Source organism: Thermobia domestica, chromosome 1 (genome assembly GCF_964235325.1).
Source record: "Thermobia domestica chromosome 1, izTheDome1.hap1.1, whole genome shotgun sequence".
Classification (NCBI taxonomy): Eukaryota; Metazoa; Arthropoda; class Insecta; order Zygentoma; family Lepismatidae; genus Thermobia; species Thermobia domestica.
This window is the reverse complement of record NC_137454.1, coordinates 65,566,087-65,638,175: the sequence shown is the minus strand read 5'-3', so window position 1 is coordinate 65,638,175 and position 72,089 is coordinate 65,566,087. Positions and strand designations below refer to the sequence as shown.

The window sequence follows — 72,089 nt, the reverse complement described above, 5'->3', positions numbered from 1 at the left end:
TATAAGAATGTCAAGTATGTGTCTTGATACAAAGCTGGGTGTGTCATTCCTACTCCTATCTGAAAGTTATTCAAATAATGTTATTTGATTAATCGAAGACAAAGCTTTCAAAACTGATTACTCCGATATCTACTTTATTATTGTTAATATTATTCATACAATTTCCTAATTATGAACACCACCTTTTTCTATAAATTCATTAGGTGTAATTAGGTGTAGGTTTAATTTATAAGGACGAACCTCGTTTGAAAAGCTCTCGGAATGACTCAGAGATAGATACATTAACTTAATGCAAGCAGTCATTATTATGGATCATTTTCGTTATAATCATTTTCCGTCTATTTTCCGTTTTCCGTCAATTTGCATTATTGACGAATTGAGAAAACAATAGGTGTATATATTGCAATTGTTATGTTATTATAGAACACGTGTCTGTCTTAAAACTGAAAAAAATTGAGATCAAGCTATAATTAAGTATTCCTTAAACACAAGTATGATGGCAGCTGAGAGATATATTAATATATAAAACATTCTACGACTCTTCTCTTTTGAACTGTTTCCAAGTACACTTATGTGCATAAACATCGTTGTAGAACAATCAAAATCCACAATAATTGATAAAAAATGAAAAAGCTGGAAAATTCATTATATATATATATATATATATATATATATATATATATATATATATATATATATATATATATATATTTCCGGACAGTCGCTGAATTCGGATCTCCTAAGGTTACGACAACACTGTTCTTCGCATATGTAATGTGGAGACTTGTTGTAACCCCTATTTGAGGTACCGTACCTTCCTACAGTTCAGTGCTTAATAAGAAGTGCATAGAGTGTTATACGCGGTTTCGATGGTGGGGAAAAGAGAAGAAACAGGAAAGTTCACGCACGTTTTTTGACCTGATGTAACTGTTTAGTGGAATATGTTAAGGTTTTACACAGAAGTGGTTGTCAGTAAATGGTTAAGTAAGACATATATCGAAGCGAAGACGGTACTTTACTAGTTGCATGTTGGAAGAATTCCATTACTTTGCGCAGCCTTCTCAACGCGTGCACAAGTTTACGGTGCTCAAAACGGGCGAATCCGGACGTGTAGGGAAAGGTTAATTCGGACACGTTTATTACGTTAAGGTGAATCTGGACAATGTAATTAATGAACTAAGAAGCAGATCACTCTTTCCTTTCTCGCTTTTCTGGTTTATGAGTGTGAAATAGTACATGAGGTCTAATACTTATATCCAGTCAGAGCCGTAGCTAGAGATTTCGGCGCCCGGGGCGAAGTAGAATTCGGCGCCCTTTACACTCACCTTACCAATAATTATATATATATATATATATATATATATATATATATATATATATATATATATATATATATATATATATATATATATATCAGAAAAGCAGCTTTTGTTGTTATGGTACACTGAATTTTTATTAATCTTCTTGGAAGACCATTGCAGGAACCAAAAACGATCATTATGTATCCTTTTTCAAGAAGAGTCTTATTTTGGACTTTTTGTTAAACTTAACAAAACTATCTTTGGTTGTATACAGATTCACTAGGAGAACAGTTATGAAGAGTTACTATTATTTACAACGTTTCACACTATCGATAAGAAATGAAATTTTAATACATTAAAAACTATGTGTTTTTAAATTGTTCGAAATGGGTGACAGTATTAATTTCCAGTAATAAATGTAAAATTTTAAATTTTATTCTCTATGTGACCACATCAATAGCATTTTAATTTCGATCTTTTTACGGTAAGAAATATTTTGTAAAATGTAATGGAAATTCAGAAGGAGCCTACTTTGTGAATTTCTAAGTATTGATCGATGGTGGTGAACAATATGTTCAATTTTTGTACTTAAAATCCAAAATATACTTTGGCTACTACATATGTCTGAAATTATAGTAATTACTTAATTTCTTAATGAATGAAAGTTCCGAATTTAAGATACTTATTATTAATTAACATATTAAAATACACTAACACGTACATATATAAAGAGTGTGTGTACTTATGTTTTGTATGTACGTAGATAGATAAAAACATCACACAACTAGACACGTATGCACAAAATAATATGCTGGCGATACAAAAAGTTGATGAAAAAATGACCCTAATAAATTCCTCCAAATTGGAAGCATTTGATATGTCAACGAAATTTAAAAATAAATCATTGGTAGTGATAAGTGTCGGCAAAAGTCGAACTTCGTTGGGCTAAGTTCTGATCCCTTAAGCCCCTATTCTATTGAAGTTCGAAAATGTTATTGTTCCCCTCGTTTACCTTTTTTTTTAATATTCCCGCGCAAACAGCAGTTTGAATGTGTCTCTTCACTCTTCTCACTTTCATACCTTCATTCTCACCGTCGCACAGTGGGACCAAACTACGCAATTCTTAGCAAAAACTCGAAGAATGAAGTAAAAGATTGACTCGATATAATTTGTTGTAATGAAACCTTAATAGTGTACACATAAGATAGTGTGCAGGAAAAGAAGTGATAGCAGCTTACAATGCACTCATGGGACGTGTAAATTTGGTTATCCGCCGAAGTCGAAGAGGCGCTGCTTAGTGACAGAAAAAAGGAAATTGATTTTGAATGCGACTATTCCTCCATTACGTGTAGATATTCAGTGGCTGGTAAACATGGAGACACAACCGAAATGTATGTATCGTTTTATATCATATATTTAGAATGTTGATGTGGTGCGTAGTCAATAATCATATTTGGAATGATGCTAATATCATTATCATATTCCTATGATAATCCCCTACTTAATATCATATTTGGAAAATGCTGTGGTACTGAAAGCATATAAACTATGGTCAAACGATAGAATGGCATTTTAGTAGAAAATATGGCATAATATGTCTGTGAGTTTTTAATATGCCCGTAGCGAAAACATTGTTCTTACTGTATGCAAAGAGTAAACCTGCACATATTTGCACTTTTTGGAAAAATAGCGCATGAAAATGTTTGAGGAAAACCGACTTCTGGATGCAATGCTGCTTTTGAATTGATTTGGGATGAATGTGAGAATAAATGTTAGGTTATTAGACGTGTGTTCCACATGTACGCAGTGACAAGGTTGAATATAGGTCGATTCTGGTAATTTTGCCCCCAGGCCTCGTCCCCAGGACCCATCTTGATTCCAACATCTAGTCATATTTATCTGGCATTCACCAACAGAACTAAACTCTAGTCAAACATATTTGATTAATGGTGGCGACATTTTGAAACGCCAATGTTTGCTAAACAATCTATGGACCATAAGATAGAACTATATTGAAAATGGTGTTGATCAATTCAGTATTTTTATTTTTTATTTTATTTATTTATTTATTTTATTTTATTTTTTATTTTCTGTGACGCGTGCACAGAAGTGTTCCAATCAAGCCCTGAAATGAGCTCACGTAATGAACGATGCAATATATGAAACAACCTGAACAGGTTACTGATGTTTATAAATCATATATTTAATATATCTGATAATATATTTATATCGAGAACTTGTAATGAGATAATTTTTATGCATTGAAGCGTCCTTGTATTCTCATTGTCATAACGAATCCTACACAACTTTGAAATAATTTTGAGGAGCAAGAACGTTTCTTCAATTTTATTACTCTTCAGTTGTAAAATGAATAAGAACACTTTTTCCTTTCATGCGTAAGAATGTAAGCTAATCATAAATTGGCAAATCAAAACATATTGCCCATGCGTTTCTTTATGCCAATCATATAATCTGTTATATAATTTAGGCGCGAATATAAGGAATATTTCCTTTTATGATGCAAAACTCTATGTTTTTGATTAAATAATGTCGAAATAATATTATTGTAGCAACTGCACACACTGAACTAATTGGTTTTCTTTCAGTTTTCTGCTTCATATTGCGAATTCTTATTTTTGTCAAGAATTCAGTGCTTTGGCCCCACTGTGTTTCGTGATTAATCCGATTGGGTAGAAAAACGTTTCGAACTGAGCAACCTCATCACTGTCAAAACACCGAACACGACTTTGCTCGTTTCGGATTTTGCAAATGCTCCTGCGTACACTATAAGTCATTACTCGGCGCCTTGTATACCGCATGTCATTAAGAAATCATCTATAATAACTCTTTAAGTAATAAGTAAAACTTGTTGTGACTTATTCAAACTCTTGGATTGCGAGCGAAGCGAGCAAGAAAATTTTTAAGATATCTACATATTTCAATGATAACCGACAGCAATATTGATCCAATAGGGCACTAATACTTTCTGGGGGCGACTCATCTTTAATTATGTCCAACACCACTTTTTCTTTCTCCTTGTTCGTTCGGCGCCCCCTTGCTATCAGCGCCCGGGGCGGGCGCCCCGCTGGCCCCCCCTTAGCTACGGCTCTGTATCCAGTGTCCATTTTTTTTTCAGAAATGGACTCCGAGGAATCACCAGAAAAAGCTACAAAGTTATCTTAGGATCTAGAAACACAACTAAATTACAGAATGTTAATCATAAAGTGCTCAAAACTCTACACTACTGAATGGCTACATCATCTGGTATATTCCCATTTGATCCGCCAGCAACTGGAAACAATTCCTCTTCTGTGTCATGAGACTGATGCCCAAACACATCTCAATCGCCTTCACAGTCCTCAGTTAAACAGTTCCTATATTTTCCTGCTGTTGCTTCTTCCAAACCCACATCCCAAAGGCTAGGTGTTGCTAAAAGCGTCATGAATTGCAGTTTGTTTCAAACTGTCTCCTCAAACACAATCGAAGGTATGGATGAAAACAATTGTAAATTTTATGAGATGAATTATTATGCACCATCACCAAGCAAAGGGTGAACCATCACCCGTAGTTCCGGGATGTCCTGCACTGTATGTAAGACCTGCTTTCATGAAAGATGTGTGGAAGGTGATAATGAACTGTATTTTATCTATGGACGATGTGTCTGAACTATGACTAGTGCTTATCGAAACTGGCAGGCGTTATTAACGCAAAATAATAATAATAATAAACAAATGCTAGTCTCAGTGGACACATATTATACATTTTACTAATAATCTAGTTGTTATTAGTGAAAAATAGCAGTACAATAAAGTTCTAATGGAAACAAATGTGATTACTATGTTTAATGATTAAACGTTATAGTGTTATAGTGATAGTTACATTACTCTGCATTTAGCTTACAGTTTCAACAGTAACTATTATAGAAATTGCTATGTTAGTAATTTGTATGTATTATCACGTATTTGTATATATATATTCTGTACTTATCATGTTAGAATGTTAGTGTAGCAAGATAGTAAGCTGAAATACACCTATCAAGTATATATCATCCTTCAAAGTTCAGCGTCCGGAATCGCCAACCTACCGTCCGGATTTACCCTTCCAAATTTGCAAATCAGAGATTTTGTCAACTTTCAGAAAATTATGTTTTATTTTATTAACATGCCATTTCAGGAAAACTATTTCAGTTGTACACGCATGCCAACATATCATTAAGTAATAGGACGAAGTATTGCATATTTTCGTTTAGTGGTGTAGTAGTAAAAGGAAGAAACATCAGAACTGTCCGGATTCACCCAAACTTTTATATATATATATATATATATATATATATATATATATATATATATATATAGTAACATGGATACTCATATCGCAACACCTAAGGGAATGAACAATAACTACTTTCTAAACTTTTCTATGGTATGTTCAAAATATGAGATATGATACTAATTATTTGTAATATCTATTAGCACATAAATTATTTATCTGTAATAAAGGCCGACAGAGGCTGTTTAGAATTGTGCAACCGACATATAGGTAAACATGCGTATCGTGTAGTTATGTTTAAACTTCGCTTCCCTTAGAGAAAGAAAACCATTTTACCATCTCCAATTAAATCTGAGTCCCTCTCAGCATCTTATATCGATGAGTAACCTATTTTTCGATCGATGTCACAATTTGAACAGAAATGTATCAGAACAAAATTACTTACGTTATGACGATTTCAAGGAAAGAATATCACAGGTCGTCGGCAAGTGGGAACAAAGCAACGTCCCCACGCTATTGGCAGCTATCAAAGGGATCTCAGGACACAGTTGAGATTAATAGGGGTTACGATAAACCAACCAGCAGAAGAAATTTTATGTGTCTTCACCTGACTACTATCAGGTTGCAAAAACTTAGATATTTGTCCTATTGGGCTTAGTTTCACCAGTTTAATTATTCCCATCGGAGTATGTATCTTTCATCAAGTGACCCATTGAACTTTGAATCTGTCTTACTTATGCCTGAAAATAATTATGCAACTTAACTATGCTAAACTAACTCTTCTGAAAATCAGGCTTCGAGTCAATGGCGTATCGTTTGACGATAGTACAAAAATAGTCTTATGGAAAGTTTACGAGGAACATTCTTATGGGCATTTTGTGTGTATTCTCCATATTTTCCTGAGGAGATACGACCCGCTCTTGAGAGTAATACTCCCGGAAGTACGTTTTTTCGCGCGCTACTCTAGCCAACTGTTTTACGCGCTATCCTAGTCAGTTGTGTTAAGTTGGTCACAAAATCTATATCATTTAGTACAAGGGGAACAAAACGAGCCTTATATCATGGAGTACAAGGGCAACAAAACGAGCCTTATATCATGGAGTACAAGGGCAACAAAACGAGCCCTGCGGGGCTTCTAACCAGTTCCTACTACTACTACTACTTATCTGCATGAAAGTAAGTAAATCACATTTTTGAGTATTATTTTCGTATTATTTTAATTTAAAAAGTGTTATAAAAATGTAAAAAAAAATTAAAAAAAAAAACTTTCCTCGGGCCGGGTTTGAACTCACGCTAAAAGAGATGTTCGTTACTAGCATATAGCGCTAGCCCACTCGGCCACGAGGACCGACAACAACAATCGTCTAAATTCTGCTATTGGAATGCAACGTGGCAAGACATAGATAACGCCAACCAATCAGAACTGTGTTTTCCGTTCCTACTTCCGGGAGCATTACTCTCCTGAGCTAGTCCTGAGGAGATGAGGACAAAGCTCATCTGTTTATTAAAATAAGTTGTTTTTTTTTAATTCCTCAGTCCCGCAGTGAGGCGACGCTTCACACAGTTGACCTAAGTCGTAGTTTCTGAAACTGTTCCATTCTGGTTATTCTGCTTGATGCACAAAATGTCTAAGAAAATTAGAGACTGGTTTACAAACGCCTAAAAATAAAAATGCAATTTTGAATAGTTCAGCCTTCGGCATCTGTTTTATATCCTGGTATTCTCCCGGTGATCAAAAGATTAAGATATTAGACACTGTAAAAAGCAAAAAATTATCAAGGACAAAAAGAGCATTTACTAGCACATTAAATATATATCCTAATTCTAAAAATAATGTTAATTTCAATCGCTATGAACTTCTGATTTTTGAAGAATTGAACCCCATATAATGAGATTATTTTCTTAAAGGACTTACAAAGCATGCAACGCCGCACTAAAGTCAAAAAAAAATCGATACAATTATCGTGAAACAGATACATACCAGACAGACAGACATAATAACGCTGGTAGATACACGAATGGTACAATACCAGTAATATGGACTGGTAACCTATTATATATGTTTCGGAGTTGTATGAGAATAAGAACTTTTACTAAACACATTGCAAATAAGTAAATAAAAATGTATGCTTACCTCCGAAATAGTATTTTGAGTTCCTGTTATTGTAATTATCAATGGCATTCCGGTCATAAGTGCCCAATTAAGACATAAAATAGTTGCATAGAATGAGTTGTCAATGTAATCATTGGGAGAATAGCCGTATATAGCAAGAAATAAGAAAATTATTAATTGCACAAACGCCATAAAAAGAAAACATAAAATTTGAATTTGAAACAACGAATTTAAATCTGCAAATAGATCACAAAGATAGCTATGATATAATCTCATACGTCTCAATTGAAATGCGGATACTTGTGACTTCATAGCCATGCTGTGTTCTATATCTGTTAGAGACCAAGTATTCCCACGAACATTCAGGGAAGAATTAACACCGTAAAAATGTTCGCTGAGATTACAGCATAAGATTGAAAATTGGTACATGATGGTGGTGATGGAAAGAAATTCCCAACCAATTGCTAAGAAAAATAGTTCAGAAAAAGCAGGCGAATTTATTACAGCACTAATCATGCCTATGATGATCACAATAAGAGCAATAATGAAACAGATAAGAGATGAGAAACAGAATGTGGAGTAATTACGATTACGTGTTCCGTACAACATCAGAATTTGAAATGTACGAATAATGTACTTTCTGATATGTTTTCCTTTTATCAAATGAACAACCCACGCTGATAAAGTTAGAACCGTGTAAACTATTGAGTTTATAAACTCGATGTAATCTGGCGTATATAAAAAGTTTTCTGTGACTTTCTGTTTAAATATCATCACCACTTGCCATGAGGTATAAAAGAGATTCAAGCAAACAAGAAAAATCCCATAGAATAAAGATATCTTGGACCACCAAACACTGAAATGTACATTTTTTGTATCTTGCGTTAGAGGCATTGTTCCTAAAATTTTTGAAATATAATAGAATTTTATAAAGGTTCGTTCAGATGCAGAGAAATAAGGATTTCTGGCCTGGAAAGTGTACGCCATCGTTTCCAGGTAATTTCTGACCAAAGAAGATAGTATAAATATTAAATTTGCTTTATGAAAAGAATACAAGTTCGGGTAGTAATAGTATTATTATTCAAATGTTCTTATCAAATAGCACACAACATATATGAAGAATAGTAGAACAACAACATTAATACAATAAACCAAAGAAACTTTTAATGATCGCACTTTGAAATTGCGCTTATTTTGTCCTCTGTGTAGCAGGCAGTAATCTTAAGCTTTTGACATGTAATAGAACTTTTAAAATGTATTTTTACATATGGATTAATTTGTAGAACCGGCTTTCCAAAAAGTAAATCTCATAGTTCTCTAATAAAGTCATTATGTGATAACTTTAGCATTTGCTAGATAAATAAAGAAATAAATTACTTTATTAGAGGACTATGAGCTAAGTTTATTAAAATAGCTTTACTTTTATGGAAGTCATTACTTAGTTAATAATTTTCAAACATAGAATAATGTTTACACTAGAACGACACATTTAATTGGTTGTCGTTTAAGTACCATAAGTTTTTGTATGTATAGATGCTTTTGAAAATTGATCTGTCAATATGTCTGTATTTTTTCTATTAAAATATGGAGCCGTAGTAACAAATAACTTAGTTACTTTAGTAAACACAATACAAATTAACCAACTATGAATAATAATGAAAGGATTATACTTTATGACTTTTTGTTGTATCATGGAAGAAAAATACAAACAGTCATATGATACATTAAAAACTTAAATATTAGAGATTCCTTGCAGTTATGTCAGTGGTTAATACTCGTTCGCTTCTTCTGGGAGAAAGATTGCAATCGATTCCTGTCAGAAGGCTATCTGTTTCAAATCCTACCTAGAGTTGTAAACTAGTATCTCACAAAATGTCGGTGCTGAATCGGATGTTAAATTCCATACTAACTATATATATATATATATATATATATATATATATATATATATATATATATATATATATATATATATATATCAAAAAGTGTAAAACGTGCATTGATCGTAAATGACTGGAAATATATCATGTACTTGGATGTGCCATTGCTCAAGCTATTTCAATCCTCGGGTGCTGAGCTCCTCGGTGGCTAAGCGGTTAGCGTACGCACCTTTGGCGTAGGAGAGACCCGGATTCGATTTTGGAGGTGGGAGCTCATGTGATCGAGATAACCAATAACCACATAAAAATGATCGAAATAACCAATATCATTGTCTAATTCATAATTTTCCGGGTTACTGAGATGAACAATGACACTGCAGATGCCGTGCTCAGCAACATGGGGAGGAGATATATAAAACTCGTCGAAAATGACCGATATCAAAGAGCACTTTAGTAACAGTGAAAAGTAACTGAATAATAGAGCATATTACTATTTTTCTCAATTTGGCCCAGCCAAGCAATTAATTTATTATTATTATTATTATTATTATTATTATTATTATTATTATTATTATTATTATTGACAACTATACTGTCAATGTGAACGTTTAATACTATTATTGATGTACTTTTGAACTTGAACGGCGAAATTACTGCATAATATGTTTTTATTTCTGTAAATGACGTTGGCCCGTTGCTTATATAGGCCGCGATATCTTAGTTTTTAATAGTTACTGTACTGACGCTACCAGCATTATTCCCGTGATTATGTTGCCATTTTAAGATGCATACAGGGTCGGCCTTAGGTGATGCGGGGCCCGATTGGGAACACTTTGCGGGGCCCCAGGTTTGCAACTAGTTTTGTACCAAGGTCTGTAGAAATATATCTATATATCTATATCTATCTATCTATCTATCTGTATATATATATATATATATATATATATATATATATATATATATATATATATATATATATATATATATATATATATATATATATATATTACACTCTTCCTGCTGGTCTAGTGATTGGTTATACCCATTTCCCTGTATAACGTTTCACCATCTGCAAAATGTTCTTGTGAAAACGCCCACCCTGTTCATCGCTTATAGCAGCTAATTTTTCAGAGAGATAACTCAAATTTAAATGCAGACACTGAATGAATTTTAAAATATATATTTCATCCTTGTGCCTCGCAATATTTCGAGAAGGTTAGGTACCAGTATTTCATAGTTTTCTTCTCTTACAAATAACCTATCGATGGCGAAATCTAGTTTCTTGACCAAACTTGGCAGAAAAGTGTGGAATATCAAGAAACGAGCGTAATCAAAATTGAAAGTGCTTCCGTCATTAAAGAAGGCTGCAGAGGCCAAAATCATTATTAATCAGAATAGATCATAATAATGTGTTTCGTTTGAAAATTTAATTTGTTTATAAACCGGGTAAAGGAATGAAAAACAAAAATATATTAACTTACACCGGGAAGAAATAGACATCTATTTAAGGGTATGCTTATCATGGTTTCTATCTTGATCTCGGCCATCTTGTATCTCGATCGACTTTTTTAAATAGGAAAGGGGTCATGTAAAGTATTAAATTGGGTTAGAATTTTACGAGAAGTCTATGTTTACATAAGTTTATATTTGTAAGACAATGAAATGCACATTGATAATAACTACAGGTAGTATACCCGCACGTCCTGCGCAAGCACAGGACACTAATGTTGTCTGAATGATCGAATATGATACAAAATTAAAAATATTTATGGCTAGCAAAGCAGTTTTAATAACAAGTTAATAATATCTTTAATTATGAATTTCGCGATAATTACTCGAATTTAAGACGTCCTCGAATCTAGGACGCATCCCTTTTTTGCTGGGTTAAATTAAGGAAAAATAGTAATATGTTCCGTTTTTACTATTATTAAAGCGCTCTTTGATACAGTATTTTTCATTTTCTGTAGTTTTTATATGGTAAAAATTATCCCAGGCCCGAATGTCATGTATGTTGAAAATTTGATCGAGATCGTTCAGGTGGTTGAAGACTTATTAAGTTTTATTTATTTTTATATATCTCTCCCTACTCTCCTCCTACCCTAAGTTCTACCTTCAAAGAGATATAAAAAAAAACACCCCAGGTCCAAACCTCATCTATGTGGATAATTTGATTAAGATCGATTCGGTGGTTTAAGCGTGATGAAGTCACAAAGATAGCCACTTTTATTTTTTATTTTTTACATATATGTCCCCAATTACCCTCCCCTACATTGTGCCGTCAAAGTAAAATGACGAAAATATCCCAGATTCAAACCTTATCTATATTGAAAGTTTGATCGAGATCGGTCGGGTAGTTCAAGAGTTATTAAGTTTTATTCATTTTTATATATTTACCCTCCTCCCCTCCCCAGCCCTAAGTTCTACCATCAAAATGAAATAACAAAAACCTTGCCAGGTTCAAACTTCATCTATATTGAAAATTTGATTGAGATCGGTCGGGTAGTTCAAGAGTTGTTAACTCACGAACATGGTCAATTTTATTTTTAGATTTACTGATTTTTGTGTATATCCACCTCCACCCCACCTCCTATGTTATTCCCTCAAAGTGAAATAGTAAAATCTATCCCAGGCACGAACGTCATCTATGTTGAAAATTTGATCGAATTTGATCGTTTGGGTCAAGAGTTATGTGAATAGCTAAGGCACTTCCAGGTGAGAACTGCATCTACGTCAAAACTTTGATCGAGATCGGTCCGGTGGTTCAGGAGATTAAGAGTTACAAACATAGTCACTGTTAATTTGGATCTGAAGTTTTTTGTTCACAGGCACCGCTATTAATATATTACGTGTAGACCAAGGGCCAAGAGGGAACTTTTGCCACTATATCAGAAATGTTCCTTAGGGTTCTTAGAATCAAAATAAAGTTGTTGGTCAACATATAAGTGCAACACCTGGATCCTGAGGCCCTTACCCGTTGAGCACCCGTGTATATTTACAGGAATCGATGGGATCTCTTTAAATGACCGTAGATCAGACCGTTAGTACAAAATTGGAACAAGTTATACCTCGATCGATTTCTAAGACTGTAGGCTTTTATTTTATGAAGGGACATTTCTGTGTACAAAGGAAAACTAATTGAGAGATATTTTAAAAAGCCCCAAAAAGTCCCTTCTCGTGATTCTTTTAGTTATTATGTAGCAACACTGCAAACTACGTGAATAATAAAATGTATTTATGTGTCCCATTTCATGTTCAACTTACACTGAAAATTTCGTCTTGACCCATCAAATAGCAGGAAAGGAAATTCATTTTTTTTATAGTTTTCACAGAGTTCATAACAATAGATTTCATGAAAGTACGAGTATGACTTTATGTCAATGTTCCGACTGTCAGTGGAACACTGGAACAAGTTATACCTCGATCGATTTGGAAGACTGTAGGCTTTCAGTTTAAGTAACGAACGAGATATTTCTGCCTACAAAGAAAAAATAATTGAGGGATATTTAAGAAAGTTTCCCTAAAAAGTGCCTTCTCGCGATTCTTTTAGTTATTACGTGCCAACACTGCAAACTAGGTGAATAATAAAATGTATTTAGGTGTTCTGTTTCATGTTCAACTTAAACTGAAAATTTCGTCTTGATCCATTAAATAGCAGCAAAGGAGATATGTATTTTATAATCTTCACATTGTTCATAATAATGGATCTTCATAGAAGTACGAGTATGACCTTGTGTCAATGTACAGTTATTACGTGGCAACACTGCCAGCTACGTGAATAATAAAATGTCTTTATGTGTTCCATTCTATGTTCAACTTAAACTGAAACTTTCGTCTTGATCCATCAAATAGCAGCAGAGGAAATATGTATTTTATAGTCTTCACAATTTTCATAATAATTGATTTTCATCGAAGTATGAGTATGATTTTGTGTCAATGTTTCGTTTTATTTTTCAATATAAAACAAGTGATACAAATTATTTTAGTTGATTTTCTCATTCGTTATATTATGACAGATTCCCAGTACCGAGAAATCCCCCAGGAAGGTTTTATGGTTTGTTCGTTCATGGTATAATATAAATAGTTTCAAAGCAATAATTTTACTGTTGTGCGGTTACATTATGTTCCTTTCAAAATACTTATGTTCTGCTATTCTACAATGAATACATTTCCAGTATTCCTATTGCATGTGCACACAGATAATAGCACTTAATATAGTATGTAATATGTACCTTTTTAATTGCCGTAATATTAAATAATTTGTTATATTCTTTGTGTTCTTGTTTGTCTATAAGTTGATAATAGTAGCACATTCGCCCTGAAATCCACGTGTTTTCAGTTATTCCCGAAAAGAATGACAAACAAAAACAAGCCAGTCAGACAGACAACAATTGCAACAAGAAAAAGGATTACTGTTTGAAAAATCGAAAATTCTGTGTAATACACTACGCATAAAACGAAACTGAAACAGCGACAAATTTCATTAAAAAAACTTCCTTAAAAAATTTCAGGTCAAAGTACTGCGGCAAGAGACTGACACTGCAAAACTACACCGCTTAATATCAAATTGCATCCAAATTCTTACAGAATTCGACACAAACAAACACGGTCTATCCCTGGGACTACCAAAGTTTCATAAAATTACCACAATTGCTAAGTCAGCCTACTGAATCATGTGTGGCGGAAAATTGTACACTCTTATTGGATAATTCACCATATTTGGAGCGTACTGCTATACGGCAGTATTAGCAGACATCCTGTTTAATGAGGAGCAGTGCGTATTTGTCCAGAAATAGAGCTAAAATTGGGAGCACGAAAAAACGAAAAGGGTGTTTTATTGAAACTCTAGTGACATGTGGCACTAGAATAGCTGAACGTGTCTTTAAAGGAATACCTATTCGATAGGAAGACGAATCACTACTGTTATAGATTCAAGAAGTGGATTTCATAGCAGCCGAAATGAGGTACCACAACTTGTACCAGATTATCGAGCTGAAATTGTATTCATTGTAGAATAGCAGAACAAAAAGTATTTTCAAAGGAATATAATGTAATCACACAACAGTAAAATTATTGCTTTGAAATTATTTATATTATACCATGAACGAACAAACCATAAAGCTTTCCTGGAAGATTTCTCGGTACTGGGATTCTGTCATAATATAACGAATGAGAAAATCAACTAAAATAATTTGTATCATTTGTTATATAGAAAAATAAAACGGAACATTGACACAAAGCCATACTCATACTTCGATGAAAATCAATTACACTGTTCTACAAAAAAATAAACACTTCTATTTCTGGGTAACAAAGTAGTGATTCTGAAAGGATTTTTACTCCTGAATTCAAATCTAATTTTAGTTTTTCTGCATCAGGGATAGTTTTGGAGTAATCAGCACGTAATGTTTGTATTTGTAAAGCATTACTATATATTGTTGACATCATATATTACATAGAATTGTAGGTATGCGAAAGAGCTGTCGACCGTACATGACGGTTTACATTTTTCTGTTATACTGAGTGTTTCTCTTGTCTCTAATGATACACCAGCAATAGTCTGCCAGCATGGTGGGCATCCACTTCCATTCATAACGTTTTTCAATGGTGGATATAACTATGAAATCTTTCTCCGTGTTCATCGGATATGTCACAGCAATAACTGGAAAGTGATCCAGATGTGTGTCCATGATATGCACCGTCAAGGACATTTTGCACCCTAAATCCTGATAAGCCGGAAGCATTTCATCCCCCATCTCCTTATTTAGGGTCCTGTCTTCTCCCAAGGAAGTTTTCTGTTGCTTTCGTAAAACTCATCCATGCACGCTTTTCTTTCTCTGTGAGACATGCGTCAAAACCTGTATCTTTCTGCAGTTCTCGTATCTGCGGACCTACAAACATGCCCTCTCTAATTTTTAAGGGTCATAATATAACGAATGAGAAAATCAACTAAAATAATTTGTATCATTTGTTATATAGAAAAATAAAACGGAACATTGACACAAAGTCATACTCGTACTTCCATGAAAATCCATTATTATGAACCCTGTGAAGACTATAAAATACATATCTCCTCTGCTGTTATTTAATGGATCAAGACGAAATTTTCAGTGTAAGTTGAACATGAAACAGAACACCTAAATACATTTTATTATTCAGCTAGCTAGCTGTGTTGCCACGTAATAACTAAAAGAATCGCGAGAAGGGACTTTTTAAGGGAAATTTTCTTGAATATCCCTCAATTATTTTTCCTTTGTAGGCAGAAATGTCTCGTTCGTTACATAAACTGAAAGCCTACAGTCTTCCAAATCGATCGAGGTATAACTTGTTCCAGTGTTGCACTAACGGTCTGATCTACGGTCATTTAAAAAGATCCCATCGATTCCTGTAAATATACACGGGTGCAAAAGGGTTAAGGTTTCCAGGACCCAGGTGTTGCACTTATATGTTGACCAACAACTATGTTTTGATTCTAAGGACCCTAAGGAACATTTCTAATATAATGGCAAAAGTTCCCTATTGGGGGAGTTATCAAACCCTTGGCGCTTGGTCTATATAGATTCGTTGGTTCAAAGATTTCTTAACAGCTGTAGCTTTTGAAAAGAATCCAAGTCAAGAAAACCTTATGCACGCTAGTGAGAACAATCTTAAGTAGCTACTTATGAAAGTTATAATGAGCTTGAAATCGTTATCTATTTCACACAAAATGAAATGGTGATGATGTGATCAGGAACCTTGTGGAACTCATGGAAGATGGATGACATATTTTTGAATGGATTATTCGAGTTAGAAGATAAATTTTCATAAGCAGCCAAATATTCAGTACCCACTAGTATACATTCCGTTTTTCTGACTTGATTTTTAAAATACATCAACGGGATTTTTGGCAGAAGACGGCAAATCTTATCCTCTGGTTTGGTATTTTTAATATGGCTATAATAAGAGAAAGGATATGCAGAGAAGTCACATTGAGGCTGATATACCATCTCGGTATTCACGGTAGTACCACATGACATAATGAGTAAGAACGCAAAGAACTTTTACTTAGTGGGGTGTTCAAAATAAAAGAGGGTGTGCACCCACAATAATGATATACATTTTTACACAAACTCAAAGAGAACAATATTTATATGCCTATGAGTATGTGTAAGGAAAGTTAAGGGATTATTAGGGGTGTGCAGAATACTCTGTCGACATAATATCTATTATTACAACAGCAGTTGTAAACGTAAAAAAGAAAAAAGAAAGAAAGAAAGAAACTACTGCAGCATTAAATTCAGAAAATATTTACTTATGCCCGGAAGCTTAATACAAACTATTCATTTACTTGTTAGAGAGAGGCTACATCCTCCCTTGTGGAGTCTATGAATGTACTTGTATTGCAATATGTTGCGGTGGTACTGGACAACCAAGAGTAGCAGAGCCATATTGAAGGTACCGTAGCCCATTGGCAGGGGGCCTTGGTGAAATATAACAACAACATGCCATACTAAAATTACATCATCTAAAGCAGAAGAATATTATTTGTATACAACAACAGGACTTCTACTCTCAACACAGAAAATAGTAAGAATAGCTCATCAAAGAAATCATATAGTTGTTACAGATGAGATGGATCACTTTTTAACTTACTTTTTCCCATATGAAGATTATGAGTACATTAAAACAGAGACCCTCAATTTACCTACTAGACATACGGCAAACGTTACCATAGAATATCGCACACTTCCGACTAACAATAACTTTAACTTCACCTTCAACCTCGAAAACATACAACAAACTGTAACATCTCTTCAAGCTCTAATACAACCTGAACGTAGCCATCTGCCAAGTCATTTTTCGGAGTTACATTTACACCATGCTTTTCCATGGACTATTCTTATTATCTCTTGTATCTTATTTCTTCTTCTCCATAGGAATAGCTTTACATTTTCTGTATAAACGTTTAAGAACACAACAGCACTAATAACACATTTTCCTTTCCAGAACTTTGTTCCAGCTTCTGCTACCGATAATTCTTCTTTCATTGGTTCTAATAACAATAACTTATCTGTGCCTACTCTTTTGCAAGTCCCGTTACAAAAACAAAAACATAGCTAATCGACTCCATATATCATTACCATTAGAAAGATTCAATACACCGGCGCCTAATATCCAGACAAAAATTCAAACTATGCAACCTACACATACAGAGTGCGACGTCAATATCAACACCGATTCTACTGACCCAAACGCTCAAACGATACCTACAATCAGTGAGCTCGTGTATATTTATTAATAACAGTGATGACACTTCTGCCCACTTTGAGGGAAATGATAAACTGTTTTTGATCCTGCTTATTTGGGACAGAACTACAGTGTTATTATCATTATGTGTATATTTCACAACAAGTTTTTCATAGTGATATTGGTGTATCATAGTGTTTATAGTGTTTTCTTCTGTCTAAACACTATCAAGTGTGTCAGTATTGGTGCAGTTACCTTTTACTAATTACAATTGTGTATTTTCTCAAAATAATCTTCCAGATTATTTTTTTTTCTAGTGTAGGGGCTGCAATTATCCCCACATCACAACAAACGCACGTGTCAGCTCAACACGTACTAATGATTACAAACAACCTAGCATACAACAGGCCAACACGGAAGACACCGAGGAACACCGAAAAAAGACGAACCTCACGGAAGGACCCGAGGAGGACAAATAAAAGGAAGACCATCGAGGGACGCAGCATCAGTCGACCAACTGATCGCCTAACCTTTACCTTCCTACGTCGCTGTGGACTAGGAGCACCTCTTCCTTACCCTATGTCGCACTGGGCTAGGGACCCATCTTAAACTTATAATCCAAGTCTAACCTACAACCTGCCAGTGTTCTGGAAACTGCCATGAGTGGAAGGGGCACCCGGCAAAACATTTAGTATTCCTTCACTTGGTCATTCAGGAAGAGACATTGAATTAGAGACACTTGTAATAAAACTTGGTGAAGGGGAAAAGACACCCGGTCTATCATTTGACTCTACCAAACATTACAATATAGTATTCACTCTCTCTCCTATATAAATTCTAATCCTTTCAAATTACAGGTAAGATATAAACCATTAATAAACACTTTTTCCTTCATACCAGACATATTAATAATTTCCGCATTGCTACTTACTTCCGCATTGCATTCCGCACTTAATATTTCATGCCGACCTTGCTAGGAAAGGGGATTAGCTAGCTGCACTCCAAAGCTAGGGTCTTTGATTCGAATGATAGTCAGTCATGTACATTTTTGAGGGGGAATTAGTCTTGCGCTTAAGACAGGCGGGCCTAAAACCACTTTAAAAAATCATGGTTGAGAAAATTTAGTGACATACGAAAACTTTTGAATACTCGACGAATGAAGTTTTGTAATGGTTCGACAATAACCGAAATGTGAGAAATACTGAAAGTTTGGGTAATGCACGAAATTTCGATAATACCCGAAGTTTCGGGAATACCAGAAATTTTGTTAATCTCTGAAGTTTCGAATATACCCGAAATTTCTGTAATAATCAAATATTCAAAATTAGTTGATATTTTATAACCAGTGGTGTGTTTACAAATTTGCTTCGGGGAGAGTTTTGCTAACTTTATTTCTGGAAATGTGAGAATTCTGCAAAATATTTCATTTACTTTGAAAAGGTAAATAAAATTTTGGAGAGCTTAAGCCCAGTAGACCCCCTCCTTAAATACGCTACTGACTAGAACTTTCATATACCCGAGACTTCGATAATAATCTTACTTTTGATAGTACTCGAAACTTCGATAATATTCGAACTTTCGATAAATCCCGAAACTTTGATAATGCTCGAACTTTCGATAATGTCGACACTACGATAATACTTGAACTTTCGATAATACCCGAAACTTGGAAAATACTCGAACTTTCGATAATACCCGAAACTTCGACAATACTCGAACTTTCGATAGTACCCGAAACTTCGATATTTTCAAGTACTCTAACGGTTTCGAGTAACCGATAACAACTCGATAAATTTTCATTCCCGAAATTCGATAAATCCACAGCCTTATCAAATACCCCTAACTAAAGGGAATAGTCACCTTCCACCTGGTTTAGAACTATTTATAAATGCTTTATTGCTATAATTTCCAGTCTATATTGTCTCTACCTTTAATATATGATTAAATTGTGTCCATTAGATATATTACTACCAACTACGCACTACTTAACTTCTACAAAATTATTCTTAAATGTGGCGGGTCCTCACTAGTGGGAGGGCCATGTCGAGTAATGACCTTCTTTCAACGTTACAGTAATGAAATCATATTTCATGATAATAAGTTCATTCACACAACTGGAAGTATTGCAGCGGGTTTGAGGAACATTAAGATGAAATTGTATTCCTCCCCTTTCCCGCCTAATACCCGAACCTGAATTTAATTAAAATTCTGTAATCCGTTTCACAGTTACAAATTTTGCGCAGAATTCTGCTTCCGTCTACTGTCGCGGAACTAAGGCACTTACTGCACACGGAATATTGCAATATTCTACTTGCTACAAATCACGATCTTTATGATTCCATTTCATATTACATCAGTGCTATCGTAAGGTTAAGAGGTGATTCAATGAAATATTAATATGATACGTTGTACTTTCCAGGTGTGTCCATTAAATTCTCACTAGCAAAAAAAAACGCCAGCACAACCTGTTCAATTGTAAAAATCTGATCATTCCTATACAAGAGAAATTTTAAATATTTTTTTTCAAGATGAGATGAATTTATTCTTTTCCCCTATGCAACCAATTAAATACTCTGCCGAATACGAGAAAGAAAACATCTCATATTTTATGAAAGTTAAGTAACTTTTAGCAAAATTGTCTTTAACCATTACTTTTCCAAATACGGAGTAATTCTGCCTTTTTCGGATAGATATAAACCACGTATAAAAGGGGTAAAACTTAAATGTCAAAAATACTAACAATAACAATAACAACAAATGTCAATCAACAAGCAACTTCCATGTAAAAGTGTCAAAGGCAGCACAAGCCATATTTAACGAAATTCTCTTAACCCTCCATAGAAAGCGTGGTCAATTGTAACATCAAGGCGCGCGCGCGGAGTCTCACTCCGCAATATTTATTTATCTTATTTTAATGTGTATTTTGTTTTGAAGCGATATTAAATGGTTTAATATTTTCCTTGCAATGTTTTTGACAATTGCTCACGTATATTTTACAGCTCAAACTCTTTTAACAGTTCTAAGAAAACTGAAATTTCTTTATCCGCGGAGTTTAACTGTGGCGGGTTAATTTCTAGATGAAAGTTATACTTACAGTTTGAAATTTTCTTTTACTAATAATGTGAACCCAAAAAATAGGGTGTCTTAAGTCTCAAATTAAACATACGGTATTTGTATATCTTAAAAGTCAGAGCATAATATATATGAGAAGCTTGTTTGCAAAAAAAAACAGAAAAAAACAAATATGACAGGGGTGCCCAGAAAGGGAGGCTATGACGCAAACTGCGTCATTGAAATAGTTGAGGGGGTTAAAATATATATAAATATGTTTGAGGGGGTGTAAACATTAATCGAAAAGATTTTTTTCATGGAAGAACACCTACGGATAGACAATTAGGGGGTACGTCATGGACATAAGGGCGGGTGGGCACCACTGAATATGATAATTAAATTTTGCTGTAGAATAGTGATTCAATTTTAGTTAGGTATTTAGGTAAACTTTAGAAATTACGAATATAGCATCTTTTTGGTTTATATTTAGATATAGTATATTTTGGTACTAAATGGAATGGATATAGTATGTTTTGGTACTAAACAAAATGAATATAGTATGTTTTGAAGCTAAAATTATAGAAGACGGCAATACAAGATTATATTTTTAAAATACTTACTTACTAAATACTACACTAAAACCATACACTCTGACATTATTTTTTATTACACGAGATAAATGCATATAAGTTCACAAGCTATTTGTGTCGTTTCCATGTATGTTCTGGTGGTGTTTCAACACAAGTCTCATGTGTCTTGATCCCTATATTCTTCTTCTTCACTCGATAACCTAGTAGCAGACAACTGCAAACTGCTTGCTGTAAGTTTGAATTGAAAGTCGGCCAAGTTTGTATCTAGCTTGATTGGAAAACGTGCAAGCATGTTGCAACCTGGATTGCAGTAACGAAGTTACATGGAGGCAACCTTACATTCAGTGTTCCATTCAAGCTTGACGCAAGCGTTTTACAAGTCAAGTCAAGTCAATAGCTAATGAACTGCTAGAGATGCTATGGCACTCTGTGAAGGGTCTAAAGCATTGCTTGCAAATACAACAAAAGGCACTTTATATGAAAGCATGCATTTCAAGTGCAAGCGTAGAAACTCAAAAGCTAACCACGGGCCAACTGGCCGAAAACTTTCTTGCCACTAGGGAATATTATGCTATTTATTAAACTAGCTTCAAACAACAAACATATTAGAGAAACAACACGAAAAGTGTAATGTTTGACGGAAACTAACTTGCAAAACTAGTTAAAAACGAGCACTGCTAGCAATAAGAGAGGCATCAACCATGATTTTAACAATAATGTTTACTGCAGTGTCGTAAAGACGTTACCAAATACGATGTTGTCAAATGAAAGCATGAATCCTTTCTATACAATTTACAAATGAAAAAAAATGTCATATTCCCCACTCAGAATACTTAAAAAGGAGCCTAAAAGAACTGTTTGGCTGTTTTAGTTATATATAGTACATTTTGCCATGAAAGGGAAGACATAGGTATTAAGACAATATTGGATACAGTAAATTATGGAATGAAGAAAGGATATAGTATGTTTTGAAGCAAATTCTTCCTGGATATAGTACATATCGGAACAAATTTCTTTCTAAAGTTTGTTTTTTAACATGGTTTCCGAGCGTTCTGGCACAAATTATCATCATATTTATGATCAAGTGCCACTAATCTTTCTGTTCCCAATAAAATTTCAAATTCTAAAAATAATGGATATAGTACCTTTTGGAAACAAGCTCCTCACATATGCTATATATATATATATATATATATATCAAGAAAGGGCCGGATCCAGGATTTTCTCGGGGTGCACCAACTGCTACCAGTACACTAGAATCAAATTTAAATTTTTAAAGTGCCTTTAGGCAAGTGTACTGTGTATGAGGAATTGACTTAAACTATTGCTTTTGTAAAACTCCACTTTCTTTAAGCCCGAAACGGAAACATGACATTCTTATAATTGTGAGATTTCACCTCTAGTTACAAGTTTCAGGGGATTGTACGGAAAGCTCAAAGAAAATGTACACACTATTTCATCCAACTCGCATAACGTTTATGGAAATTCTTTAAACTTTGACAGCTTTGAAGAATGGTATTGTTTAAATGTATTTTTGTATCAAGATAACACATTTCAGAGATACGAATGGTAAAAATGCATAAACCTTTTACGAAAGTGATTGCGGTAAATTATTTTCTTATTCTTTCATGAATATAAGGAAATTTGCTTGAATGGAAGTTAGAGCATGTGTGTTTTGCAATCGTCATCTAATCAGAATTTCTGGTACTCACATTGCTGGTAACTGAGTTTCGTCCGTCCTTTAATTTAGTTTTAAAACAGATCAAGAGAAAGGATTATATTTATCATATACGTTTGACGAAACAAATTCATACTTGACCATCTTCTGTATAGTGGTACATGTGGATGAGTTAAGCATGCATGTGATTACTAACGTTTACTATTTTGTGGAACCCTTGTACGTTTATTATTTCAAATTATTAATGTTGAGAATCAATAAGTAGTTTCAGTAGTAATCAAATGCATTGTCCTTCTAATATTGGTTTTGTTTTGTATCATTATTTAACTAAGTACCATAAGAAAGTCCCATGTTGCATATACCTTATTTTTATAGCCTAGTACGTAACATAGAGTACAAACAAGTAACATCATCCGTTAATTTCAGATTTCACTTATTAAAGATATAAACTAAAATAACTTTGTCATTTGATGCAATAATAGTATTGTATTTAGCAAAACTACTCCTTTATAATTTGCCGTTATTATCAAATCCTCAGTAACGAGTAATACAGATAACATTTTGATTCCTTGTTACCAACAAATTAGTGGATTATTACCTAGGTTGACTTACTTGAATTTCCCTGTCTGCTACCAACTACAACATTCTCATTTTAAAAATCTAGTTATTCAGCCCTACGTGAAAATCCAGGATTCCAAGATAATACTAAATTATTGATATATTATTTTGTCCCCCAATTCTCCTCCTAATAAATATTTTTTATATTTGATAGAATTGAGAAATACAAATATAGAATACACTTTCGTATACAAGTTTATTAGGTGATGAATTGACTCTGCACAGTTATAAAAGAAAAATCTCTTCTGATAACTTACCAGGTGGAAATGTACGTAAGATGAAAATCACATTGCCTCGCTCATCTGCTACATATGCTGATATATTGTATAAGAAAAACAGTAGCCCGATTGAAACCAGTAACCTGTGGAACACGTTGGCCTACTTCTTAGATTAAATTATGACCTTCGAGACACCAACCGCCACTCGGTTCAATGACTATGGTCACGAACATGTATCTACCGAGTAGGGTATTACATTTTCTTCTTTTCTCACACTCTCCATGGGCTGCAATAGCTTCTCATGATGAAGAAAGAGTAAGGTTAGTAAATGCTAAACTGTCAGAGAAGGCAGATTCCAGAGAATAACCTTCTTCCTCTTAAAAGGTACTAGCATAATCCCATTTAGTCTTTTGCCTTCAGATCAGTTGGGTCCCGCTGGTTCACGAACAGATGAAATTTCTACCGATGCGAGTGCTCTCCATATAATGTCATTCACGTTGGAATGTCTCAATATCTCCCAGAGCTACTTATGGAAGAGAGACCGTTTAAACTATTCTGTTTGCCTGGTGTGCTATGTTTAAAGGAGTTGATTGATTGACAGATGTCTACCTCTAGGCAAAATGCAACCTCAATATGAAAACCTTCGTTTGAAGGGTGTAGTAATAGGATGTGTGATGGTAACGCCTGTAGTCAAACATCTGAAATTGTAAATGAGGAGACGAGAAGTCTGGACTTGTCCTCTTGACTGTTTCTTGTAATAACATTAGTTAGTGTATTTTGTTGATCGGGTTGTCCCCAATTGATCGTGTACTTATGTCTGTTATTTCAGGAGGACTTAAACCAGCTAGGTTAGACTAGCGAGACATGCAGTCTTGTACATCAGACTGTATGTGAGGTTCATCTTCTCGATTGAAGAGTATCTCAATAGTATGCAGGGAACCATAGAACGACGCTAAATATATAGGATACGCAAAATCGATAACCCGACGAATACCAAGACCTCCGAGTCTATTGAATACCCTTACTCCCAACTGATGAGGATAAAGGAAAGTAACGATAGATTCTTTAATTCGGGAACAAATGTTGATGAAATTACTCTGTGAGTGTTGTCCACTACAATTGTTTGAATTCCATCACTCTTCCTGTTACTTGCAAAAAGTGATGCTCCAAAGAAAGTTGGTCTTATTTCGTGAGGTACTTTACTCGAAAGGATTAAATGAAGTAATTCTATAAGCACCATGGTTAATCTTTCCTTTGAATGAGTGATAAGTGATGTAAGATTGAAAGGATTTTATATTATACGATACTTAAGAAGTTGATACTCTTGGCATATTAACCTGATCATTACGACGATCTGATAAAGCGAAGATGTCTGAACATGAAGGGTGTTTCTCTTTAAGTACCTATAAAACATAGACATTAGGTGTTGCAATATCTTCAGAAATTAATAATCTAACTGCACTTCCTATGTCCCCTTCGTTGAGTTTAGTTTCGACTCTCTTGGTGTTAAAGAATGTTGGAGCAGAACGTTGAGTGTTTTGCTTCGAATTTTTCTGTATCGCGATTGGGTAACGTATCTTGGTTAGGATAAAATTGTGTTGCAGTTTAGTGGAATATTCACTCATCTACAGGACGCAACATCTTACGTTTGATTATAAGAATTCCAACACTTTTTGAACATCTCCTAGTTTCGACTTAGCTGTCAAATCACGTAGACTTGACCCGCTGCGGCGCGTACACCCTGAGATTTGAGACACTACCGCCATTAGTGCGTAAAGGTTCAGTATTTTGTGGCTACCAGGAAAAGTAAAACATAATTTATTATAAAATAATATAAAAAATAAAAATTCTTGTGTCGACATTTGTATATATTTATTAATAATAGCTCTTCAAACGTTTATATCATTACTTCTTTATAATGCTATTCCCGCTGTTAATTTGGAAATTTGGATATGATTTATAAAAAAAGTAATATCCTGTAGCACTATGTCTTTGACATTTATTACCAATAATACCATAATAATACCAATTAGTTTAGTTTGAGTTGTCTTTGTGTGTTGCACTGAACACTTTTAGACCAACGTTGTTTGCAAGCATGGCAACGTAGTTGGTTGCGGATGGTTTTCACCTGTCTGAAATTGTACTAATATTATCAGATATGTAGTTACTGCTCCAGCAATCTGTAAATAAAGGAATAAATAGGTAAGAAGTAGCATACTCCCAGTATGTATGTAATGTTTCTATATATAAATATAAATACAATCGAACTATATTTCAGAGAACATTTGATTGTACAATCTCCCTCAAAATACCTGACCACCCATAACTCTTTTAAAAGTCAGGTTGTTCCTACCATAAGCAAGGAAGTTTTATTATTATCTCGTACTACAGTCTAAAAAAATGTTCTCAGTTAAACAGAAACATATATACCTTTGTTTTATTTAACTTGATCAGTGGATAAGAATACATAGTTCTTCAATGAGAGATAGGTGGTTGCAGCTTATCATCATGCACCATACACAATTTGATTATTGTGTATAAATTGTGAGCATTTGCACTCCAACTACAACGAACTCAATACGACACAATAGACACTGATAATCTAATCGAAAAACGCATGACTTTTATTATGTTATATTATATTCTTTATTATTTCTTTTTATGGAAGTAGTAATTAGATTGATTTTGCCAAGCAGTGTTGTCTATTGAGGAGAGCTGTCCTCTTGAATGAAAATTTAAGACTTGAATATACTGTACAGATTTTTTTAGTTTAACATTTTACGATTACACGCCGATATTAAAGGATGTTATTATGTGGTAGGTGGTAATCATGTAATGACGAAAGTCAGCAATAATCAATAGCCTTTAAAATATTTGTGTAACTATCTTGTACTACTCCATTAACTTACGTCAACACTTGTTTCTACATATAGCTATAAACGCAGAAAAAATTTTTCCTTAAAAATAAGATATTGACATAACCACATTTTAATAACATAAATTATTATTTTTTGAAAAGATATAATTTTCTCCTCAATTACACAATCTATAAGATTACACAGGTAAGTAAATATAACTTAGTTTATTGCTTTAAAATAGGAAAATTGATACTTATTAATTTCCAGCAATTTTTACTATGGTTAGCATTGGTATTGATATGCTGTAAATATATATATTTAAGTATTAAATGGAAGCTGCAACTTGCTTATTCATGTAATACTACAAATTTAAAAGTCGTAATTTTTCCTTGACGCATTGATGAAGAGAAATGTAGGAAAGATAAGGTTCATTTATTCCTAAGGTTCATTTATCACATAAATTCAGGCAATGCTACCCTGAATCGGTTATTAGATCATTCAATGAAATGAGATGTCTTCGCAGACGACAATTTCCAGTGATTGTCGAGAAAAGTGGAGTTCACTGTAGCCATAGTCACTTTCGAAAATAAGCATTTGTGTTTGTGTACCGAAAAACTATAAAGGTAACCAAAAAAGTTCTATCGCTTTTGTGGAGGTCTGTGTCCCATTGGCCCTCACACCGTGAGTTGAATGCGAATGGACATAAGGTAAAAGTCAGTTGTTGCTGTGGGCATATCCAACATACTTCCTGCTGTGGCAATTTAGTTACACCGTTAACTTGCGTAAGGACAGAGTGAACATGCGACCTCCACAGAGCGTCATAAGGGCTTGTATGCTGTACGAGTTCAAACTGAGGTCAAACGCCGCTACAACGGGTCAGAAGATACGCCAAGCCTTTGGTGAGGGTGCCGTGACTACGAGGACGTGTAACCGTAGTTTAACAAGTAAGGGACTATGACGAAACACTGGAAGACACACCATGTGCCGGAAGATTAACAGATGTACAAAATGAAGAGTTCCAGGCAGCACTTGAGGCGGACATGTGAGGAACTGGGACTACAATTCAGTGTGAGTGGAGAAACCATTCGGCAGCACCTCTATGAACTTAGAAAGCACTGCAAGTTGAGTCGATGGGTCCCATATGATTTGTCTCCTGGCCAGAAGGCAACGCGAGCAGACACCTGTGTTTCTTTACTGTCTTGTCTGGGGAAGGAGCCATTTCAGAACAAGGTGTTGACATGTGATTAGAAATGGGTCCTGTACGAAGCTCCATGGCGGCGTCATCATTGGTTAGCATCGCATGAAACGGTTCCAAAACAGACGAAACCAGAACTGCACCAGAAGAAGGTTCTCCTGTGTGTTTGGTGGACTGCTCGCGGCATCGTGCATCGGGAACTGCTACAAGCTGGCCAGAGTATCAATGTAACTGTGTAGTGTCAGAAACAGAGCCATGTTCAAGAAAAACTCAAAACTCTGGAGCCAGCAACTCTGAATCGCAAAGAGATCCTCCTGTTACAGGACAACACTAAACCCTACGCGCCTAGGATGACACGAGACACCATTCTACGCCTTGGATGGGAAACACTATTGTATCGACCATACCCCCGGATTATTGCACCGTCCGATTACCATCTGTTCCATTCCTTGGAAAATAACCTTAGAAGACGCCAGTACAAATCCCTAGTAGAGTTGCAAAATGCACTTGTTACCTTTTTCGTTTCACGGGCCATCAAGTTCTACCGCGATTGTAATCCATGCCTTTCAGAAGGTCTTCGATGCTGATGGGGACTATTGTTGATCTTGGAGGTACGTCGTAAGTGAGATATCGATGTTCGAAGGTGGTGGGTGAAAAAGCGACAGAACTTTGTTGGTTACCTTTGTACATTGGTGTGGCTTGGGGGCAAAGTAGACTACTGGCTACTTGGAATTCTAGTTTAGTATTTCGCTTATTGAAACTGCAGTTGGTTCACAATAATTCCCTATGATCTTGACTGCAGATCATGTTTTGTCTGCCGAAGTAACTTACTTGTTTCTTGATAATTACTCGGGAGGTCGTTAATCTTTCAAATTATAATTATTCCTTAGAATGAAATCAATTGACTCTGGTGTTCTCTGTAACATGTTTAATTGATCAATGCTTCATGATGAGTGATTCTGTTTTATTAGCTAATAGATGGATATTGTTTACTTAACCGCTATGTTGGGTTATTTAAGCTCTATAAGTGTCCACCAGCAAAATGGAATAACTCCATTTTCTTGGTTACAAGCTCTATTGCCTAACAAAGACAAAACATGTTTACTTAAAGTACTAATATATATTTGATTTTAGTGTCCATTTCAGCCGTGGATTTCAAACCACAGGATCTCCTGAGTTACCACAAACCGAACCTGAGTTTCCCATGCCGAAAGCGCGTACCCTAACCGCTTAACCCAAGAGAGCACGCACATATGAAATGCTACTGCTGAATCTGCTTTGACATATCGAAAATCTAATTGACAACACATTAGCTAAAAATGCATTAGAGTTATTTAGTTTATGATAATGGAGACTATTATGAGCATTCACTATTTTCAAAGCATTGCGAGTGACAAACGTAAATACGAAAGTATTAATGCAATTATAAATGTAGAAACTGTTTTGGTGAAATGTAATGATAAATTTGCTTTGACTGACTTTGATTGACTTTGTCGATGTTCATAATATTTAGTTAGCTTGATGTACGCTGAAGAAGGAATAGAGTCATAGAGGCTCCTATAAAGCTAAAAATCTGTCCTCCAAACTTACATTTTCTTTCGAATTATAACATAATATAAAGATCATTATTAACACATGTACAAATACAATAGCCTCAAGACAAATGGATGAATTAAAAAAAACTCTTCTCTTTGTCAAAGACAACTGTTTAACTTCCTCCTTAGGAATAAAACGTGACGATAATCAAATTGTCGTATAAAAAGCTATTGTTCGTTGTATCTTTTCAATCAGTACTCAATATATATCATTAGCTTTCGGCTACCTGGGGATTCTCTCATTTGTTTGCCCTACGACCTCGCACCTTATATTTCACTTTTTTTCTTCCATTCGTCGCACATTAAGAATATGTTTATGGCTTAATTCTTTGTGTAAACTTCGAACTCATTTCTCCCTTTAGAAAATACACTTGAATCACACCGAAATGGTAGAAACCGTTGTTGGTTGGCTAACTGTGTTAAGAAAATTATTCGAAATTACAAAAAGTATACACTGCCTCTTCCTTTCTCTTCTTAGAAACGGCATTTCCGGAAATTGTGTGGTAGAATTTTCGGAAACGTTATGCCCAATTATTTTGAATATGAAGTTTATATACCAAGTAAAACGTCTCTAATCTTGAGGGATTTCGAGATATGGCAAGAGAAACATTTTAAAAAACGCTGAGACAAATATCTAAGTACACTGGTCGTCATAAATTAAGCAACAAAGACAAAATATGCAATAAAAGGGAAATGAAGGAGAGAGGCGTGGATGAAATGCAGAGAAAGTGGATGTCATAGTACAACGAGCATCGACAAATGATCGGGGAAAGATTGCGTGGAAGAACTCGCTATTATGATGCCCTCGCACGACTTCGTAAAGTACTAAATATGGGATAGGACTACACCAGCTCACGGAATTTTTGGCTGAGAGTGTGTGTAGAGTTCAGAGGCAAGTCTAGTGGAGTGAAACAGACGAATATGACAACGAGGCATCATTTCCTGGATGAATTGCGCTGGCCTACCATCTGTAGATTGGAAGCAGGGCAGCATCAGGCTGACGTTGTCGGTGGCTCAATGTGGTTGAAGCAGTCGTCAGCAGATAATGGAGCAATTTCCAGAGAACGCAAAATGCTTCGAGAAGTTATAGTGACGGTCGACCGCTGTGACATCGGCCAAGGATGATCGATATATGTATCTGTTTAACAAGTCGAAGATACAGGTCTGCAACAGTAACAGTCAAGTGCGTGTAAAGGCTGTTGTTGCCATTAGACACACTCTATCAACGAGTACAATACGCAAGCGACTTCGCAAAGGTATGTTGTACCAGATGACCAGTGACGTGTGTATCCCTTACCCGGTCTTACAAGAGGCAGTGATTAAATTGGACAAGAGTGCATGCGAATTGGACCCAGGAGCAGTGGTAGTCAGTTCTCTTTACTGATGAGTCTAGATTTTCTCTGGACAGTGACTCTCGACGCATATTGGTGTGGCGAAAAACAAGAACCCGTTACCATCCATCCAATATTCTTGAAAGGGATAGATATGGTGGTGCAGGTCTCCTTGTGTGGGGTAGCATCTCGCTTGAAGGTCGTATTGATCTATATATTCTCACGTGGGGCACAACGACAGCTTTGTGCTATAGAGATGATGTTCTAGATCGTCACATTGTACCCTTCGCAGGGATTCATACTACAGGAAGATAATGCTCGTCCTCATAGAGCATAACTAATTGATCAGAACTTGGAGCAACACCATATTCAACGAATGGAGTACAAACACTTATTACCAGCATGAAAATACGTTGTGGATCCTGTATTGTTATGTCCGGTGCCATATCTTTTGTTAGTGTCAGCAAACCATACTTTTGCCGCTTCAGTGTTTCCCAGTTTTAGTGCAACCTACGTCCAGCATCACATTTCGCCACGAGGGTACTTTCGTTTCGTAGTACGTGTATTCTTTGCTGTATGGCGTGAAATAGATGCTTTCAAAAAGAACTTGTTCACCAGCATGCGTTTATTTTCTTTATAGACTTGAGTATCCATTTGTTGCTTAATTTATGGCGGCCAATGTACTTTAAATTGCAAGTCCAAATACTAATTTTCAGGTTTCTAACCTTACGATACTCTGAAATATTGTCTTCTTACAACAATTGAAATTATATTCCCTCGTTTTGTCATCTTCTCTAGGAGAGATATCAGAAAATGCAGGAACATGGCTTTTATTATTTTATATGAAATGTGTAAATACCAAATTTCATGTCCCTAACATTAAGGTATTTCAAGATGTAACCATATTATTTTAACAACTGCAACCCTCACCCCTTTTCTTCCCTTCCAGGGAAAATATAAGGGGAAAACTGTGGTAAACATGTTTAATTATTTTAAAAGGTAAGTCTAAATACCAAGTTTCAATATCTCTAACCTTAAAGAATTTCGAGATATGGTCATCTTATAAGTATTATTGACACATCCTTTTCCTTTAACACTTTTTTCGTCCCTCCTAGGGGAACATCAAAAATTGGTAAAACACGTGTCTAATTATTTTAAATGAGAAGCACACATAGAAAATTTCTACCCTTCAGAGATTTGGAGATTTGGACATCTTACTATAATAAATGTCACATCCATTTATTCCGTTTTCGTCGAACTTACGACACTCCTTCCTTGGTATCTTACGTCACAAATCTCGACACTATCCAAATTTCAAGTTTCTAGCGTAAGCGGTTTACACTGGAAGTTAGTCAGTAAGGCTTTCTTTTTTATAGAGAGATAATTGAAGTTCTACTGATATACGAGAACTGAAGTTTTTTGAATACTATTCCTTTCTTGATCTTTATCACGTGAATCTGTACAATCTAAAAATCAGGTTTGTCATTAACTGTTCTGCCCGTCAGTGCTTCAGTTTACTTTTAGCATCGATTTAAAATAGTAGATACCACTTCTTACATTACGTGGATTCCGATAATTTTATTTGTTTTTAATCTGAAAGTTGTTAAGATTTTTTTTAAAGTTGTGATTATACGTTTTCTGGTATCTCGTATCGTCATTACGTAAAGATACTAAAGATAAACTTTTAACTAGAGAACAGTTATTTAATCTAATTTAGGTAGAGTTATTCACATTGTCCAATTCATGGATATTCTACTCTATGCAACTATTTTCGAATCTGCACTTTAGTTAATTTCTATTCATTATCGGCGCTGTCATGATGTATAGAATAAACGAAAACCTTTCTTGATGGTATTCAGTTTGTACAATGTGCAATAATTATTCTAGGTAAGATTTTATTCACTGAAATGCTTTCCTAAGTTTCTAAGCATGTGACTTTAAACCAGGAAGTGCTTCGTGCTAGGCAGAATGCTGTAATTTACGTATCAAACCACGTACAATGCTAAAACAGCATTATTTACACATTAAAATAATTTAATAGTGACGATGTACTGAGTGGTAAAATATGTAGACTACATCGTGCCATAAAAAAATTAATATCCAAAGTTAAGACTTGAAAATTTAAATTAAGTCAAATATTATTTATTAGAATGTCACCATACGTCAGACCTTTGATTTGGAAAAGACTAAAAACTTTAAACAAAAAAAAATTAAAATATAGTCAAAAGAATATAGCTTTATAGTTCGGGAAATCGTTTCAGTAACATTTTCATATCCTTGAGTCCCTTTCCTGCTATAATTATCAAATTCTTAGAACCGACGTTTTTATATGTGAAGGTTACAGAACAAAAGCAAGGATACCAACCAATATTTCAAAGAAAAATTCGCAACGTAAAATTTTGTAATGCATTTGAAGGCCTGGATAGGTATAAATCAGCTTTTATTCCTCAGATAAAACACATCTTGTCTTTCAGCATTAAATATTGCTCTCGAGTGTCCTTGAATACCTTATTTATAATCATGTAATGTATATACGTAATTTGAATTAATATTAGTTATTGAAATATAAATGAAATCGTTCATGAGTAAAATACGTACCGTGTACAGGAGTGTAAAGTCAAGAGGAAAAAGCCCACAAACTGAGAATTCAATTTTCCTATGTAACAGCTGCATTGAAAATAGGTGAATCTAGAAAGCAAAGAGTAATAATTTATAAAAAGAGGAGTAACGGACATGAAACGCAGAGTAATGATAAATGAAGGATAATTCATAACGATGCCATAAATTTAATACTAGTTTTTAGCAATGAAATTCAAATGAAATACAATAATGATCAAGTTTTAAAAATAAGTTGCAACAGGAAGTTTTAGCTCAATCAAGGAAACGACAACATTGATCCCTTGTCCCCTTTGCTCATGTTTGGTCTGACATTGCTATACATGGCACATGCATACTGTATTGTTGCTATTTAAAACTTCCAACTTTCTCACCTTTTACGCAGAGATAACCGTAGAATCCAATTAGTGATTCTGGAATCGCTCAATGATATTTTAGTACGTTCTAACCTTGAACCACATAGTTTCTTTTCGCCAACTTAAATCATATGAAATATAGTAAACAAAATATTCAGGTACACAATTAATGCGAAGACAAAGTCCATTCAATTCTCTTTCATCGGTGAAAGCTCTTATAATTTCAAGAAATTCTGTCTAGATATATTATTGGTGTTTAACGAAAATATATTGCTCATTAATGAATATATATATATATATGTGATGAAATCCTCACACCTAAACAATAAAAAATAGTCCATATGAACATAGGGCAAAAAAAGCTTTGTTTCAAGGTTACGGGATCCCGAAATCGAGAAAATTGTAACTTTGAGGCTGCCTAGCTCGAAAACTATGAGAGATATCAAAGGCGGTTAAACAAATATTAGAGGAACTAGTACAATGGCTATCTAAATACCTATGTTTCAGAGTTGGGTTGTACACACGCATATGATTTTAGAGACAGGTTAGAAAAAGCAGAACATATACCGCAGCTCCCTCTGTAAAATTCGTTGCGCCGATATGTCCCAACTCTGAAACATGGTTATTTAGTTGGATAGATACTAGTTCCTCTAACATTTCTTTAACCGCATTTGATATATCTCATAGTTTTCAAGCTGGGCAGCCTCAAAGTTTCCATTTTCTCGATGTGATGTCGGTATCTCGTAACTTTAAAACAATGCGTTTTTCTCTCTTTGTTGATATGGACTTTTTTTCTTATTTAAGTGTGAGGATTTCACCACTGGATTTTTGCTACATAATAAATGAACAACCTGTATATATATAAGTAGCAATCCATAGATCTCATTGTACAGTGTAAAAGCTCATACTTAGGTTTTGAGAGCATGAAGAAAAATTAATTTATTTGTAAATCAAGGAGTCGCTGTAAGAGAACATCACTTACATCGAGGTAAAACTTACACTAAATATATACTCATATTAACTTCTTTATTATGTCACAAGTAAGACGACAGTACGTACTGAGGTTAATAAGATAGCAGGGCCGGATCGAGGGGGGTCGAGCCGTGCCATAGCCCAGGGCGGCAAGTCTAATGGGCGGCAAAAGTTGAAAAGAAAAAGTATATTATCAAAATATAATGCTTCGTAATAGGCTCACATGGAGAAATAAAATTGTGTTCACCTGAGAATGTAATTGAACTTACTTCACTCACATTCGAGATAATATTCACTTAGGGAATTCGGAACATTCTCCTTCATTTTCAATTACCAAACTACTAGCCACAGGTATCTCGTTCAATATTTCCCTTGTAGTAGCGTAGATAAGATTTTCAGCTACGGTGGATAGGACTATCAAGATTTCATTTATATTTTTTTTCTATTCAGCAATGTTCCAATTCTCCACTTCAAGTATTCAAAAGGTACACTCCCACTTGAGGCAGGCCGTTCTGGACTACAGCTTCTAGAGATATTTAGGTTCTAGCAGCGAGTTGTTAACCAATTTACTGAGCAAATGACAATAATCGTTCATTTTGAACAAATTACATACATTAATGGAGAATGCCTTGTAAAAATTGTGAACACTTTTTTGGTTTCGTATTCGGTAACTGACATCACTAGTCTAGGACTCAGAAGTAATAATTAAACAGCTAAAGGAAATGAACATTCCTATCGAAGACATGAGGGGCCAATGATACAACAGTGGTTCCAATATGAAATGCAAACATTCAGGTATTCAGAAGATAATTTAAGAAATAAATTTCCGAGCCTTCTATGCTCGTTGCGGCAGTCGTTCACTAAATACTGTCTCAACGACGCAGCCAGAGCATCTCAGTACACCGTTTCATTTCTTGTATAGTTAAAAAAGTTTATGACTACTTAGGAAAATATTAGCAGTCTCACTTTAAAACCATTAAGCACCATAAGGTGGGAGAGCCTAATTGATGCTCTGACTCCACTTAGATATCAAATAGGGGAGGTTTCTGATGCCTTACTTCAAATAAGTAACGACAATAGAACAGATAGAATGGTCACCAACGATGCAGTGTATAGCAAACCAGCTGCGTGGCTACTTTCCTTTGCTCACTCGTCTTTTTACTCCACATAAACATAGTAAGCAAGCTTCCAAAGCATTGATTCTCATGTGTTGGGTGCAGTCGGGTTTCTTGAAAAAGTATTTTAGTACTTTGAGAGGAGAAGAGATGATGCAAAGTTTCAATCTTACTTAGTTGATGCGATGGAGTTGACATCAGCATTAGATATGGATGATCCACGAATAGGTAACACAATGCAAGCTCGAAGTCGAAAGAAGAGACAGTTTCAGTACGAGGCAGAGGATGAAGCTATTGAAGATCCACAAACAAGATACAAAATCAATTTTTATTACAAAGTTCCAGACGTAATTTTGTTAGCTTTAAGAGAAAGGTTTGAGTAACTTAAACATAACAGCGAGTATTTCGATTTTCTTTACGATGTAAGTAATCTTAAAGATATGCCACCTGAACTTTTGTCTGAAAAGTGTACTAAACTTGCCAGCATTTTAACACATGAATAATCTAAAGATATTAACCCCCGTGATTTGAAAGACGAACTGAAAGAATACTTATCCGCTATAATTAAGCCTAAATATTCACCAAAAGAGAATTTAAAATTAATTAAAGAACATGACTTTGCTCCCAATGCCAGTGTTGCACTTAGGATTTTGTTAACCTTACCGGTAACAGTGGCAAGTGTAGAAAGAAGTTTTTTGAAACTTAAGCTTATTAAAAACTACACGTTCTTTCATGTCTGAAACACGCTTGAGTAGTCTAGCGATGATATCAACAGTACATGAATTGGCTGCAACATTGGACTACGCGAATGTGAAAAGGAATTTACTCATAACAAACAAGAAAAGTTTCTTTCAATTAAGGTGTGTTAAATTTATGTCTGTCTATTGTGTTATAGTTCATTATAAGGTTTAGGCTAATCACTTAGTTTTGCCTTAATATCTGATTTACTATATTATCTTCATGCAGCATACTCTATTGGAAACACCTTTTGGTATAAAATAAACTTAAGAATTTAAATTCTTAGTCGTGACTGAGGCATACTTCTTTTATTTTATTTTCTGTATGCGCTGCTGTACATGACAGATATACAGCGAAATCGAGCATACTGAATATTGTGTCATGTATGGAGTTGTTTAAATATTATGTAAGCATTCGAGAGAAATAGTTCATTTTTTTAACTTTTCTAGTTCGAACAGGTTTTTAAATGGAGCATATTACTTTTTCGTGATACTTGAACGTCTTCTGTCCAAATAAAGTTTGTTGATTAAAGGGGCGGCATGTGAAAGTACCGCCCAGGGCGGCATAACTGCTAGCGCCGGCCCTGTAAGATAGAAATATCCTAAAATTATTACTAAGTCCTAATTTTAATTTCTGTTTAACTAAAATATTGACCAAGGAAAATAAATATATTTGTCAGTCGATTGGAACAAGTTAAACAAAGTAAGTGCTTGTGAGTAAACTCTCATGTGTAGTTCTCGAGAAAATTTTTAAAAAAATAATTATTGATAAGTTAAAAAAAAAGTAGGTCATTCTTTGCCCCAAAATGTGATAGGTTTCATTTTGATAGATGAAATTGTGATTCATTTATTTATTTGCTGTATCTGTAGTAAAAAAAAAAAAAAAAAAAAAAAAAAGCAATGTTAACTAGCAGATTGTATCAATTATACAGCGTCTCACGTACTTCTTTACCCAATACAATTTGTAAATGTAATTTTTGAAACAAAATTTAAAAGTATTCTTGGATTGCTTAAAATACAGCAGATTACAATATTATATTCTGTTGTTAAATAACAGAACACTGTTTATAAACATTTTTGTAATAAAACCTATTAAAAATAATTCTTATGTAAAATTATGTTTTGGCAACACAAAAGTATTCCAATCAGGAATTTTACCTCTTCCTTTGTTTCCGTATCAAGAGAGGTGTCTGCAAGCTTGTGCAATATCGCTCCTGTTTGCTTTGCCTATAGCGAAAGAGAAAATAAAATGCTATTTTAAAATATTTAAAAAATTCAAAACACATAATGAAACCGAAACACTGTAAAAATATGAAGAAATATTTAAGAAGGACCTCGAGTGAACAGAGTTTCGATTTAAGATCTTAAGTGCTTTCATTAAATACCTTGGGTCTAGTTTTTTCTTAAATATCCAATAGTCCAATGTAAATTACAGATAGGTAAATGGAGTTGTAGTGATGGGAGCTCCATTGAGCATACTAAATTTGTAATTCATTTAATAAATAATTGAAAACTTCACCTAAGGTAACCAATTTTAATATAAGAAACAAGTTGTTTACTCATTTGTGACACTACGGTAGACATCCAAACTAAGGGAATTCAATATTGAAATAGATCTATAGCTTCGGCTGCAGAGAGATGAAACCCGTTAAGCACTGAATTTCTATCACGTCTGGTTCTAGTGGAGAGATACAATAGAGGATAAATATTTTCTTAACACAATGAACCGATTCCAATTAACCGTTTGTCACTCTATCATGCCGTTTTTGTTCTACGGCCATCAACGTTGAATTGGAGCTACTAGTAAATTTTATCGCTGTGGTACAGTGTCGGGTGTATGGTGAAGGTGGTATCCTTCCTTGAAATATTTAATCAACTCAAAAGGGAAAAGAAAAAACACTTGTCGCTATCTATTACAGTTTTTGTTTTATGGTGTCAAAGTTCAAATCAAAAACGGTCAATTTCTATTGCATCCTTCTTTTTCTAAGAGGGGAAGATGGATTAGATGAAATCTATTTTTGGAAAGTTGAATCAATTGCTAAAACTCTGTTTTTCGATATTTCTTACCTTTTCCCTTCGTTTTTGCTCTATGGAAATTAATACTGAAACCGGAAATACTAATAAATCAACCTACATTCGGTTTTGTATAGTTCTCAAGTGGTTGTGGTATGTTTTCTTCAGAGATTGGATAGATTTTGATGAACCATTTGTCGCTATCTTTTAACGTTTGTGTTCTGTGGCGCTCAACATTGAAACCGGAAATTATTGATATCTACAACTTGCGATTTGTTTTCACGATTATGGGAGAAGATGGGATTAATTTTTGCATGCTGAATTAATATTAAAAGTTCTTTTTCATATCTTTTAGCTATAGTTTTTGCTTTGATATTTGTTGACATGCGAACGGAATGACATAGTCGTTCTATAAGGTTTAAAACACTGATGCATATCGTACACTAAAAATCTGATAAATTACTATTTATATGCTATAAAGCTTCCATCGGTACAGCTGAATTATTTACACTCAACTATTGTAACCCGAGACATTTAAGTAAAAATATTTTCATTTAAATTAAATCGAAACAAGTAAATCGTCTCTCCTAAGAGATGGCTATTTTTCCACCAGTCCTTTTTTTTCTGTAAGAGGCAGAGGATGTGTGATACTTTCGTTCAGATTTTGTTCAGGTTATACATATGTCTTAAAATGTTATATTTTTCCCTTCGTACATCGTGGTCTTTAACTATACAAATTTTAAAATTACATTTCGCATCGTCATTTCGTACGCTGTAAATTTTGGCTTATGATATACGGAAATCAGATCTATTAAAATAAATCTCGTGGAAACATACATCAATATCTGAATGCTTGATTGACTAGAGTTTAGCACCTATTTCAGCAGGGTGGGTATATAAGACATGAATCTATAGCTTAACATGTTATTAGAACCACTGCCACCAGGCATGTAGCCAGGATTTCGTGAAGGGTGGGAGTCCGTGACATGAAATACTGTGATCATCATACCAGGGGCTCGATCATTCTAAAATATTTTACTGGAAGATATATTGGTTCGTTTAGCCACGATTTTGTAACGGGGTTGGGGTGCGTGATATGAAATTCTGAAGGGTCAGGAGCTTGATCGATGTAAACTAATTAACTATCAACATATATTGGTTTGTTAGGACAATAGGGTATATTGGTAAGTATTCTAATAACAAACTATGAAGAGATCTCGAGTAATAAAAGAATAAAAAAGTATTGAAAAAGATTTTACAATATTTACATTCTTTTCTTTCTTTGTCAAATATAACAATTTTCCTTTCATTATGATCTCAAGTATTATGAAAAGTACATACTCAATAATGTTTTGTAAAATATTTTACAATATCTCCGTTCCTTTTTCTGTTGAATCAAATGCTAATAGAACTCCTTTCCCATATAAATATTTGTTTTTATTATTCCTTCAACTATTATCGGTTCCAAATGGCAGGTTTAAGGAGCAGTAGAAAATTGTTTTTGAAATAACATGTTTGAGTCTGCAAGGATGCGATAAAGAAAAATTATGATAAAAAATGTAACGCTGTTACTCAACGGTACTATGCTTTCGGAAGCTTGAAATCTCTCCGACTAGAAGATTTCTCAGTTACAGAAATCTGAGAATTCTGTAACTTTTCTAGAAATTTCTAATTAACTGACTCTTCCAGGATATCTCGCTCACCTCGCTACCATGTACTGCAAGTAATACAAGTCTCCTCATAAGAAAGAGTAACCAAAAGCTTCCTGTAGAGCTTTTTTTACTTTTAAAACTGATCCTTCTTTTTCTCATTTCATTTTGTTTCATCCTTCCTTAATTGTTTCATTTCTGGTCTCGTAGGGGGGGGGGGTCCGGACCCCCTTGTCTACGTACCTGCTACCACCTGAAATTACACTAGGATCTCTCGCGACAAAAGTGCGTACATTACTCATATATCCACGAGGGTCCTTTAGACACTAATATTAATTAAAATCGTTTTTTTTTTTCTGGAGCTTACTGAAATTCTTATATTTTCTGCTGTGATTTTCAATCAAAGTAAAATAATTTAAACTAAATTTAATGGTTGCTTTAAGTAAAAAATAAAGCAAATATTTTACCTCATTAACAATCCTCAAAGAACAAGTTCTTAATGTTAAAATCTCAGACACAAAGTAACAAAGAAATGACAACGTGTGTCTGCTGTTCTCATTAATAACTGTTCCATTCCATCATCAGACATTCCGAAGAAGGAAAAATAAAGAGAGTAAATTATTCCAATAAAAATGGTAGTAACAGACAGAGAATACTCAGCTGATGTATTGAAGTTACTGTCTCCACAATATTACATAACTCCTTATGCATCTTTCTCAAAGCAGACAATTCCAAACTTTCCGACTTTACTTCGATACACACACGGTTCGAGGAAATGTGAGAATTTGCATGTGCTGACTCATGTAATTCAGAATTAATTACAAGTTCAATTCCTTTGTCTATTGAAGAAAAATATTCAAGAAGTGCAAGACATATGTTACAAAACTGGAAAGAAATGCTTTGATAGTTCGCCAAAGTAGAAGAAAGATATTACATAAAGGAGAATAAAAATAATTCCAAAGACAAAACTGAACCATGACCATCGAATAACAAATTCCTCATGTTTCCTTTTAATTAATAAAGACATTACATTAGACAATTTCGAGCAATAATACGTTACTAATAAGGATAACTAAAAGCCTTGCACTAAAATTTGTCTCTTCATTTCTCGTTCGTCAATATTAGTATATATGTGATCTTCTACTGCTGAATTGAAACTATTTATATCCCAAGTTATGTAGGGAATATAAGAATGTCAAGTATGTGTCTTGATACAAAGCTGGGTGTGCCATTCCTACTCCCATGTGAAAACTGTAGAAATAATGTTATTTGTTCAATCGAAGTTTAATCTGGAAAGAATAAGTTTTAATCTTTTTAATCTTCAGGGCAAAAATGTTTAAATCTAGTACGAACCAGGGAAAAAGAAGCAAAATAAGAAAATGTAATAATTGATATTGATTTTGCTTGTCTTTTTTATGATATAAAAATAGATGGCTGATGTTCACTAATAACTCCGACAAGTAGTGTGTTTTGTTCTTTATAGTTGCATCTGTCGCTATAGTGATGAGTTTGTTATAATTTATTGCTAAAGATATAAGGATATACAACGAATGGAGATATAGAAGTATAGTGACTTATAGAATTTGTAGAAGCCACAAAGCTTCGAAAATACATAAGTTTAAGAGTTATTTTATTCCGTCTGGTATCACTTGGGCATTTATTGTGTGAATTACGTTTCATTTAGTTCAATAATTCTATTTTAACGAACTTACGGCAAATATACAGTATAACTGCAAATTAAGGTCATAAATCTTGGAATATTCTTATTACTTCTGATATCTATTGTATATTTTGTTAGTATTACGCACACATTTTCTTGATTATGTACAGTCATGTCCAAAATGATTGTCACATATGGATAAATATGTTGTTGCAGGAATATAATTTGATAACGATTTCACCAGGTATTTCTTATAATGTTAGTATGTGTATAATCGGTAAAGATATATATGTGGTAAATTTCATGTCAAAAGAGCAGTAAATAAGAACAATATAACGAAAAAATCTTTCTTGTCCATTAGGAACATTTTGATTTACTAATTCTAATTTTGTATTTATAATTCTTTTCCTATGAAATTTACCACAAATATACATTTCACGATTATACACATAGCATCAGTATTAAAAGTACCCTGCAAAATCATTATCAAATTATATTCTTACAACAAGACAGTTATAGATATGCGAGAATTATTTTGGACATGAGTGTACATCACAAATACGATTTTTATTTGATATGTTCTCGGAATGACCCAGAGGAAGGCGCATTAGTTCAATACAAGCAGTGATTATTATGAGCCATATTCCGATATAACTTATTTGCATCAGTGGCAGATACAGTAAAAAATAGCTTATCATATTGTAATTATAACGTTTTTACGGAGCATGTGTCTGCCTTAAAACTGACAAATTATATATTAAGCTCTACTTTAATAATCAATGAATACAGATATGATGGCAGCTGAAAAATAAATTAATATAAAACATTCTACAGCAGTTCACTCCACCATTTTGAACTGATACTAAGTACACTTCTGTGCTTAACCACCATCGTGAAAGCATTGAAAAACCAAAATCGAAAAGGCACATGGAAGATCCGATTAGAAAAATGAGATAAACTCGATATACGAAAGAACTGAGATGGTAGAAAATAAGAAAAAAATATTACATTAGTGAAAGTGTGTTGAAGGAAGATCTCTAGAGAACAAGTAGAGAAAAGTTGAGCAAATAACTGCCAAAAAAATAATTAATTACACGGGTTTAACCTCCATTATCAACACCAAGGTTATGTTTACAGAGGTAGCAGGCCATTATGTATAAAATGTTTTTCGATATATCATTAACATCTTTCATTATAATGTTTTATATCAAAATTTAAAAACCCCAAAATTATTCTAAATTATGAATATTTAACTTTTGTAAATTCATGTAAATAATTTAAGTGTGAATTGAATACAAAATATCAACTATTTGAATTGAATGAATGAAATCTGTTTTACTTTTTTTTAAAAAAAATTTAATACGGTTTATTGAGATAAACCCAAAACTAGATTTATTCTATCAGATGTACACGTGGAGCTTTCAGTCAAGGTAATATGAAAAGCACGCTGATTGTATTCCACAGTTTTATACAAAAGGAACCCTACATTTAGCTAAAAAATACTTCAGTTCTATACATGTCACATATTTATGAATACGCAAGTCAAGAAGATGCGGAACTTTCGAGGTTGGCTTCAATTATCACATGAACATAATATAAGTGCCTTTTCACATTAATATTTTCTGATAGTCTCAGATTCCTTGCTGAGTACCTCAAACGCAGCCTTTATACACGTTATAAGAACAACTAATAATTCAATTATCAGTTTCTTAATGTTTTGAATTCATTTTTGTCCTTATCTCTTGCAATACTCTGTGAGAAATCAGTCTGAGGTTTAAATGGATTGATAATTTACAATCAAGGGTTTAATTCTCAGTTGACAATGTAGTATGTAGTATTTTTCACAAACTAACATGATGGAGGCGTCGTAATGAATTTGTAGAATTATGGGTTTGATGCTGAGAGTAGAAAAGTTTCTTAATTAATAGTTAAATAAGATAATTCTTCGACGTCTTCCTTTCTTTTCTGCGTGTATTATTTTCCTGGTTACGAAATGCTTCATATACATTTAATGTTTCATTGCATAAGATTATAAAAAAGTATGCGGTTCTATTTCCTGGCATGTTTAACATTTATGGTTTATTAAAGTACTTTTCATGGTGGTTGATATATTATGTCAATAATTCGACAATATTAAAATCAAAATTTTAAAGATAAACAAAAATAAGAAGTAACATGCTCTTACGCAAACAAATATTTCACACTCGTATGGCACGCATCGTAATGCAATCATAACCTCAAACATCAAGTCAGAGCAAAGTCAGACAGTTGATGGCAAAGAAAGTTCTACCATAAGAAGAATCATTCAAATACAAGTATATAGCGAAACATATCTACCCCTTACCATAATATAAGAACAGGGAACAACATTAGAAAATTTCTGGTTGAATATGACGATATTGGCGGTGTCAGTTCTTGGAACGATAAGAATTAGAAGGACATGCTATCTCTAGCTTTTTGGAGAGTTTTTTTAAAATGTTTTATGATATTTCTGGATATAGAAGACCGATTAAAGAAACGCGTTCGATACCCGTTTAGTGTAAAAGGAAATTAAAAATACTAAAGCGACGGTAATACAACAGAAAAAAGAGAAACAAGCAATTCGAAATCTTGGAAACTGTAATTCCAAAGTTGAGAAACAAACACTGAATCTTCAGATTCCAATTCCATTGATGATACAAAGAGGAAGCATCATACACAGAGATAAACAGTTACAGCAACAAGTAGAAAATTCAACAGCAACCGGGAAATAAGGCTTATCACAACAAAAACAAGGAAATCAGAAGTAAGCACTTTAGAAACTCAAAATACAGTGAGAAGTATTATCGTAACAAGCAATATTATAATCACAGGAGTAAAGGGCCATTAGTGCTATCTTAAAACCTTTTATAACTAGAATTCAATCTTCAAAAATTGTAAATTTTATTCTCAAACAACCTTCCTTCAAAATCAACAAATGTCATACGTTCCAGTAAATCAGCCTCAACAATAACATTCTTATCCATTTTAGGGACACCAACTCCTGTATGTTCTTTCCGTACTCATTTTTCTTTAAATTCTGAGAGTAATTGTTAATTAACGCAATCTAAACCTGTAGTAGTTATGAATGTACGGAGTACGTTCAAAACATAAAAAGGCATAGTAGTAAAATCCTCTATTATAATTACCACCACTATATTCTATTGTTGGTATTAATCTAAAATAAAATAACGTAGTATTTGTAAACTAACGCTTTCTGACAAAAAAAACAATGTGGTTATTTTTCCAAGGTCAATCAGACAATCACAGCGAGAAAAGGGGAATTTACGTGATAATAACATGTCAAGCCACAACGAATTGATGTTAAGAACATTTCCCTACCTTTCTATGAGAAACTCAATATCTGTATTTCGTACCTGTATTCTTACTTGTAATGACTCCTACATAAATATAAGGAAATTTTTATATACTCCAGACTCAATGGATACAGTCATCGTAATTACATGGTTTCCATACTTCCAATGTACGAAATAACATCATACTGTTAAAATTGCACTCATACTACCGGCATAGTATGTAGCGTCTAAACCATGACAGGTGCTCAACTCTTTCTGTATCTATATCTCGCAATATTCTGTGAGATATCAGTCTAAGATTTAGATAGATTGATAACCTACAATCAAGGGTTCAATTCTTAGTTGACACTCTAGTATTTAACATTCTTTACAGAATAACAATCTATCTCAAATTCTTGAAGTTTTCTTCTAAGAATAGCACAATAGTTCATTGCAGACGACAGATACATTAATTTTGCTATACCAATAGTAGACGTCTGGGTCATAAAAAGTTGTAACTTTAAAAAGTGAGTAAGGGAATAATCATTACGAAATTTTAGTTTGAGGTGCTTAATGTGCGCACCTTTCATTAACAATTTTACGTAGTTCTCTCTCAAATAGTATTTAGTGGAAAATATCGAAAAAAGCACACATAATGAATGATTCCTTAGACTCCGATTATCTCTATATTGTAATGTATCATGTTCTTCTGTGTACAAACATTGTCATATGCTGTTGTGTAAACATCATCATGGATTTACATCGGAGTACTACACACCACGTGGATTACTACGAGTAGCAGACAACGGAGCACCGGCACTTCCTACAAGTCACATGTCGACAGGCAAGCAGCAGCGCCAACGCCGCTGTAGGACGTATATATATTGGGCAGCAGCAAGCGGACCGGTACCAGTTTTCTTTGTTTCTTCCTCTTGTTTACCTTAGGAGCAGTAGGAGTAACCTATCCCCAAAGCCTCTAGTCTGCTTCGGGACTCTTGCTTATTCCTTTCCTCCTGGCTTAGGGGCTGTGTGGGGATTCCAACCTCAGTTGCTTAGCTTTCTTCGGAGCTCTGAAAATATTACGAATTCACCCCTTGCTTCTTTACTTTGAAATTCCTCTTAGAAACAACACACTATAATTCACACAGCAGAAATTTGTAAACTCAGTGATAAAATACCTTTTTAAAATTTGTTTGGTAAAATAAACACTTTATCCTTAAAATTTACACCCGTTAAGAAAGTGACTGCTTTACTTAATAGCCGCGAAGTCTAAATGAAAATTTACTCATAAAAAACTCATGGAATTTACTCATGGAAGTTTGTAAAAAATTTTATTATTTTAAAGCAATACTGCTTAAATGTACTACTTTTGTAAAGATGAGATGAAAGTACCCCAATACACGGTTAATTTCAATTTCAAATATTTACATGTTTCATACACATTGGGGACGTTTTGAGAACTTTCCAGTGAAGCACATAATTGCAAGCAAATTAATCCGCTTATTACGACACTTTTAAATGCAAATAATACACAATGTTGGACGTTCTAAGAAAAAAAAAACACGAAGCGTCGGAATTAGATTCAATTCTTTTACGAAAGTTATAGAGGATAATTCTTACAAATCATATTACTAACAAAGGGAAATTTCCATGTTAAAAAAGAACATTTTTTAACTCATATCTCAAACTATCCTGGTCATTAATAAACGTTTAAAGAAAATATATCACCATATTGTGTCAAGATCAAATAACTTTCACTTACGTTGTACTACAAAATAATTTTCATATTATATTATATATATTTCCACATTCGAAATATGGTATTAATTTCACTCGCATTTTAACCTCATATTTTTTAAAGAATCGTAACATTATATAATGAGGTTCCTTTCCTAAAGTATCTATAAAGCATGCTAAGTTTTATTAAAACGGGTGAAAGTTTGAGAGATGGTATCTGTTTGATCCACGATAATTTTAGCAAAATTACCGTAGAAGACATAGATACCAGAGCAGGCATTCAAATTCTGATTGATACGACTGACTGGATAACAGGAACATGTATCTCTGGTCCTAACTTGAAACTATAAGAGATGTTTACTAAGCACATAGTGCATAAATAGTGTAAATCAAAAAGATGACTTACCTCCGTAATGGTATTTTGAGATCCTGTTATTGTAATGATCAACGGCATTCCGGACATAAGTACCCAACTAAGACAAAGAATTGTTGCATGGAGTGAGTTGTCAATATTACCATTGTGAGAATAGCCGTATACACTAAGAAATAAGAAAATTATTAATTGCATAAACACCATAAAAAGAAAACATAAAATTTGAATTTGAAACAACGAATTTAAATCTGCAAATAGATCACAAAGGTAGCTGTGATGTAATCTCATACGTCTCAACTTAAATGGGGATACTTGTGACTTCATAGCCATGCTGTGTTCTATGTCCGTTAGAGACCAAGTATTCCCACGAAAACTCAGGGACGAGTTAATACCGTAAAAATGTTCGCTGAGATTACAGCATAAAATTGAAAATTGGTACATGATGGTGGTAAGAGAAAGAAATTCCCAACCAATTGCTAAGAAAAATAGTTCAGAAAAAACAGGCGAATTTATCAGAGTACTAATCATGCCTATGACGATCATAATAAGAGCAATAATGAAACAGATAAGAGAAGAGGAACAGAATGTGGAGTAATTACGATTACGTGTTCCGCATAACATAGGAATTTGAAATGTACGAATAATGTACTTTCTGAGATGGTTTCCTTTTGTCAAATGAACAAGCCATCCTAATAAAGTTAAAACCGTGTAAACTATTAAGTTAATGAACTGTATGTAAAATGTGTCTGAAACGGTTTTCAGTTTAAATATCACCACCAGTTGCCATGAAGTGTAAACTAAATTAAAGCAAACGAGAAAAATTCCATAGAGTAAAGTTATGTTGGACCACTGGACGCTGAATTGTAGACTGTTTGTATCTTTCGTTAGGGGCATTATTCCTAAAATCTTTGAAATATAATAAAACTTCTTAAAAGTTTGTTCAGATGCAGAGAAATAAGAATTTTTGCTCTGAAAAATGAACGCCATCGTCTTCGAGTAATCTATAAAGAAATAAGTTAATATTGAAGTTACTTTTTTCAAGTATATTCGACGTTCGGTAAAGAATTTAATTATCTTAAGTACTTTTCAATATTTTCATTAAGTTAATATTTTATAACTTAAAAGTTACAGTCCGAACTTAAATGTTCATTGCGATCTAATGTATAACTTGTTACATACTAATAAAAGGAATATCTTATTTATATTACTTGTTTATTTTTCTTATTAGATTTTCAATATCATTTAATTATCTTAATGGTTTTGCTACATTAATAAGGACATTTTTGTTTAAAAAATGAATTAATAACAGAAAACAACAAGAGATTTTACGGAGCTAAGGCATTTATTACACTGTTCAACAAATTTTGATCGAAAGTATGTAAATTCTTTGAAATTGAGATTTTTACATTCATTCAAGCATAATATGAAAGGAAATGAAAATAGAATAATTTTCTTAGCTCAGGTTGTGATAAAAAAAAACGCCCTTGTAAACAGTAGCTGTATATATACAAATGTATTAATATTTATAGAACATTTAAGCAAAATCCTTGTAAAAACCTACATTTCACTTTCTTTTTATCTATTTCAGTGTGATGTGATAAGCTGGGGAGTTAAGAAGTACCCTAATTTATAGCTTTCTATACCCTTGTACTTCCTTTTCCAAAATTGCGCTAATACCAGTTTCACAGCGATACAGAAAATAAAGTAACCGTGGTCGAGTTAAACATTAACAATTCCGTAATAAAAATCAGTATTAACATCAAAACATGAAAAATATGTACAAATACCTTTTTGTGCAAGAACTACACTGCAATGTAGACAAAAGTTTCAAGTGATCCCTTGTACAGGATTATGTTTATTTTTTGAGCGTCTTCGCTTGGCTTGCCTTTTGTAGGTTACATCTGGAGCATCCCTTGCAATAGTCTAACAGTAGTCTGCCAATATGTTAGAACTCCACTTTCCCTCATATCTCTTCTCCATGGCTGCAATATCTTGATGGAAACGCTCATCATGTTCGTCATTTACTGCTCCACAATCTTCGGGAAAGAAGTCTAGATGTGAATGAAGAAAGTGGAGTTTCATAGACATATTGCAACCAAGATTTTCGTAGCACAATAACAACTTTGCTACCAGTTGTTTGTAATTTGTTGCTCGGTGTCTTCCCAAGAACTGTGAACAAACGCTCTTCAAGCTTTCCCACCTCAGCTTTCTCCTCACCTTGGAGAATTTCGTCGAACTTGTGATTTTTGAATAGTTGCCTAATCTGTGGCCCTATGAAAACACCCTCTTTAACTTTGGCATCACTTAATCGAGGGAATTGTCCTCTTAGGTACTTATAGGTCTCATCCTCTTGGTTCATGCTCTTAACAAAACTTTTCATAAGACCTAATTTAATATGTAGAGGGGGAAGTAAAATTCGGCTACGATCTACCAGTGGTCCATGCTGCACATTTTTCACTCCCGGCTGAAGAGTTTCTCTGGTACTCCAATCACTTTTGCGGTAATGAGATCCACGATCTCTACTGTCCCATTCACACATAAAACAACAATACTTTGTAAACCCTAACTGCATACCTAGCAATAGTGCTATTACTTTAAGGTCACCACAAATGAGCCACTGAAAATAGTAATATTTAATAGCTTGAAGTAAACATTTCAAGTTTTCATAAGATTCCTTCATATGAACTGCGTAACCTACAGGATTTGAAGGAAGTTCATTTCCAATATGTAAAAGCACTGTCTTTAAACTCACCTTGGACGAATCTATAAAGAGCCTCCACTCCGTAGGTTCGTAATTAATTTTAAGTGCCCTCATGAGACCATTTACATCTGTACATGCCACAAGTGTGTCTTCCATAGTAAAAAATGAAGTGAACATCTCCCTATTCCGATACACTAAAATATTTACTTTTTTCTGCAATAAATTCCATTGCTTTAAGCGTGACGCTAAAATTTCGGCTTTGCTTTTCGAGAGGTCCAAGTCTCTGGTTAGATCACTTAGTTCCTCTTGAGTAAGTCTATGTGGTTCACATGAAGGTTCTTCTACAACAAACGTAGGGTCCTTCGAAGTACTTGATTCAGGAGCTTCAACTTCTTGATCATCAGAAGAAAGATCGTATTCTTTAGGTGGGTCAGGAACAGGTAGTCCTTCTCTATGTGGAACAGGGCGCATTGCAGAAGGTATGTTAGGATAGATCAAGGCCCGCTTCTTCTTCGTGGAAATTCCCTTCTTGACGGAAGGAACCATACAAAAATAACAGTCTCTGATGTGGTCGCTTGGCTCCCTCCAAATCATGGGCACTGCAAAATGCATTGAGCGCCCCTTCCCATTAATCCAATTTCTTAGATTTCTGGCACAAGTGTTACACACAATGTGGGGTGCCCAAGATTTATCTTGGCCTCCAATTTTACAACCAAAGTAATATTGATAGGCTTTTCTTATTAGTGGTGTTATAGTCTGCTTTTGTGAGGAAAATGTCACTTCCCCACACACGTAGCAGAAGCTATCCGCACTGTTTACACAATTTCGCGGCATTTTTGTTTATTGAAATCCTCAAAATGTCACTTGAAATAGTTCCGACAACTATTTAAAAATATACATTCGAAATACCAGTATTTTTGCGTACTTGTAGTTGTATTTTTATGTCCTGCACTACACAAACGTCACACTCAAAATGCTGATAACTGCACTAAATCTGTCTTTTCTAACAATAGCAGAACACCTCTGAGATAAGGAACACAATGAAACCAAGCGTTCATATAGTTTTTCCAGTGTTGCCAGATCAGTGTAACATTTTACCCCAAACGAAGCGAATATATTTATTTTTAAAGCTTTATTATTAGCGAAAAGTAGAGCTAATATTCGAAAATAACTTTCAAATTCGTGATCAGCACCACAAAATCAATAAGAATTAGCTGATTTTGTTCAATTTACATACTTCGCAAATGATGAACAGAAATGCCAGTGTCTGATAATTATCATGCCAGAAACTGAGCATACATTTTTCTCACCTATATAGATAGTCTTAAAACAGCTGTAAGTTTCCTTAGTATAGTTTTGAATATAATATCTGGTTCCTTATAAATTATATATATTCTTTACTGTCCTTCATTTATTCAATAAACTTCCATCAGGAAAATGGTAGGGAACGTAGTTCAGGCCCTTAGTAAACGCAAATATAAGCAATATCTATTGAAGTTCGTCACATGCACGTTAGCAAGATTAACAGTAATAGTTCCGGAGAATTTGTAATGTGGAGGTTTCGATAATTACAGGTGTCTGTGAGAACTATTTAAGAGGTTCTTGTTAGAAAGATGTCCCATAGTTTTTACCTGCGTTTGGCAACATTGATGAAGTTGAGCATGCGCAGTAGCATTGTCTAGTATTCTGTGCTTGCAAAAAAGATCGATTGGTCCGAGGAATATTGCGCATCTTAGTGTAACAGCAAGTTGAAATGGCTGTCATCATAGAATATCCCACCAAATGTGAAGTGAGATCTGTCATACTACCGTAATTCTGAACGCCGAAGGACAGAATTCATCTGACATCCATCAGGAATTGTGTGCTATTTATGGACCAACAGAAATGAGTGAACGGAAGGTTAGGCAATGGTGGAAAGTATTTCGGAAAGGGCGTCCAAACGTTCCTCAATGTGTATAGCAGAAAACCTAGTGTTTAGTCTGACGATCAGGTGAAACACTTAACGACAAAGTGTGATCCGATCGCCGGTTCACAATAAGTGAACTGGCCAAAGAGTTTCCAGATGTGTTTGCGAAAACAGTGTATCGAATTATTACTGATAAACTGGATTATCACAAACTGTGAGAGAAGTGGTGTCAAAATGCTGACAGATGCTTACAGAAACCAAAGAACTACAGCTGTAGGTGATTTTTGGCCCGCCACGCGGAGAATAGATATGATCTCTTTTCTTACATATAAACAGGGCATGAAGCCTGGATATCAAACGCCACTACCTAGTCAAAGGAGCAGTCAACACAATAGGGGTACTCTGGATCTCCTAAAACGAAGACATTCAAACAAATATCATCAGCTCAAAAAATCACGGCAGATGTGTTCTGAATCAGGAGGGAGTGATTCTTGTGTAATTCTTGGAGCTACGAACAATTACAGCAGAGATGTATTGCAAAATACTATAGCAAAACAGCAAAGGTGAATACTACGCTCTGAAATTCTGATCCATTACAACGCCCTCTCACACAGCTGCTCGTGCTATTGAGATAATTCACAATTTCGAACTACTCAATCATCTCCCTTACAGCTCCGACCTTACACCAAGCGATTTCTTTCATTTTCTTTACCTGAAAAGGGACTTGCGTCGAAACATTTCAACGACAAAGAAGTGTAAAGATATGAATTCTGAACTGGATGAACTCGTACGTGGCAAAATTTTATAAATACGGAAGCTTGCGCTACGCTATCAGAGATGTGTGGAGGTTCGTTGTGTCTGTTGTGTCGAAACGTAGCCTAGGTGTGTTGTGTCGAAACGTTGCCTAGGTACTTACCTGTACACCAATCACAAAAAAATTATATTCCTCTCATTTTCTTCTTTTTTCTTTTCAATTATGGAGCCCCGTTTTTACGTGTACCTCGTAATAAGACATAGCATGTAAAATTGCAACGGTGAACATACACGAGTCATCATTGCTTTCGCAATTGGTAAGAATTTATATTTAGTATAAATCTTAAATGCTTTAATTAAATACCTCCGCCCTATGTTTTCCTTTAATGTCCAATAGTTGAAAGTAAATTACTGATACGTACTTGGAGTAGTAATGATGGGAGCTTCATGGGACATATTAAGTTGTAGTTGAATTTAAAAATAATTGAAAACTTCATAATAAGAAAATCAATTATTAATATAAGAAGCAAGTTGTTTTCCACAGTTGTGAAAGTACGGTAGACATCCAAACTATGGAAATTCAACATTGAAACAAATCTATACGTTAAGCTGCAGAGAGAGGAAAGCTGTTAATTACTAAAATCATGTTCAAATTATATATGTTAAATGGTTGATTCTTGTCACGTTTAAAGCTTGGGGGAAGGTTGAAATTGAAAAAAAATCTTAGAGAGGAGAAGATAAAAGGATAGCTAGAAAAAAACAGCTGCGCGCCAAAAGAGTAAGCTAGGACACTAAAACTACAAAGATAAGTGGTCGAATTTAAACATATTATAATCCACAGCCAAATATACTTTTATATGTCGAAAACAGGTGACCTACTAAATATGTAGACTAAGATAAATATCCCCAAGTGCGTGACACGTCCGTGCCCACAATGGGATTTTCATAAAGACAAGGGCTTTAGAAAAATCCCACTCCTCACTGTACCCGATCAAACACCATTGGAGACCACGGCCCAACCGGAAGGATGGTGTGGTCTCTAATTTAGGATTTCTAAATAAAAAATATCCGACCCCTCAGAAAATTAGAAGTTACGAGTAAAGTATAGAAAACTAGAACAAAATCAATAAATAAAAAAATCTAACAGGGATTTTCCAAAATAAAAAAATAAAAAAATAAATTTTGCCCTAGTAAGTTGTCTACACAAATCTTACTAGTAGCTCCGAATCCGTAAGATTTGCTACATCTTGAGGTGTCATTTAATTTCAATCACTACCTAGTTTAAAAACTAAGGAAAATGAAAATATTTAGGGGGGAAGGATTGGCAACTTGGTACGGAATAATGAGTTTCTACTGTAATAAATTTACTAGGTTATTCAATCCTATCCACTTCGTCACATCTGCGAACAGTAATGAACTCGGATTAATAAGGTGACATGGAAAAAATCAAAGTGGCAGAGTAGTATCGCCAATGTAAGATGAACGCATATATTTAAACTATACTAAGTGGGGAAAACGATTATTCTGTTCTGTAGTTTCATGAAAATTGTTCGAAATCATTTGCAGCATAAACACTACTGATGTCGTCCAATCAAATAAACAGTTAGTATGTACAGTTACTAGTGAACGGGAAGCCACGAAGTCAAAACATAATCCATCATTTTCACACAATATCCTTTCTCACATGAAATTCTGACGTACTGGTCAGTGCACGAAACATTTATTATTATATATAAATAAGTAATCTTTCGTGGCAAAGAGTACTACTGGGCACATATATTTACAGGGGTCCTATTACTTACTCACACTTAATATAATATATATTATCACTATTAGTATTATTCATTTATTCACATTCTAGAACATAATCTCCTTTATAGACACCCTATTCCATCATTCTGCCCTAGATGCACTAGACTGTTCAAAGCAGTCTCATTATATATATATATATATATATATATATATATATATATATATATATATATATATATATATATATATATACAGTGATTTATTTGTGGATTTTGTAGAAGGGGGGAATATTTATGAAAGATTGTGTTCCGTATAACAAAACAACTATAAAGTCAGGTTGGGACAACGTTATTAAACCTATATATTTTGAAATTATGGTACTAGTTTCATAGCCAGTTTCCAAGTTCATAATTTTTTTCATTAAAAAAAACATTTTTATGATAAATATTGGTAGGGACGTTAGATAAAATTTGGTTAGGTAGATGAGATTACATTCGTTACTTGCCTTGCTACTTTTCATCCTACTGCTGAGGACAAGTGTGCAGCATCCAGCAAAAGCCCTATACTTACATTGCAACCTGCATAATTTGTCATAACAAGTGTCACACTCCTACGTAAAACTGTTTTGTTATGACAAGTAATTCATTAGTCCATTCTTATTAGGTATTTGAAGACGAAATTCATTGCCCGAACAATAAATACTGCAAAAGTTAAGAGTTTACTTTTTGCATAACAGTGATAAGTGCACATACACTTGAATCTAATTTTATTAAATAGAAGGGGAAAGACGGTGCTAAATTTCATTCTTCATAACATAAATAAGTTTTAGTACCAGTAGAATTAATAGTAGTCACACCGTACCTCACTGTAGAATAGTGAAGCAATAGGAGATTGGTTTATAAAGCAATAGGAGACACCGTCTTTTTCCCAGTTTATTTGTCGGTAGCAGCATGATGTCCACTTTTTATCCAGCTGGTGACATACTTTTCTACATTGAAAGAAGTCTCGTAATGTCTGATAGATTCGAGGGTTTTTTTTACAGATAAAGGGTTTCTAGCGTCAGTGTGCTGTAAGTTTAAGCTGGAAAAGCCTCACCCACAGTATGCAGAAGAAACAAGAAGAATAATGATTTCATGTTAAGATTTTGTAGATTTCGCCCAATATTAGAAGGTTCCCTCGGAATGCTGCAGAATTTTGGCTGTATTATCAGAGGAAAGTTTATTTTATTTTATTTTAATTTAATTTTCATTACTTCTTTGTCGCCGTATAACATTCTTGCAGACAATTCTTCTGACCACTTGGATTGTAGCAAAACCTCGACCCTACTGAACGTTTCGTTAGGAAAGCAAGACCGTATGTTATCTGCTAGACCCTGACAGAATTACAATCTGTTTTGCTAGTACTTCTCAAGAGACCTGTCTAAGGGTTTTGCAAGTAGGACTCCACAAAACTGACCAGTTTCTTCGAACTGACGTTGTAATTCTTCCATGAACATGCCATCCTTTTCTTGCAACGCTTCCAGTACACGTACAGTTGTTTCAATTTTGCTTATTGCCTGTACAGTACAACAGATTCTGACCTTTCTTGTAGAAACAGGCTAAGGACATCTAGAGGTTCCAGCACATCTCGGATCATGGACGACATTTCCTAAATAAAATTCCACTTAGTGAAATTTTGCAGGCCCAAAAATATTGCACGCTGCTCAAAACTTCTCTGCAAATTTGTAGAAGCTTCTCGAAAGTGTTCCACTAGCGCAGGGTAGGACTTCCACAATGCTTCTACTGAACGAAATGAACAGCCTCACCACGTACATCAAAAACTTTAGTAATACGTATTATAGAAGCGAATACTTAGTTCCCCTGATATTAATTTGATTTCTCGTGTTCTACGGGGATATTGAGTAAACACCGTGTAATCGTTCTACAAAATTTTGAAAATGAACCATATCTGAAACCGTATTAACAGCGTTGTGAACAACCAGTTCCATCTTCTGACTCATGTAGTAAAACCAGGGGCGTCATTTAGGGGGCAGGGAGGGGCAATTGCCCCCCCCCCCCCCTGAGTTTGAGGTTTATATAGATTTTATCAATAGAATAGTAGAAAATAAGTGAAAAACGAAAAATTTTACTTATATTAAGGGAAATCTGAAATGACGCTCCTGAGTAAAACACGAGTAAATTGGTGTCTAATTCTCGCTGCAGTAAAGAGACAGCATCATTTATTCCGTCTTGCATGTTACTGGCGCTCTCAGACAAACTGCCATAAGTCTTTCCCGTAATATCGTTTTGGAAAGATTCATACGGGTTCACATAATCACGGAATCACAAACTTCTCTGTCTGTATTGCCTGTTACTCAAATAATCCTAAAATTATATTGATACATACGTGATTAACTACAGTACGGATATACACAATGAGAACTGGTTTATGAGACACAGTGGAGGAGTCATCCAGCATTAGCTCGAAGGGTTCAACGGAACGCACAAGGTATTCGGCCAGTTTGCCTTCATTTCTGTAGCTAAAAGTCAATAATATTTACACATGTAACATAGCAGTAAAGAACTTGTCCGAGGTCCATTAAATTTTATTTCTTGTAATTTAATAAGATGTGGGAGCATCGTAAACGATAGACGATTTTGGACTATAACGTAGGCAGTCCTAAATATCGTAGCTATGTTTTTAACACGAATTTCATTCACAATTTTCCACCTGTCTTCTGCATTTGCCATTGAAACCTATATTTCTTCCCTATCCCTTTGTTCACATACTGACATATGAACATTTTTTGTGTTCAATAGACTTTTCGTGGTCAAAAATTTTATAAAAACGTTTCTTTGATGCTTTTGCAATAATATCGTTGCACCATACACTTTGTACATTTATTCTTCTTTCTGTATGAATACCGAAATAAAATTAAATCTTCAAGTTTTACGTCCCACGTTTATGCCGGTTCGGCTAAAGGAGAAGGGTGATGATGAAAAATGAACGAAATGGTGGAATGAAGAAAGTGGAAGGAAACAGAAGAACCCCGAGAAAACTCACGCACTGTATCAATACCGAGTTTACGAACGGAAGCACATATAATACACACAACGCGAATGTCATTAGTATTTTGTTTAACACCTAGCCACGTCGTTTAATTTTCCAGCTTGCAAATTGTTTTTGATCACATATTGAAGAGAACAAGCCACTGGGGCTAGAAATAACCTTACCATTATTAACACTAGGTCCCGAATCATTTTCATTTTTTCTGATGAGATATCTCTAATGTGATTTCGGACGTTGCACTATCTTCAAAGCCTCTTACTTTGTGTGCTGGAATTACTTGCCTCATCGTCAGGAGCTTTTCTTTTGTTAAAATATAGTCTAATATAATATCCAACTCCTTTTGTTCTTTTTAACGTGCTTGTCAACGAAAAAGATACCAATTCACAACTGCTATGACTGCTCACTGATTACTGAAAACTTTTTTTTTTTTTTTTTTTTACTGTGCTACTCAGATTAAGAATGATAAGTAGTGATGCCTGTTGAAAGAATTTTTCTTCGAGAAGCAATTCTATAAACAAGACCAACACAGCTCGCCTTAGAAAGGGGGAAAATATCTTCCCAGGCTGGGAAGACTGAATTAAATCTAGAGACAGGGAAGTCAAACTTAGAAGGGGGGAAATTCCCAGGTTTCCCTGGCTACAAATAAATCCCTGTATATATATATATATATATATATAAATCAACAAGCTACTACAGTACACTGATCCATACGCGCGAATTTGTATGGACTGATACTACATCATTTCAGTACAAACCACAGTACATTTACGCTTCACGGCTTTATATTATTTTAATATGCAATGAGAATTCAACATCATTCACTATCCTCTTAACGAAACGCGATTATATTTTGAAAACGACAACAATGCGATCGCTCATAGAACGTAACAAAGAGATTGAATTTCAAACGGCAGTCTGACTACAGAATAATGCTATATACATGCAATCTTCGGTTTAAAAGTAAACTCGAAGTGTAATTTTATTAATCATTGAAGTATGAAACTACATAACAGATTGTGCTTTTCAGAGAAGATAATTAATAATGTAATATAATACGTTATGAATCAATGTACTTATTACGACGGACCAAAGGAGATGAATAATCAATGGGTAACAATACACTGTCCTTAAATAGATTAATTTTACATGCACGCACACGCACGTAAACACAGAAATTACACATATGCATGCGAACACATATCACAATATATATATTAATTACTAAGTATAATCTAAACAAATCACTAATATTATCCCATTCTAAACCGGCTCGGAAACTGAAAAGAAAGAGAATAATCAGAGCCAAATGGCCCTTCATTTTTTCCAATTACAAGAATATATTAATGCTCCGGGAGGGACATATTGAAGCTATTAACGAAAGACGTCCCTTTCCTGAAGGGAAAATGAAAATCACTTAACCCATTTCCGTTGGAAGTTGTGATCAATTCAGGGGTAAATGAGAGTCCCTCTTAACGTTTACACTGACATAATTAATTCTACTACCAAGAAAAATACACCAATTGACATGTTAATAAAAGAGCACAGAAACTGCACACCAAGATTATATATATATATATATATATATATATATATATATATATATATATATATATATATATATATATATATATATATATATATATATATATATATATATATCAGGACAAACCTATCATAACGGGAATTTCAAGGGTGAAGAGGATATCCTAAACGTCTCTCAAACACCGAATCTTAATTTGCAGGACCACACAAAACCAGAAAACCAATACACTATTTCTTCATGCCTGTCCTTATATGATTTCAGTCCCAAACATGGCGTCTCCATAACGAAAGTCGATATTTTGACTTTTCTACGTAATTTCACTGCAGGGTTTTAATTGTTCAAGACGTGTTTCTGCTTCCGAATTTATTTCTCATCTGAAACTAATTTGATCTTATTTCTGTTTAGTTTTTCTGTCGAATTCTCCTGGGTTTATAAATATTAGGTGAAGCGATGGTGCATACTCCTATCTACACCAAGATCACCTCAGAAAGTACAAGATGGAGGCCCGCGAGAAAACTAAGGCTCCCAATCAGAGCAATGGGATTTTGGCGCCGAAAAATACAAAGCGAATGAAAAGTAGTAAAAGCTGGATGAAAACGAATTTTTGGAGGATATGGGCATTTCAGAGGGACGAAGGGGGCCTAAGTTATTCTACCAAATATCAGATTGGTGGACAATCTCAAAACTTTCTGTCCAATTGCTGACCTATGTTTTTATGTGGCATTAAGATGTATAATTTCAATAATCATCCATTTGAAATCTCCATATACAGAGTTTATAATGAAATAATATATAAATAAAGAAATTATAGCCCGAAATATAATTCTTCCTAGATTATTCCGAAGCTCCCACATTAACTTTGGTTTGAGTAAAGAACAAATGAATTTAATACATAAACCGAAAATTATGTGTTGAAAATTTTACAGTACGCGGTACATCGGAAAAGTATTGGGTCCCCTTAACAAAAATTTCATTACCTTGACTGTAATGGTACATTACACACACACACACACACACACACATATATATATATATATATATATATATATATATATATATATATATATATATATATATGAATTATACGGAGAGATCAAAGAAAATGTACACAATTTTTCATCCAACTCGAATAACATTTATGGGAATTCATTAAACTCTGATAATTTCCAGTAAGTACGTAGTTTAAATGTTAGTTGTTTTTGAAGATAGCTCATTTCGAAGATCACAATGCTAAAAATGCATAAACCTTTTACGAAAGTGATTATAGTTAAATATTTTCTTATTCTTTTATGAATACAAGGAAACTTAAAGGAATGGGAGTTAGAATATATGGCTTTTGCAACTGTAATCAAATCAAAACTTCTATTAGTCATATTGCTGGTAACAAACTTAATTTTTGTCCATCCTTTATTTGAACCTTAAAAAGGATCAAGATAAAGGTTATTATTTATCATATACATTCGACGAAACTAATTCAGACTTAACGAAACTGTGCATAGTAGTACATAATGATGAATTAAGTGTGTATGTGATCAATAACGGGTATATTTTGTAGAACCCTTGAACTTTAAGCATTTCGAATTATTAACGCCGAGAATCAATAAATAGTTTCAGTAATAATCACGTTCATTGTCCTAGTATTATTCATCTTTTGTAACATTATTTAATTAAGTACCGTAAAAAAATTCCTACGTTGCATATACCTTACTTTTAGGGGCTAATATACTGTATATAACATAGAGCACGAATAAGTAACATCACCCATTAATTTCAGATTTCATTAATTAAAAATATTAACTAAAATAACAATGTCATTCGATATAATAATAGTATTGTATTTAGAAAATCTACTCTTTTATAGTTTGGAATTATTATTAGATCCTCTTCTCCCTTTTGATTAACGAGTAAGACAAATAACATTTTGATACTTCGGTACAAATAGGTTACTTACGGGTACAATACTGTATTACTTAACTAGGATGACTTAGTTGAATTTCTCTGTCTGCTAGCAACTACAGTTTTCTTTTTTTTTTAAATATATTATTTCGGACCAACGTAAAGTTCCAGGATTCTAAGATAATACTAAATTATTGATATGTTATTTTTGTCAATTCTTCTAATAAATATTTCTTACATTTCGTAGAATCGAGGAATACGAATACAGCATATACTTTCATTTACAAATCTATCAGGTGATGAATTGACTCTGCACAGTTAGATATATAAGAAAATTTCTTCAAATAATTTGCCAGTTGGAAATGTAAATAAAATAGAAACTACATTGCCTCACTGAACTGCTATGCTGATATATTTTACAGAGGTTGTTTAGTTTACATTTGGCAAATTTCGACTTACCTAAAAATTTAGAAGAATCCATGGCGCCAGGTCCATAAATGCTCGATATGTTTCCCTTGGTTCCTAATAATAATCCGACAGCATAATTTCCACTGTAATAGGCTTCTCTGAAGAACTGGGAGGGGAATCTTGTCCCATTCCCTTTGCACAGCTTTCCAAAGTCCTTCCACAGTTTTCACACTCCGTTTTCCCAAAGCCGGCATCAGCAATCCAAATCCACAATAGTCCATGGATCTTGCATCTTCAGATTTAACAGGTTCCTCATGGAAAGGTATCACCTGTATACCACTTATTTCCTCCATCTCCCTGTAGAATGCGAAGGACGATCGTCAAGTATGTCCAGACGCATATCTATCTGGTGCGCATTCACATGAACAATCTTGTCCATGTGAATGCGCACCAGATAGGTGTCATTTCCGTACATTGTTGGAATCTCATGTTCGTAGATCGGCCGCATGATCTGCTCCTGAAAATACTGCGAATTTATTTTGGAGTTCTTCGCCACCCTACGAATCTTCAGTTTACCTCGGTAAAAGTAGCCAGTAACGACCATGAAGCCTTTTGGGAAGGATTCTTTACAAACACGGACCCACCTTCTGAAGTTCTTGGCGCCTTTCTCTCGGTAAATGATGGCTCTTGGTTTGCCGCAGTCGGAAAGGTAAATCCATGCTTCATCGAGCGTTACGACGTACAACCGCCTTTCTTTTGCCTGATGCCGTTCGTACAGCTTCCGGGCGTCACACTTTCGTTCCTTTTGGTGGGCATCCATGAAAAGATGACCGCCAGCTTTCATGACTTTTTCCAGCTTGAATTGATGGTGTAACGTCCGGCTCACAGTCCCCAAAGACACGTCAAGACGATTAGCTATGTGTTGGCTGATTTTCTTGCATTGCCATTTTGCGAAGTTTCCTCTGCATGGTTGAGGTGGGCTTTGTGCATTCCCGCTTCCTAGGCAACTTCGTTGGTGATCCAAATGGTGGAACTTCGTTGCCCTTGTACTTTTTAATAACACTTTTATTCCACTTAAACTGATGTTGCAACCATTCTTCTTGCTTTGTTTTCTAATGACAGAAACACTAAAGTGGGCGTCATAAAGAGCCGCAACATAGCCTTCCTAAAAACCGGCTTAGTTTGGACGGCATTTTGGTCACAGAGCGGAAAAACACACATTTGGAAACAAATTTAACACAACACTCACAACAATGATCCTGTTTTGTGCGTTATTGTCATCCGCGAGGAGAAACAACTCCGTTTCCAGGAAGCCACTGCACAACACTGCAAGACGCCACGACCCAGGTCGGGTGAGTCCATTCTGCCCGGGAGGGGGAAGGAACGAAATCGTAGGCTGAACAACATCTGTATAATAAAAGCAATAGCCCGATTGTCACCAGTAACATGTGAAATGTGTTGGCCTGCTTAAATAAAATTGAGGCTATCGAGGCCGCAAGCACCACTCGATTCAATGGCTATGGTCTCGAACATGTATTTATCGAGTAGGTTACTATATCTTCTTCCTTTCTCGCACTCTCTAGGGCTGCAATAGCTTCTTCTTGTGATAAAGAAAGAGTAAGGTTAGATAAAGTGAAACTGGCAGAGCAGTTCCAGTTACGACTTCGAAATGTTACGACTTCGGCTCTATTAAAGACCCACACTCCCAACTGATGAGGATAACGGAAAGTTACGATGAGTTCTTTAATTCTGGAACATGTAATGTAACTTTTGCTAATATCCTTCCCCAAATGTCGTCCACTGCAATTGGTCGAATTCTATCACTCTTTGATTAAGTGCAAAATGTAATGATCTGAAAAATACTGGTCTTCTTTAGTTAGGTACTTTACGCGAAAGGATTAAATGAGATAATTCTAAAACCACCGTGGTTAATATTTTCTTTGAATCTGATAGGTTATGGAAGACTAAATCCTTAAGAATGTAAGAACGGAGACCATCAATCCCTCCATACCATACGGATGGAAAAGACTTCATATCATACCGTAATTCAGAAATTGATACTCTTGGTATATTACGCTGAGTATTAGGACGATCTAATAAAGCAAAGGAGCAAAGGAATGTGAAGGGTGTTTCTCTTTAAGTACGTCTGAAACAGAGGTATTAAGTGTTACAATAGCCTTCAGAAATTAATAATCTGACAGCATTTCTTATGTCTCCTTCGTCGAGTTTATTTTCTACTATTTTTGTGTTGGAGCAGATGAACGTTGAGGGTTCCGCTTTGATATTTTTCTGTATATTGATAGGATAACGTGTCTCGGTTATGATCAAATTGTGTTGCAGTCTTGTGGAATATTCATTAATCTTCAGAATGCAACATTTTACGTTTGATTATAGGAATTCTAACACTTTTGCATATCGAGTAATTTCGACTTAGCTGTCAAATGATGTAGCCCTGACCGGCTGCGGTTCACATACCTTGAGATATGAGATACTACCACCATCTCGTGCCTAAAGGGTCAATACTTTTTATACTACCAGAAAAAGTAAAACATAATTCATTATAAAATAATTTAAGAACTCATTATGTTGACACTTGTGTATATTTCTTAATATTAATTCTTCAAACGTCTATGTCATTAAATGATTTATAGAATTAATGTCTTGTAGCACTTTGTCCTTAGCATTTATTTCCAATAATATCATAATAAAACAAATTAGTTTAGTTTGAATTATGATTGTATGCTACTCATCGAATCTGTTTGCAAGCATGGCAATGTAGTTGGTTGAGGATGTTTTTCGTCTGTCTCAAATTGTACTAATATTATCAGATATGTAGATACCGCTCCAGCAATCTGTAAATAAAGAAATAAATAAGTAAGAAGTAGCATACTACTTGCATTTCCGTAATGTTGATAAATAAAATCGCAATAAATATAAAACTGCAATATAAATATAATCGAAGTGTATTTCAGAGTACATTTGATTGTACACTCTTGCTCAAAGAAACTGGCCAAATAAAATGTCTTTTAAAAGCCAGAGTGAAGTTACCATAAGCAAGAAAGTTTTAGACCTTCCACTTGAGTCAGAAAAAGCGTTCCCAATTAAAGAAGACATTTTAACCTTTGTTTGATTTAACTTCATCAGCTAATAAGAATGCATGGTTCGTGAATGAGAGGTAGGTAATTACACCTTATCATACTAGTATACAGTTAGATCATTGTGTATAAATTGTGAATTTGCACTCAAATTTCAAAGAACTTAATACGACACAATAGGCACAAAAAATCCAATTGAAAAACGCAAGACTGTTATGAGATTATATTAAATTCTTTATCATTCATTTATATGAACGTAGTAATTAGATGATTTTTCCAAGCAATGTTGCCCATTGAAGTGAACTGTTTCCTCTGAATGAAAATTTAAGGATTCAATATGTTGTAAAGTTTTTCTTAGTTTAACGTTCCACAATTACGCACCAAGGTTAAAGGGCGTTAATTATGAGATCGGTGGTAACGGTGGAATGATGAAAGTAAGAGGAAATGGAGATTTTCGAGAATTCTATGTAAATGGTTTTTGCCGACAACAAAATTAACTTGGCAAGAACTGAGATAAAACCACTGACTCCACTCTTTCATGATAGTGTACAACATTCTATTTTATTTCTTCACCCTGATTTATAGTTAATTACGATTTATTTTTTTTATTTTTTGTTATTTTAATATACTATGGAATAATAAATAACAATCCTTAAAATATTTTAGTAACTATCCTACTCTATTTCACTAATTAGCGTTTTCCTTAGGGCAGCACTAGCTCCTGTCCTTCCATAAACATCACAGTTTTCAAATCGATTTTTTCATGTACGAAGATTACAGAACAAAAGCAGATATCAAGATTACAATGAAAAATATAGAAATAATAAACGAAACCGTTCATGAGTAGGATTACTTACCGAGTACAAGAGTGTAAAGTCAAGAGGAAATAGTCCACAAACTGAGAATTCAATTTTCCTATGTAACAGCTGCATTGAAAATAAGTGAATCTAGAAAGCAGAAAAGTAATAATTTGTACAAAGGGAAGAGATAGACATGAAACGTGGCATAATCATAAATGAGAGACAATTCATAACGATGAGGTAAATTTAATACTGTGTTTTTCAAACAGTGAAATTCAAATGAAATGCAACAAGTATCAAGCAAGTTTTGAAAATAAATTGGCAACAAGAATTTTTGATTCAATAAAAGTAACGTAAATAACTTTACTCATGTTTGGTCTAACAATATTACTATGCGTGGTACATTGTAGCTTTTTAAAGCTTCTAACTTTCTCATCTGATACGTAGACAACCGTATAATTCTATTATTTGTTTTGAAATCGGTCAACGTTATTTTAGTATGTTCTAACTTTGAACCATATAACTTCCTTTCGCCAACTTAAATAAATATAGTTAAAAAAAAGCATTCCAGGTACACAAATAATGCAAAGAGTAAGTTTCCTGTTTCACCGGTGGTAAGTCTAATAATTTTAATATTGGCGTTAAACAAAAAGAAACATTGTTCAAAGATGAAACATATATATATAAGTAGTAATCGATAGATCAAATTGTCGTAAACAAAATGATATCTATGAATGTAGAAGCTCGTGCTTAGTTTTTTAGAACATGAAGAAATTAATTTTTCATTTCCCGGTATTTAATTTTTTTGTAAAGCTCGGTGATGGTGTAAGAGAACCATAAAAGTTACCAGGCCCGTAGTCAGCCCAGAAATGTTGGAGGGCGGTAGAAGTTAGAGTGGCCCAATCCAACCATAATATAGGTCATTTGCAAGCCTAACGTGAACATTTTAAGGGGGTAGAAAAAATTTAAAGGTGCCAGGTCCCCGTCCCCCTTCATGGATACGGGCATGCCAGTTACCGAAGTGAAACTATACTGAATAAATTCTTATTGACCTCTTTACTATGGCACAAGAAAGACGACACTACGTAATAATGTTAATAGGATAGATGTATCCTAAAATTAACACTAACTCTTAAATTTTAATTTCAGTTTCACTAAAATATTGGCCAAAGATAATAAATACATTTGCTAGTAGACCACAATGAGTTAAACAAGGTAAGCTCACATGCGTAGTTCTCGAGAAAATCCAAAAATTGAACTGTTGCAACGGTTAAAATTAGGTCGTTCGTTGCCAGTAAAAATTAACCAATTTCCTTTTATTTATGAAAATGATATTTACTTATTTATTTACGGTTTATATAGCAAAACACAATGTTAAATAGCATATTGTATGAATTGTTCTGCGTTTTCCTGGCAGTGTCACGTGCGCTACTTTATACAATACAACTTGTAAATGTGATTATAGAAACAAAATGTAAAAGTACTCTTCCATTGCTTAAAATACAGCAGATAACAATATTCTATTCTATTGTACCAGGTACAAATAACAGAACACTGTCTATAACATTTTAGTAATGGCAAATACTCCTTTTAAAAATTAATTCTTATGTAAAAAGATATTTCGGCAACAGAAAAGTAATACAATCAAGGATGTCACCTCTTCCTTTGTTTCCGTGTCAAGAGAAGTGTCTGCAAGCTTGTGCAATATTGCTCCTGTTTGCTTTGCCTATAACGAAAGAAAAAACATAAAACGCTATTTACAAATTGTTTTTAAAATTGAAAATCACATGACAAAATGGACACTTGTCCCAGCGTTTTCTAAACGTCCCTTTTAGAGTAGAACGTTTCTTTTAGAGTAGCCCAAGAGACAAGACGAGGTATAAGGTTTTCTCGTATCGTCTTATATGTTTCTTGTAAAATTCTCGTTTCATTTCGATTTTCGAGGAATTCTTTTATACAAATTATAGACACAAGTTATAAAGAAGTTACACACTAAATTTATTATTAAAGTAAGTTGTGTAATAACTTCTGCCTCTTTAAACGTTGATAACTGCTATTGATTATGTTCGCACAATTTCTTTTTTCATTTACATATCTTATATATAAACCTTAAAACATTGAACATTTTCCAGATTTCAATAATAATACTTAAAATTTTACTTAAAAACTTGGGTGAACTAGTGATCCCTACGAGGCTCAAAAACTTTCTCGTCTTGTCTTGTCTCAAATCCCATTTCAAAAATAAGACGGTCATTGAATCGAAAACGACAGATATTAGTATCAAAATCATAGTTTTATTGGACGCTGAAGTGAGTCGTAGCACCCTCGACGTCGATTAAGTCCTACTTTAGCCCCCATTGTCGTGCGGAAATGGTGAAAAATAATATATCCACAATTACGATATTGATGTGAATTTCATACTTTTCTTAGTCCCTAAGTTGATTTGTTAGTTTCGAAGATGTTTCAGTCCAGTTCGTAATTCTGGGGGAAAGGAATGCAAGATATGTAAAAAAAAAATGTCGAAAATTGATTGATAACACTCCCGATGATATTCAATTAATATGATGCTATTTACGTAGTCCCCTCTAAAATAGTTTTTGGTAGAAAATCTCGAAAAAATCTCACATAATGACTCCTTAAATTAGGATTATCTCTACGAAATATATTTCATCATTTTTTATTTGAAACTATTGCCAATTCACCCCCTGCTTCTTTGCCTTCGTATTCGTCTTGAAACTTGCAAACTTAATGAAATGAAACCATGATAAAATACTTTTTTTTAACATTTTCTTTAGTAAAATAAATCCCTTATTCTTAAAATGTACATCCATTAACAAGTGAATGTTTTAATTATTAACCGGTGGTGCACTTACCTGAGGTGTGTTGGATTCCTGGTTCAATACTCGGCCAAATTTGTGATAAACAACATTGTGTACGTGGGTTTTCTCGAAATACTCTCGTTTTGTCCCACATTTTCATTCCACCAATTCTTCCATTATCATTTACTTGCCTTAATCATAGTTTCCCTTAGCCTAAAGGGCATAATCGTGGGTCGTTAAACTCGAATATTTCATCTCAATTCAATTACTAACGGAGAAGCCTAAAGGAAAATATACCCCATCAAAAGCTAATGATTTACATGGAACTTTGTTTTAAAAAACCGTAATTTTAATGCAGGAATACTCAAAGACGGGGTGAAAACATCCCAATACACTATTAATTTCTATTTCAAACCATTACGCGTTACCTACACATGAGAAACGTTTTGAGAACTTTACAGTGAAACATACAATTAGAGATAAATTAATCCGCTCATTATGACACTTTTAAACGCAAATTATACATAATGTCCAAGAAAAAGTATTTAACGTCTTCATTAATATCGAATTATTTTAGGAAAGTTATCGACAATAGTTATTTTCATATCATATTACTAATACAAGAAACTTCTATATTAAAGATATACCCTTATGTCAAAATTATTGTCACGTATCTATAAATATGTTGTTGTAGGAATATAATTTGATAACGAATTCCCCCTATATTTCTTATAATGTTAGTATATGTATAATCGGCAAAGATATGTATGTGGTAAATTTTATGTCAAAAAAGCAGTAAATAAGAACAATAAAACGAAAATAAAACTTTCCCGTGTATTTAGCAACATTTTGTTTTACTCATTCTAATTTTCGTATTTATAATTCTTTTCCTATGAAATTTACCACAAATATTCATTTTCCGTGAAGCAATGAAGACGTCGTGATTGGGAACAGAAGGAGGGACCCTTTGTATGGTAGTTGTCACGAACTTGAATTCTAATTTGATAATTTAATAAATAAACTAGATTAAGTTGTACTTTTTTCTTTCTACATATGTTTAGTTATTAGTTAATTAGTATCGGACTTCCGAAGAGAAAATCAGATGAATTTATTGACCGTGTCTATAGCGAAAACTCCCAGTCACGACCTCTCTTCAGTTTTATTTAAAAGTAAGAAAGAGTGAAGAAGAGATTATAACAGTACTGGGTTCGATCCACGTACGTCCCACATAGGGATAAACCATATACTAGAGTATTAGGTTCGATTCTACTCGCTCCATATCGGGGTAAACCCTTTTGTTACTGTAAGTGGTTCGTGTCTTGCGGTCCCAAGGCGGGCTTACGCTTTTACTATGGCTCGGGATTCGATCCTCTTCGATTTAATATCTCCTTTGGACTACAATACCAGTTCGGATCATCCATCAAAGAAGACCATATAGCCGCAAGACTACACTACTCCAGAGTTCGGTCAGAACGTCTTGGGGAACCGGCACAAAAACAGATTCTAATTGTACTCTCAGCGCTAACGCAATTTAATAATGTATGAATTATTACGTTGCTTAGACGCTGTTTAATTGTGCTGAAAAGTAAATTGTGTTATATTATTTCTTAAAATTAACAAATAAAAAATATGAATCATAATTGATACTTGAAAGGATACTCTGAATTCTATTCCGCTATTTGCTTTAATTAACAACACTACACTTCACGAACACTTAATACATTATTTTCTGGCACTTTTATTGGATAACTAATTATTGCAATGATATTTTAATTTAGGCCCATTTATATTTACGAACGCGGATGACGCGGACGACCCGAATTTATAGATTATGTTATATCACATTGTTGTTTTTCACAATTCACTAACACTGTTCACTCAGAATGGCACTTGAAGGGAAACTATTTTGGTGATTCCATGGGGATGACCTGTAGATTACGGGTTGCTCTCCTTTCATCTTCCGGGCGATGCGTAGGTTGGTTTCGCTGCTTGTCTACTCCATGTCGCTGAGATAACTTTTAGATTAACGTTCCTAGACGAACATTTTAAAATTATTTATAATCTTCATTACTATGGTGTTAATTCAATGTTACGACGTTTAGATTTATGTTATGCACTTGACTGAATAAAACATTATTTCTATTTGCTCGTTCATTCCAGTCGTTCGCACCAGTTTCTCGTGGTAACTTCACAGGGTGTATTTGTCAGACTAAAGCACCTTTTCTCTCCGTCTTTTCGTGTTGCTAGGCAACAGTTCGCTTTGCTACGCAGTTTGGTGATGTCAGAAGTTAAAAATAACTATGACAACTTATAGGTAGGAATTCTTAGAGACGAAGTTTGTCCATTGTGCTGAATTTTAGTTCCTTATATGGGAAAGCGAGAGGAACTCTACGATCTCCGTCGCAGACGAGACGCATATACATATATACATATTCGTTTGTTGGCTGAGAGAAAAATTCTTAAGAGCACTTTTATGCGAGGTTCATTTAAAAAGTTAAAAATTTTCTTCTTTAATAATCGATCAGCTAGACCGTACAGTTACAAGATATATATGAAAGTAGAGAAGGAAGATCCGTGTAACGTGGGTTCCTGTCACCACGGCATGGCGCGTCCTCAGGTTGCAGATCGAGGAGAAGGCCTCTAGATATAGAGGTTAGCTGCGAATATACTGAATAAGCAGTCGCGGACAGACGACTAGGAGTGGTCCTCCAGCTTGAGGGTTTGGGGAAGGCTAACACCCTCATCCTATAAAAAAAAGTACTTGTTCAGAAACATTCTTAAAAGCCTAGGACAAGGACTAGTAACTTGGCACGACATCAGCAAAAGAAAGTGGACATGAGATTTGGAACATGGAATATTAGAAGTCTTTATAGGGCAGGCGCGTTAAAATCTGTAACGAGTGAGTTACAGAAATACAGGATGGACTTAATAGGAGTTCAGGAAGTTAGGTGGGAAGGAAATGGATCTGAGAATTCCGGAAAGTTTACGTTGTTTTACGGGGAAGGAAATAAAAATCACCAGTTAGGAACAGGGTTTTTCGTTCACAAACGAATATTACCAGCAATTAAACGGGTTGAATTTGTTACTGACAGACTTTCTTTTATTACTCTTAAGGGACGATGGTGTGATATTATTGTTTTAAATATACATGCTCCAACTGAAGATAAGGGTGACGATATAAAAGATAGTTTTTACCAAGAAGTGGAACGGATATTTGACCAACTCCCGCGATACCATATGAAGATTCTATTAGGGGATTTCAATGCGAAGGTAGGACGAGAGGATATTTTCAAACCGATTATAGGGAACGAAAGTTTACATAAGGAAAGTAATGACAACGGTGTTAGACTCGTGAACTTTGCAAAATCCAAAAACCTAATCGTGAAGAGTACAAAATTCCCACATCGCGACGTTCATAAATACACTTGGACATCACCAGACGGAAAAACACATAATCAAATTGATCACGTTTTAGTAGATAGAAGAAGACAATCTAGCATAATTGACGTCCGGTCGTTTAGAGGGGCTGACTGTGACACTGATCACAACCTGGTAGCAGCGATACTACGGAAAAGATTACCGTTGAATAAAGGTAATACTCAATGTCCGAAAACGGAGAGATTTAATTTAAAGAAATTAGAAGAGAGCCAGGTAAGGGAGGAATACCAGATTGAAGTTTCGAATAGATTCTCGGTTTTAGAAGACTCGGAGTGCACTAGTGTTGAGGATACTTGGATTGAAATTAATGATAGCATTAAAAGTTCAGCAATAGAAAAATTGGGACACGCGGAAATACGTAGGAACAAACCATGGTTCGACCAAGAATGCATTAAACTAGCAGAGAAGAGAAAACAGGCAAAATTACAGTGGCTACAAAATCCGAATGAAATAGCTACACAAAATTTC

General features: G+C 34.4%; 1 protein-coding gene and 1 long non-coding RNA gene across 2 annotated transcripts; both read right to left on the bottom strand.

Moving 5' to 3' along the window:
• Nucleotides 1–25,802: 25,802 nt before the first annotated feature.
• LOC145666103 (putative gustatory receptor 28b) lies at nucleotides 25,803–47,626 on the bottom strand. The gene is made up of 4 exons (XM_081733195.1): nucleotides 47,496–47,626; nucleotides 37,875–37,943; nucleotides 33,519–33,608; nucleotides 25,803–26,121 (listed from the first exon to the last, which is right to left on the bottom strand). Exons 1-4 carry the CDS (start codon nucleotides 47,550–47,552, stop codon nucleotides 26,014–26,016), a joined length of 324 nt encoding a protein of 107 aa, XP_081589321.1. The 5' UTR covers nucleotides 47,553–47,626; the 3' UTR covers nucleotides 25,803–26,013.
• Nucleotides 47,627–63,748: 16,122 nt separating this feature from the next.
• Nucleotides 63,749–70,375, bottom strand: LOC145666099 (uncharacterized). The gene is made up of 3 exons (XR_014127690.1): nucleotides 67,022–70,375; nucleotides 65,422–65,511; nucleotides 63,749–64,321 (listed from the first exon to the last, which is right to left on the bottom strand). It is a non-coding gene; the product is annotated as an uncharacterized LOC145666099 (long non-coding RNA).
• Nucleotides 70,376–72,089: the final 1,714 nt, after the last annotated feature.

Coding starts and splice junctions, on each gene's coding strand:
- LOC145666103 (XM_081733195.1), bottom strand. CDS start 47,552: ATGTCCGGAATGCCGTTGATCATTACAATAACAGGATCTCAAAATACC. Junction 37,944..47,495: donor CTCAAAATACCATTACGGAG/GTAAGTCATCTT, acceptor CTTTCGCTATAG/GCAAAGCAAACAGGAGCGAT. Junction 33,609..37,874: donor ATACGGAAACAAAGGAAGAG/GTAAAATTCCTG, acceptor TTTGCTTTCTAG/ATTCACCTATTTTCAATGCA.